Source organism: Vombatus ursinus, unplaced genomic scaffold, assembly GCF_900497805.2.
Source record: "Vombatus ursinus unplaced genomic scaffold, bare-nosed wombat genome assembly UNPS02014832.1, whole genome shotgun sequence".
Taxonomy (NCBI): Eukaryota; Metazoa; Chordata; class Mammalia; order Diprotodontia; family Vombatidae; genus Vombatus; species Vombatus ursinus.
Window position 1 is genome coordinate 56,688,215 of NW_020954610.1, and position 72,089 is coordinate 56,760,303.

The following is a 72,089-nucleotide window of genomic DNA, read 5'->3' on the forward strand; positions in this document are numbered from 1 at the left end:
CTGATTATCTCCAATTTATCCTGCATATATCTTGTTTTTGCATAATTGTTTGCATGTTATCTTTCCTCCATTAGACTATAAGCACCTCCAGAGCCAGGACTGTCTTTGCCCTTTTTCTTTTTTATATATCTTGTGGATTATTATTTATCATTTATTATATTGTTCCAAAAACTTATTGTTACACTGATTATATCTAACTAAAGATTGTTTGAACCCAGAATGACACCCTGTCCTCAGTAATTCTTCAGAATGCTGGAGATGGTTACAAGGAATTTGGGGCTTCTCTAGGCCTTGAAGCTTTTTGTTTTGGGTCTCCACATTTAGGTCTTATTTTGGGTCCATGTAAGCTTGTGTTTTGAATTCCCCTTGTGTTTTGGCTTCAGTCAAATTTCATAGAATGCTTATATTTTCTAATATATCTCACAATCTGTCTTACTTTTAAGTTGCCTTCTTGGCAAAATTGCTTAGCTGCATATGTATAGTTCATATGTGGATTCCCTTGTCTAAACCCTATATAATATAAACTTTCCAGAGGAGAAAAAGTCACACCTCCTTTCCAACTTGCTCTCCTCTACCACAGGACCTAATAAAGTTCCTCCTAAAATGATTTCAGGTTTGGAGTTTATTCTTGTGAACAATAATCTCTAGCACTTAGCTAAGTGCTTGGCACTTAACAGGCACTAACATAATATCACATAACATAAGGTAACATAACGTAATATAACATGATGTAATGTGATGGGGTGTGGTATGGAGTGATGTGACGTGACATGATGTGGCATAACATAACATTTATTGACTACTGTGTCACTGATCAGAGTTCTGATGCCTTTCAATGTTGTTTTCTTCTACATTACTGTGGTCATTGTATAAATGATTCTCTTGGTTCTGCTTTATTCCACTTTGCATCAGTTCATATACATCTTCACAATTTTCTTTGAATTGTTCATAATCATTGTTAATGTTTTTACAGCATAATTATGTCATCTTGCATTAACATATTAGTACTTGTTCAGTCATTCTCCTTTGCTCCTACAAAAGTGCTATTATAATTTTGAACCTATATAACCTTATTTTCCATCTTTGACTTCTCGTGTCCCTCCTTCCTATGGACAGAATTTGAAAGATTCATGCTATTCTCAGCAGAGGCAAAAAGAAAAAAAAAAGGTGGGTGGGTTGGTCAAGTTAATATACCATGAGATCCCCAAATGGAATAAGACTTCAGAAAGTGGATTGTGTTGCCTTGTCTACAGTCTTCTCCTTTTAGTTCTATTGATAAACATGCAAGTATCATAATTTTACCAACCCAGAGAACTCAATGTGTGGGGACTTCTTCCACCCACACAGATGTGACCAGGCCATGACCTAAATGCCATCCTTGTAGACTGATAAATGAAAGAAAAAATGTCCTGATATGATAGGTTACAAAAGCAGTTCCATTGCATCCTTTTTGGCCTCTTTCTGTCACCCTTAAGACGTTGTTGTGCTGATTCTTATGATGTTCAGCTGGAATATGGTTTCAGACATGGACCCCAGTTGTGAATTGAGCTTTTTCAATTTTCCTGGAAACATTCAGAGAAGTCATGTTTTCTTTCTTTCTCTTCCTTCCTTTCTCTCTTCCTTTCTCCTTTCCTTCCTTCCTCCATTTTTTCCTTCCTTTATTTCTGTATAGGCTTAGTCTCAGAGAACAGTCTTTCCTTCTATCTTTACCTTTCTCCCTCCTCCAGCCCACTACCAACACACAGATTCCTATGAAGGTTAAACAAAAAAAGGAATAGAATTTAGCAGCAAAGGTGACCACATTTCTTATCACCCACTCAGTGCTATATTTATAAGTCCACGCCACCACTTTGTTCCAGGCTTTCAGCATGGAAGCCTTTGGTTTAGAGTATCATCAATTTAGAAGTCATCTAGTTCAATGCTCTCACTTAATAGATGAGGAAGCTGAGGCCTGAAGGGTATGTGTGGTTTGCCCAAGGTCAAGCAATTATTGAGTGACAAAGTCCAGATTTGAACCCACATTCTCTGACTCCAGAGTAAGTGTTCATTCTAATTCTCCATGATGCTTCAGCAATAAGACAGCAGATTTTCTTACCATGCCACTTTAGGGAAAGGAATTCACTAACTCTATCATGTATCTGTCCTATGGCAACATTGTCTCTTTGAGATCACCCTTTATAGCAGCCACCATGAATACCAGAGTCTTTGGACCACATGAATTTTGTCTACATACTGCTTTCTGGAAACCTACTACATAGACAGACCAGTCAACTGAGGGAACTCATGTATATCAGTTTCAGTATCTGTATAGGAAATGTGAATTGATTGAAGAAATCTCTCTCTATAATATGGTTTATGCTATTACTTTCTCTGAGTACCTATTAAAATCTTAAAAATGAAATTCCGTACCAGTGATTCACCATTTGGTCTCAAGTTGTCAATGGACTAGGGCTGTAGTACTTGGTAATGGTGTGTATTCATAAAAAGTGAATAGATTCAAGCTAGGGCACTTAGAATGGTCCACCCCAGTTATCCATTGCTTATTAAACTCACCCCTCATGGAATCATCATGTGCTTTTCAACAAAGAATAGAGTTGGTGCCCTTAGGCAAACAGTTATAGAAGTTAACTAAATTTGAATTCTCTCTGGGCTTTTTGAATGCATTCTCTTTTCCTTAAGAGTTCTCTGAGCTTATATCAAGTCTAATTGATTTTTAGCACAGGGAGCAGGGCCTCCCAATGTAGCACTTGGTCCTTTTTTTTCCCCCTCGTAGCTAATGGCAAGAGATCCATTTATAAATTGTTAAACATGTTCACAACTAAACGACACCAAAATAGCCAAGGAATATTTTAATATTCATAGTTTGCTTTGATTAAAATACAAACTTTTCCACATTAGCTCTAGGATTATTTTTCATAATGCAGGCAGGTTACAGAGCTGAGTGCCACTTAATTTAGTGTTTAATCAGGAGAACTACTGTGGCATTGGGCTGATTAGGCTGGCTCAACTGCTGCCTGCTCAATTTTTCCCCATAATTGCAGGATATTCTTTATGGTGACAGGGGCCCGAACGGTGGAATTCCAATATGCTATACATCAGGTTCTCCATTATTGGATTAGCTAGATGTGGCATCGTTCCTACTGCACTTTCACTCCTATCATTGATCGCATCGTTCTTTCTATTTCACAATTAATGCAAGTCTGCTGGATTGATCAATCTTCTGATGAGCTTAGCCCACAGTCGATATATTCTTATGGCTGTGTGTTACTGATCTGGATGGTTTATCGCCATGCCTCTGGATTTGTCATTCTGGCCAGAGATTTTCTCATTTTTAGATATTTCAGATCTCATCAAGCTGCCTAATCATACAGTGTTTTCGAATTGTACGTGTAACAGTAAAAAAACAATGGTGGGATACTGTTTTCAATCACACAGTTGGTTGTCTTGGTAATTATTAGTCTGTTAACTGAATTTTACTTTATACAACTTTATTGATATCCATTCAAAACCCAGAAAAGCCAACCAACAGAAACACTTTCCTTAATGCGGTGCTATAAAAATACAGTTTTGGCAACAAATTACTCTTAGGTAACAACTTTTTCATTAGCGGGAGTAATACTACTGTGGTAGAAAGTCTTACTATATGATTCCCAAGCTCATGCCAAAGAATTCAATTCATGAGCCCTGACTGTTGTATGAGTGGACTACAACTGGATACCCACCCTTTGCTAGTTATCTGTATATGGCTTGCACCAAATTGAGTAAGGTAGCCTTCTGCTTTCCTGTTCTTGCCTAAATTTTGTCAGCCATTGATTAGCTCCCTTCCCAGTCTCTGGTCTCTCTGTTTTCATTCACATTACCTTTCTGGGAATCTAAAGATGTCTCAGCTGCCAACTTCAATGGTCTCTTTTTAATCTTCATCCTACTTGACCTCTCTACAGTTTTGGATACTGCCAACTATACTTTCCTTTTCTCCCCTGCCCTTGTCTTTAGTGACACTATTCTTTCTTGGTTCTCCTCCTAGGTGTCTAATGAGTGCTTTTCAATACTTTCTGGCTTATAATTCAGTTCCATATGCTCACTGTACTTCAGTCCTCTATTACCCCCTGCCTACAGGACATAGTCACATCTAATAATCCAGTGGCATCTCAAATTTAACATGTGGAAAAAAGTCATTGTTTTCTTCCCAAACCTGCCCCTCCTCCAAAGATAGCAGCTGCAAAAGTAATCTTAAAGCATAGGTCTCAGACCAAGTCATTCTCCTATTCCTAAATAATGATTACTAATAATAATGATCCTCAGTGGTTTCCAGTTATCCATATGATAACACAAACTCTTTTAGCCTGTGTTTTGAAGTTTTACAAAATGGTGATCTAGTCTATCTTTCCTGACATATTTCGAATTATTCCTTCACATTCTATGTTCTAGCCATAACCAGATGGCTAGCTGTTCCCTGAACTAAATATTCTATTTCCTCTATATATACCTTTGCATAGACAATCCTTTACTCCTGTAATAAACTATTTCCTCACTCCCACATCTTAGAATCCTTTCTTTTCTTTAAGGTTTAGCTCATGCCACCTTATATTGAAAGATGGTCTATCCTCCACCACACCCCTATTGTTAGTGACCTCCCTCATATCAAAATTACCTCCATTTTAATTATCTATATTTATGCTGCCACCTCTCTCTCTCTCCACTCCAGAAATTGAGTATACTGCAGGCAGGGAGTATTTACATCTTTTGTTTATATCCCCAGTGCATATATAGCACAATACCTTGCACATAGGAATCATTTAATAAGTTGTTGATTGAATAAGTCAAGTTGTTGAGTTGAAATAAGTTTTTAATCCTGATGGCTTCCATTATTTCCAGGTAAACATTTTTTTTTCCAGCAGAAGCTGAATAAGCAGTTTTCCTCCCTCTCTCCTTTGTTTAAATGGATTTCCTAAAATAACAAGTAAAATTATAAATACACCATATAGATTATATTCATCACTCAATGAATCCCTCTCCCAGGAGGTATCCACCTGTCTCATCTACCTTAGGAATAGGTAAAAATAGGTATCACTCATTAGTCTCCAAAGATGTAGTAAGGGAGGCATATATTTTTCTATTACAATCTTTGTTTGAGAGTTTATGTAGTCATGAAAAATAATCATAATAAACCAACACACAATGAGTATCTATTATTTATAGGATACATAGCTAAATGGTGGATAAAGAGCTGACCTCTATTAGCAATATACGCACATATCCAAGAAAAGATTATATATATATAGCAATATATTTTTTAAAAAATACAAAATTAATAGTTGAGAAAAGTACAAAAGAACTTCAAGGAGAGAAGAGACCTGGTGGGGATAGCTTCAAGGTGGAGGCAAAGACTTGACTTGGGTCTTGAAAGATGGATAAAACTTAAACAAGTGAGGAGAAAATTAATCAATCTATCAACAAGCATTTATCAAGCACCTGCTCTGACCTAGGCACTAGAGATATAAAGATATGAGAGAGACAGAGAGAGAGAGAGAGAGAGAGAGAGAGAGAGAGAGAGAGAGAATTAGAATTCTTATCCTTAAGGAGCTTACATTCTATTTATATGCAAATATTCAAGTATATAAAACATAAAAAACCAAAATAAACACAATACAATGACGGAATGAAGGACATGGCTTTTAGATAGATACAATGAAAGGTTTTGAGGTGAGATAGCCTCTCAAAAGCACTAACCCAGACATATTTACTGCATCGGTTTAAAATACCCATTATGGGAAGATCCATGCTTGGGGAAATAAGTATTCTTTGGATTCTGGGGTTATAGTTTTGGACAGTACTTTTTCCATATGGAAATTCAAAGCATTTAATTCCCCTAATGCTGTATTGAAAGCCAATGTGCACTTGAAAGATTAGCACCAAGAGAAATACAGGTTTCTTGATATTTTCCAGAAAGAATTACTTTGATATTCCCGTTTCAAAAAATTTCCAGGTGGTTGCTTGGTTCTGCATGATGTTCAGCTGTGCATATCTTTGCAGCTCTTTAAAATTTAGGCTGGTCAGTTGTACAGACCAAAGAGTTCAGATCCACACAATTTAAAAGTTACTTGTAGTCTATATGTATATTCTGCTAGATACCCAGATCAAAACGCAGATAAATATGTATGTATGTATGTATGTATGTATGTGTGTGTGTGTGTGTGTGTGTATGAATGTTCATATTTCAGAGACAAATAGACAGACTGCTAAGTGGCACAGTGGATAGAGTGCAGGCCTGGAGTCAAGAAGACTCATTTTCATGAGTTCAAATCTGACCTCAGATATTACTGTCTGTATGACCCTGAGCAAATTCCTTAAACTGCTTGCCTCAGTTTCTCATCTGTAAAATGAGCTGGAAAAGGAAAAGGCAAACCACTCCACTATCTTTGCCAAGATAGGCCAGTATGGAGTCATGAAGAATTGGACATAACTCTAATGACAACAACAAAGACACAGAGATCTAGACACCTGGCTAACATTTTCAATCTCTGTCCAGATATTTGGTTGCATATAAACGCAGATGAAAGAGACATTGTGGCCAGATAAATAGGGAGCTTGTCTCCAATTCCAGAAGACTGGGTACTATTTCTAACCTAGACTCCAATACATACTTGCTGGATGTGTGATGTTGCTTAAATCATTTAACTACTCTTTGTCCCAGGTAACTCTCTAAGACTCTTAAGTTGAAAAGGAGGTATAACTCTGCCTTAGCAGAGGTACTTTGATTATTGGGACTGTCCTATAGCAGTGAAATCTCAAGTCTGACCCATAAAAAAGGCAACATTACTGATGTTATGTGATTACCATTATGAAAAATACACTGATTTTATAAATAAACTTCCATTTATTGAGTGTTATATCTAAAGTCAATATAGCTGGGTCTACACAAGACGAGGAAAGTAGATAATTGAGAAATTATTGAGGTATATTTCATGCTGGCACTATATACATACACACATATATGTGCACATATGCATATATATGTATTTACTCTGTCATTTAGAGACTAATATGCAAAAAAAATTATAAGATGCCCCAGCTCAAGAATATTCTATGGATCTTATTGCTTCTATAATAGAGGTTCTTAACTTTTTTGTGTCATAGACCCCTTTGGAAGTTGCATGAAGCCAATGGATACCCTTCTCTAAGTATTGTTTTTAAATACATATAATACAATAATAAGGTTACAAAGGAAGCTTATTATATGGAAATGCAGTTATCAAAATATTAAAAGAAAACAAAAGTTCATGAACCCCAGGTTAATAATCTTTGCTCCAACAATTTGGAACTATGCCCAAATGGCAACCAAACTTTGCATACCCTGTGATCCAGCAATACCACTACTAGGTTTGTATCCCAAAGAGATCATAAAAAAGGAAAAAGGACCTACATGTACAAAAATATTTCTAGCAGCTCTTTTTTGTGGTGACAAAAAATTGAAATTGAAGGAAAATTCGTTAATTGGGGAATAGCTGAACAACTTGTGGTACATGAATGTAATGGGATGCTATTGAGCCATAAGAAATGATGAACAGGAAGATTTCAGAAAAACCTGGAAAGACTTGTATGAACCGAAGCTGAGTGAAGTGAGCAGAACCAAGGAGAACACTGTACACAGTAACAGCAACATTGTGTGATGATCAACTACGATAGACTTAGCTCTTCTTAGCAATACAATGATGCAAGACAATTCCAAAAGACTCATGATGGAAAATGCTATTCACATTCAGGGAAAGAATTGATGGACTCTGAATGCAGATTGAAGCATACTATTTTTACTTTTTTATTTTTGGTTTTTGTGTGTGTGTGTGTGTGTTTTCCTTTTTGTTCCGTTTCTTCTTTTACAACATGACTAATGTGGAAGAAAAAATTAATCTTTGTTCCAATGACTATGAGATCCCTAACATCAGAGAAAATTTCTTCATTTTGCCTTTCTATCCATAGAGTCTAATAGTGCCTTGCCCGTATTAGTTGCCTAAAGAGTTGAATCTATTCCATTAACAGTTACCTTAAAGCTCAATAGGATTTTATTTTTACAAAAATCAATACTCCAAAAGAAACAGATCTCTGGATGATTTCTGGGCAGATTCTTCCTGTGATTTGATTTTAAAATGCTGTAACTAAAATCTAGATCCTTAGATCAAGCAGAAGAAAATAGTAGCTGGAATTCTCACTTTGGAGAGGTTACAAAGAAAAACAGTAAACTTCCCAAGACCTTTGCTTTCTCTAGACAGTCTAGTGGCTATATTCCCTTTCCATTTGTCAAATGAGTATAATAATATCTCATTGCCTACTTCACAGTGGTGCTGTGGGTATCAAATATAATCATGGAAGAGCCAGTTCTTTGAAAAGCACTGAAGAGATACCTGGTATCCTCATCATCTGCTATCAAGCTTGACATTAACACATGGACTGAAAAGTTGATACACACAACGTAAACATCATTTCCATCTAGCTGTTTAAAAATGACCATGACATTAAACTGTCCATAACTTCTGACTGGGTGATGCTATTTTTGGACATATAACCTGAGGAGATCAATAACATGAAGAAAGTTCTAATACATAATAATCTTCATAGTAGCACCATTTGTGATGGTAAAAAAAAAATTTTTTTAAAAGGAAACCAATGAGTGCTTATCAACTGTGAAATAGCTCAATGCACTGTGATTGTAGATGATAGATAGATACACAAACTATCTATCTATACACTTGCATATATGTATATCTCTGTGTGTATGTGTGTCTCTCACTGTGTGCCTAATATACAACCTAGCTATCTGACCATGGGAAAATCACTTAAGGTCTGCCTGCCTAAGTTTCTTTAACTGTAAAATGAGGATAAGATAATATCTACCCATTAAATGAAACAAAATTGGTAAAGCACTTAGCACAGCGCCTGAAATGCAGTAAGTGACTAATAAATGTTTATTCCCTTCCCCTTGTTCTCTTTCCCCTTTTACAAGAATTAGTGGAAAACTGTTGTTCAGTTATGTCTGACTCTTTGTGATTCCATGGACCATACTGTTCATGGGCTTTTCTTGGTAAAGATACTAGAATGGTTTGCCATTTCCTTCTCCAGTGAATTAAGGCAGAAGTTAAGTGACTTGTCCAGGGGTCACACAATTACTAAGTGTCTGAGGATGGATTTGAACTCAGGTCTTCCTGACTCCAGGCCTGGCACTCTCTCCACTGAGCCACCTAGCTGCCTCCTGTGTGATAGAAATGGAAAATTATGATGTAAAAAAATGATGAATATGGAAAATGTATAGAAATACAGGACAATGTACATCAACTGGTGCAGGGGAAAGAAAAGAGAACTAAGAAAAATACACAATCATGTAAATGAAAAGAATATTCGAAGAAAAAAAAAACAGCCTAACTTAGAGATTAAGTGAACTGACCAATCTTGATCCTGAGAGGCAGTATAGAAGAATATGGATAAGGTAACTCAGAAAGACCTGGGTTCAAGACTTCTCAATTAGGCATGAGCTGTATGACACTGCATAAACCACTTCAGAAAATCTCTGTGTCTTGGTTTCCTCATCTGTAAAATGAAGGAGCTAGTCTCGATATCCTCTAAGGTTCTTTTTAGTTCTAAAATAGGCAACGAAACACACTATCCTCTGCTTAGTGGAGAGGAAGGGCATCTTAAGGGGAACATGGTTGCTTTGTCAATCGATTTTATATAACTTTTTTTTTTTTGCTTTGAGGAAGAATTCAATTGAAGGGAGGTTATATTGAATGATTTTGATGTAAAATAAGTTAGATGATAAACCTTTAAATAATCATGAAAATAACCACCGGTATAAGTTATATTATATTTTACAGGCAATATTATAAATAACAAGATAAATCTGGTAGCTTCTGTGGGTCAAGAATCTTGGACTGATTCAAGTATAAGTTTTCCATACGGAAATATGATAATTATAAATTTTTTTGTTTGAAAGCTAATGGCAACAATTTATCCCTGCCTACCCCAACCCAAACAAAACAAAACAAAACAAATTAAAAACCAAAAAAAAAAAAATCTACTACTTTAACAGTATCTCTTTATATTCTTCAGGTATACTTCTCTTTTAATCTTTTTTTTTCTAAGATTGCTCATTGGCAGATATAATTGGAGCTATTAAAAATTACAGTCTAAAATAGATATGGGAATAGTTTATGCCTTTTTTAAGAGCTAACATGATAGTACCCAACCTTGAGCTAATTAAACAGGCCCTCGGCTAACACTTTCTTGCTATTATTAGTAGACAAGTTATTTATGCTAACAGAGCAAGAAATTCAACCTCAGAGAAAGGGGAAATTCATTACTTTGCAGTTGGGAGGGCAACAAAGTTAGCATTCAATTAAGCCACATCATAAGATTTATACTAATCATTAACCAAAAGTTGTCTTCTTCTCAGTTTCAGGAAACTGAACAATGAACTAACAAAAAGAAAGAACTTTTAAAAATTAAGCAATAATTATAGTATGTTTGCAAAGTGTAGTCTATCTTTTGCATCTCAAATTTCTTGGCTCTGCAATTTGCATACACATTAAACTCTGTGGGAAATTGGAAAGCAATTCAGATTTCAACAATTAAAAGATACAAATTAAAATTGTTAGCATTAACTTAAAGTTTATTGCTAGTGCCATGCTTTTGTATATAAATGAACTCTTGGATCAGGCATATATTTCTTGACAATCTCTTCTGCAGTCTCACCACTTTCTGAATTTGGATTACCAACTGGATATTTAAGTCATGTGTTGATTGCAGATAATTTATTTTTTTAAGAGCTTAAGTAGTATAAACCAGGAGAAAACTGTGTTTTCTGGTATTCAAAATGGTTCCCCCCAATAATACAATGAAAATATTTTCAAGGGGGGAGGGATTTCAGCTTATTTCTTGTTTGGTGTAAAGCAATGACTAGAAAATTCAAATCTCTGTATGGCTAACTTTGAGAACAAAAACAAAACCAGATGACGAAGGAGATATTTTGTGTTTCTGTGGGATACTGTGAGCAACATTAAATATAGAGTTAAAAGACCTGGGCTTAAATTGACAAGCCACAAACTCACTAAGCCTTAATTTCTTCCTTTGTAAAAACAGGGGCAGAGTACTATTTATCTACTCATACAAACATGCTAGTCCCAGGGTTATTTTGAAAAGCCGATTTGGACAAGGCTATTAAAAATGTTTCAAGCAGATAAAGTGTGATGCAAATAGAAGCCAATATTAATATCATGCACACATATGTATATGTATATACACGCATCTCTCTCTCTCTCTCTCTCTCTCTCTCTCTCTTTCTTTCTCTCTGCGTAGAGTATCAGGCCTAGAGTCAGGAAGACTCATCCTCCTGAGTCCAAATTGGTCTCAAACATTTTCTAGCTGTGTGACCTAGGACAAGTCCGTTACCCTGTTTGCCTCAGTTTCCTCATCTGTAAAACAGGAATGAAGAAGAAAATGGCAAACTACCCCAGTATTTTGCCAACAAAACCCCAAATAAGGTCACAAACAGTCAGATGTGATTGAAAAATGAATGAACAACAATAAATGATAACTATGCTCCTTGCCATAGTGAATAGAAGGCAAGCCTTTGATGCATTACAAGCCCTGCTTCTGACATACATTGGCCATGGACAAGTCATTTAACTTCTTAATTTTCCAGACAGCTCTCTACATTTCTAAATTATATAAAGTAGTTTTTGCACATAAATACATATATGCACATACATGCTACCAAGCACTGCAACGTTATATGCATCATAACAAATTATAATGCAACTGATATTATACATTAGAATACCATCATATTTAATTATGTATGATAAATATATAGATATATGTTTAGCTCCAGGGAAAGCCTATGAGAATATACACATTAGTAGGGAGAACATGACAAAATAAGTTATTTTCATAGGAATTAAAAGAAAAGTTAACACTGAGGATAAAGAAAACTTTTCGATTCTTTCCAATTGCATGGTGCAGTATCTATAGGAGCTCGAAGATAGGGGTAAAGTCCCGAGAGCTAGAACTTTTTGATTGTGCTGTAAATTGGTGATGTTTGATAACCATGCCACCATTTTAATTAAAATGTACTAAATTATGGAAAATTGTTATCCAACATAGTAGGGAAATTGGATGTTCTGGTTAATCACATATTCTGATAAACGTTCTCTTACAGGTGTTGTGAATTTTTAATTTTCCATTAAACTGTGCAGAGGACAAGGTTTGTTAACCTAAAATGGTTAGTTTTACTAAAGGCACTGCCCAAACAAACACTATTTGTAGTTTTGAATTCATGGTCAGAGCACATCTGTAGGGGAATAGGAAAACATACATATGCAGCTTTAGATTCTAGTTTGTTTTTTTTTTTTGTTTTTTGTTTTTTGTTTGTTTTTTAATCAAGTCTCACCTTGAATTTTTATCATCTAAAAGAGATTGCCATCAGTTTCTGAAAGGCTATGGTTTACATGTAATTTAGTCAGTAATACACATAAATGCTCCAAGCATTGCAAAATACACATTTCAAATAAAGATGAGAAAATGATAGCTTTTAGGATTTTAAGTTTATTACTAGGGTCCTTTCTTGCCTAGACGTGGGTAAAAGAGATTAAGTGGACTGTACTTTCTTTGAATTATTGATGTAATCAAAACGTGAGCAGATATGCAACATCAGTCTTCCCAGTGCTTAGTCTTGACACTGAGTTTAAGGTGGGATTTTGGCTTTCTCTTTTCCCATTAAAGTCAGAAAATGAAAAAAGAAAATCAGCAGTTGGTTTTCTACCTAAGAGATTCTGAGTTCTTATCACAGTTCCTAATGCACCATTTTAAAATGCAAATGAATGAATGAATAAGTAAACAAACAAACAAACAAATAAATAAATAAAGATGAAGGTATTTCTCACAAATAGCTGCATAAAGCTCCTTTCCATAGTGACACAGGTTAATACTTCAGGTTGCTGGAAAGGAGATTCTTGCTCAGGTCTCTAATTTGGAGTAGATAACATACGAGGTCCTTTCCCACTCTAATGGTTGTAGCCCTGTCTGGAAATCTCACTTGCATGCACTGTCCCAACACCTAAGCATTTGAAACTATTGGTGAAGGGTAGATTTATTTAACCCTACACTAAAGATGAAAGTGGCCTCATTAAAAAGAAGAGCAGTATTCTATTAAAGAAAGCTGTGATCATCACAGCTTAACCTAAAAGTGCTAATGTGGCCTTTTCTTTCCTCTAATTTTGCAGACAGGAAAGCAGCTTCCTGTGGCTTGCTGATCCTGACAATACCCCAGCCCAATTCCCAGGCTCTCCTCATCACCGGCAGATATCATTTCAACAGATGTCAAGAAGAGCTAAGTGCACTTAGGCCTATTTGTTAAATTCCTAGGGGGAGGTGGATTGGCGAAATCCATCCAGTAATTAAACCCCGTATTTCTTTCAAGCTGCCTCTACCCCCTCTTCCTTTCATAATCCCTCTGCCTCGCATCAAATCATTTAGGCACTTATTGGCTACAATCAATACAATATGAGATACATTAATTTCATCCCTGGGAGACTTTCTGGGAATAGGAAGGTATTGCTTCGCAAGCATTTTGAAGCGTTCACACAAGCATGCTATCGAATGTACCAATACAGCCTCTGTACTCGGCACTGGCAGATTTATGACTACTCCATACCGGGGCCTACAGAGCTGGTTTGCAGCCAAACATACATAAATTGGATTGGAGCAGAGAAACGTTAAAAATATTACCTAATGCACACAAATGCTAAATAGTATAGATCATGGGGAAGAAGGGGAACGGCTGAGTGGAATTTTAACAATTAAGCCTGGGCCCGTCCATATGTTCAGGCGCCCCTTGTGCCTCACTATGGTGAATAAAATTATGGGAAGGAAAGACCTTTCACCAGGTTTCCCAATCACAGATCCTGGTCTTCATGGCAACACAGCCCAGAGTATACCCGCCCTCCTCTCTGCCGTTCTGGTTTTTATCTTTTATTGCCTTTGATGCTGGGATGCAGATACAACAGGCGGCATAAATTGCTACAACTATTTGTGACAAACGTGGAAAAGACATTGGTTCTGAAATGAAGCAAAAATCAGCATTTACCGTATTACCTTTTTTTGTTATGAATTCACCACTTTGGTTATTGAAACACACATTATGGATTCCTAGCCTCCAAAGGATAATTGGAACAACAAACAACAACGCCAGGCAGCCTTGTAACTACTGTACGATATAATTACTTTTCTTACTATACATTGCCATGAGCCATCTCTCAGCTATCAATACGGTTCAGCCTGTAATGATGTTATTTGACATGTGAAACAAAGAAAGGAAAGCTGATGTTACATTTAAACCCTGATCTACAGGCCCAGAGCAAAACAAAGGACTAATGGAGTAGACTAACAATGAAAATTAGGAAATTGTAATAGGGGCTTGACTGCAGCTGCAAAATTAAAATCTATCACAAGATGGAAACAATGAACATTTTTAGATGCCGCCAATCTCTGGGTTTGATATTTTTTTAAATGGAGAAATAATTGGGGTGGCAGGATTTTGCATTTAACAATGAAAATCATTATAATTTTCTCATTAGCTCAGCCTGTTTAGGTTCAATGCAACCAATCTGGATGAAATGTTAGGATTCTTTTGGGAAGGATTGGGGTAGAGCCAGAGAAGGAAAAAAAAATCAGCTTTTTGATCAATGGGAAGTAACAAGGTTATTAGGTAATGGAAAGCGATCTACATTGACAATGAAGGAATCCCGGTTTCCTCCTGGCTTTATCAGCTATTGAGTGACTTACTTCCCTTCTCTAGACCTCAGTTTCTATATCTATGAAATGAGGAGATGGACAAGATGATCTCTGTGGTTATTCTATTCTTTTCTATTTTTTATCTTGAATTGAATCCTTACTCTGATTTGAAGACATTTCTTTCTCTCAGCTTAGTAATAATACTGAGCAAATGCTGTCATTACTGATAAAAACAGAGCCAGGTCTTTGAGGTTGATGAGCCTCTTGGTGAACCCTCTGACACACTCTCCTGGGTTCTGCCTGCTCCCTAAATATAACACCCTTCCCTTGGTGGAGTGGTGAGTAAGCATCTAACTATTCTCTCTTCCTGCACCAGACTGGGATGCTTGAAGATTAATGCCTGTTATACACACTTATAGAGCCTCTAAAACATGTCATGGTGTGAAGCATGTCCCACTTCTATCAATTACCTGGTAGGTGACCTTAGGCTAGATCCTTAAACTCTGAGCTTAAGCTTCCTCATTTTCTAAGCAGGAATAATCATACCTGTGGTACCCACCTCACCAGGATATTGGGATGGTTAAATAAGATAAATGTAAAGTATTCCAAAATCTTAAAGCACTATATAAATGTCAGACCCTACCTGCTGTACTCTACATGAGGAATGGTGGGAGAGATCCTCTTTAGGCTGCCACAGGATATCACAGGCCATATACCTAGCATATTCACTGTTACATGTTAGGGAAGTTTGAAGTGCAGAGGGCATCTTGGATCAATTATTTATTATGATACATAATGGAAGAATGTGGTCCATTCTCTTATGGAAAACCACATTGTGGTAACAGGTGATTCTTCTCTCTAACTACTGTGAAGAAATACTTGAACAGGAAGGATTTGGCATTTTACAACAAAATTCATTTGGAATTTTATCCATTAGGCACAAACTGTTTAGGTAAGATTCATGTGAATCTTTTATAGTTGACATTTATACAAGCTTTTGGGGACTTACAAAATATTTTACATACATGATGTCATCTGATACTTACAAAATGCATATTATGAGTGCTATTCCTCACATTTTATCAGTGAGCAAATTATGATTCAGAGTGTTTAAGTGACTTAACCATGGTCACATGACTAGCCTGGGTCAAAACCAAAATTCAGACTGGGGTCTCTCCTGACTCTCTACCTCCTAATTTTTCCAATACATGATATTGCCTCACTATTTATGACTAAAGGTTATCATTTTTGGACTTCTTCTCATGTTGGGTTAGAGAAATTGATCCAAGTAAGCGGCTGAGTTGGAGTCCAATGAACTCTGTGCTTTTTGTCACATTGTCACATTCTTCATTATGCTACAAAATGGGGGTAAAAATGTCCTACAGAAAAATTATGAACTTTGGAATTAAAAAAAATATCAGCAAGGGAGTTTTTAAACAGTAGGTATATGCCCTTTGGTGTGTCTTGGTGATGAGTAGGTATTCCCATGAAGATAAATAAAGTATGGGGGATTCAGTGGCACAGAGAAGATAATATTTTCCAAGGACATGATGATCCATTTATCACACTTCTTCACAAAGAAAAACTATCATAGGCAGGACTAGTCCTGAGCAAAATTATGAACTTAATGAAATTCATTTTTGAAATCACCCATTCTCTTCTTTGTATGTCCTTTTTTCCCCTTCCAGTGACTAGGACACACCCTGTCCCTTCCTTGCCCCAGAAAAATCAGTGCTTTCCCGCCATTGCAATGCAATATCTCCCATTACTGAAACTAATTCACACTAAGGTGTTAGTGATTTAAATTTTACCCATACCAGGAATAAATTTCATGTAAAAATAGCAATTTAGGAGAGATGCTGATATTGAAACCTGAAGAAATTAATCTATAATGGTGGAATTTCAGGCTTTGTAATACCTGCGTGAGAAAAAAAAAGGTAGGTTAGAAGATCTAGTTTCAGGAAACACTATGTACTAAGTTCTACTAAGTGTCATTGCTACTATGTGTCTGGAAGGCCTTGGGTTAGTCACTATACCTCTGCAAATCTCAGGTTCCTCAAATGTAAAATGAGGAAGCTGGTCTCTTGGACATCTAACATCTCTAGCATCATCCATGAATCCTTGATATTTGCATAAAGTAGGGCTTTTCATTACATCACTCAAATTGAGCAAGGTAAGCAATTACCATTCCCTGTTAGCAAGTAAGCCCAGTAACCTGAGAATCATCAATTACAAACTAAAAGTTCCAATATTATGATCCAGTTTACATCCTTACTTGCCTCCATTCTTCCTGGTACTCCTTATAGCTTTGGAATAGGTATCATCTCCTTTTCCGTCTCCATCACTATTTATTGTACATTGAACCAGATGTCTCGTAGACATCTTAAATTCACCATTTTCAGAACAGTCCTCATTATCTTAATCTCCCCAAAACAATACCATTAAAGAAAATATTTGGGAGGATAAACAACTTTTAACAATGTTACTTGAAGTGTCATATGATTTCCTTTTTCATTGATGACAAGATGGCAGATGGTTACTCAAAGGGCCATGATATCTAAAGGCAGAGTCAATATTAATCATTTTATGTCCTGAATAAGCATCCAAACCACACCCAGCAAAAGCCTTCCACCTTCAAGAGTGAGCCATAGGAGAAGCTTATGCCAACCTGATATCTGGTAGCATTCTAGTTTAAATAATCATTCTTGTTAACTAAATAATAACTTTTTGTGAAAGATTATGTGTTCTTCAAGGTGCTCTAAATTCAGTGTCCTTGGGCAAAATGTTAGAAATCCTTCCCTAATTTTGGCCTTTCTGTAATGAATCCAAGAATGCCAGCAACTTTTTTTTTTTCCCTTCAGTAGATTCAGAGCACTTAGAACTGGAAGGGTCCTTACTTAGCCAAGCCCCTTATCTTAAAGATGAACAGGCTCAGAACACAAAAATGACCTGCTCAAGGTCATACTGAGAATTTATAGCAAAGGTGAGACAAGAACCAAAATGTCTTTGGTGTCCTTTCTATAATAATAATAGAGTCTCACTGACTCTTATTTCCAGTGTTTTGTATTTTAGTTGTGGTTGGTTTTTAAGCACCATAGCCATCCCTAATTTTTTCCCTTTTAAAAAAGTATTGCCAAGGTTCTCAAAAAGAAATATATGGACACCTCTACTGCCCTAGTGAGAATTAGGTATGCATAGGATTTCACTATTTACTCTCTTAACTCAAATAAAACACATGGATATTATCTTACTTCTCACCAGTCCCAGGAAGACAAATATTAAAAAAAAAATAGTCTCCTTTCACATATAGAAAGCGTCCAAAAGTCCTGGCCAATATCATACTGACAGTCACGGGTCCAACATGGGATAGACCCTAGACCTTCAAACCTCTAATCAGTCATTATCTACTAGGCTACACTGTGTCTATGAGTCTCCACTGTGCCAGTGCATCTGAAAAGAAGGTAGTTCACTATTTAGGAGTTTACCTCCAGGCCATCAGGGAATGACTGAATTTTTGAAAGGATAAGGATGACATTTTCCCCCAGAAATCTGTGGGTCTAGTCTCTTACCCAAGAGACTTACAATTAAGTGTGTTAAAAATTAAGAAATTAATATAAAAATGTTACCATGCTGCCAATGCTTTTATTATACTTTAATTTACTAGAAATATTTCCACACAGTCCCCAGGGAGAGAATACAATGTAAAATTGCTTACATCTTTCTTAAAAGCTGAAGTAAGCTCTTCTTTTTCATCTTCCATAATCTTATTAAAAAAAGCTAGCAAGTCTGCTGACTAGAAGCAGCAAATAGATAATTATATCACTCTGAGTATTTTTTCCCGGTTTTTTTTTTTCTAGGATACCTTCCCTTCCCCCTCCAATTCTCTTCCACTTTCTTCATATCTTATTTACGGTTACAAGGAAAATCTACAAAACCCATTGGATAGACACACGCTTAATAACTCTAATTAAGTTACAACTGATTCAGAAATAGCCTGCTACTGCAGGCAGGATAAATCAAATAACCAAGCCAGAGAATTTGCACTCAGAAATCCCCCCTTTACATCCATAACATATCCTGTGTCTAGGGAATCATTTCTTCCAGATATGGTGCCAAGGGCAATGGAACAAAAGGGAGATAAAGAGAAACATTTTGGCTCCAAAGGCAAGGATTCAAGTCCCCACTTTGGCTCTTGCTCACTTTGAGGTGGCCTTGGCAAAAGTCACTTAAACTATTAGAGTTTTCATTTTCTCATCTTTTAAAATGGGGATAGTATTATTGGCACTGACTGCCTTACAGAGTTGCAAAGATAAAATGCAATTAGAAAGATTGCCATCTAAATGTAAGCTATTCCTATTATTCAATTATGTCCCACAGGCATCTCAGATTCAACATATCTGAACCAAAAAATTGTCTGAACCAAAAACTGCCTCCCTCCAAACTCATCCTCCCTCAAAACAAAACAAAACAAAATCCTGATCCTCTGTTGATTTCCCTATTTCTGTTGAGGGTACAGGTATTCTCTAAGGCACCCAGGTTTACAACTTTGGGGCTGTCAATTACTTTTCTATCTCCCTTTCTTTCCTTCCTCTCCCTCTCAACTCCATATCCAACCAGTCACAAGCTTGAACTGATTCTAACTCCTCTACAACTCTTGAAACCATCCCCTTCTTTCCACTCACATATCAACCTCTCACTTCTCCATTCACATGGCCATCTTCATCGCCTCTCATCTGGATTCCCATACTGTTCTCTGGAGTCTCTTCGCCTCCTTGCTTTAAGCCTCTTCCTCCTCCAATCTATCCTCAATACAGCTACCAATTTGCTTTTCTTTATAGTACAGACCTGATGATGTCACTCATTTGCTCAAGAAACTTCAGAGGCTCCCCATTGCCACTGGGAAAAAAATATGGAAGTCTCTGTTTGGAATTTATGTCTTTCATAGCTTGGCTATAACTGATCCATCCAGACTAAGTTTGCATTACTCTTCCTCATACATTTTGTGTTCCACCCACACTGGCCTATTTGACACAGTTTTTCTCGCCTCTATGACCCATGTCTGAAAAAAAAGCCTCTCTCTTTGCCTCCACCTCTTGTAATCCTTAGCTCCCTTCAAGTCTCAGCTTAAATGGTACCTCCTATACCATGGTTTTCCTGATCCCCCATACCAGTGTTCCTGCCAATCAAAATTATTGTATTTACTTTATATGCTTACATAGGAATAATAGAAACTTAAACACAAGAAAGCAACAAAATAAATGTGTATATATATATATCATCTATCAATATACCTATCTATATATGAATAGATCTATATTGATACTTTATATACCTGTAAGTATATTGTTTCCTGAGAGAATGTAAGCTCCTTGAGGGCAGGGGTTGTTTTGTTTTTGCCTTTCATTCCCAGCCCCTAACACAGACCCTGACACAACCTAGGCACTTAAGTGGTTGAATTGAACTAAAATAAATGAAAGGCACTTTTGTCTTAATTTCTATACTTCTCTTTTAAAGAAAGAAACTACAGCCAAGACCACCAGCCTCCCCATCAGAAGTATTTCACCATTATAGCTAATATTACTAATAACTTACATATGTAAAGGGTTTAACATTTTCCTAAGTGTTTTATTATACCTATTATCTTATTTAATTCTCAAATGGGAAACAGGTGAGGCAAGTATTATTATCCCCATTTTTACAGCTGAGACAATAGAGAATTATGAACACCAACCACTTACACCTTAAATCAGATACCTCCAAAGTAGCAGGGTGGAAGGTCTTCTGAGTTCTAGACCACTTCTCTTTCCACTGCATCATTCTACCTTCTTAAAAATCATCATTACTTACTTAGGTCGTGGCCTTCTTTCACAACCCCAACCCTATACCTTTATTTATCATTTTCTCTCCTCTTGGAAGTAGAAAGCCATCTTGCTCTTCCTTTCCACCAAACTAAATCTTCTTTCAGAAGGTCAACTAAAAACTCACTTCTTCGGAAGAGAAAATGCATCCATTATCCATTCTTCTCACTAACAATAAGAACTAGCATTGCCTGCTATTATGTCCATTTTACGGATGAGGAAACAAAGGCAGAGAAGTTAAACAAAGGCAGACAGACTTGTCCAGATTCTCTGGTGGGATTTCAGTTCCTGTACTCTTGAGTCCACTTATCTTTTACAACATGTAGCTGCCTATACGTATGTAACATTGCATATACTATCTGACATAGTTCAAGTTTTGGTGAGTTTAGCTGGATTTTTTTTCTTTCATCTTTCTCATTTATTCATTGTTATAAATGGTTAAGAATAATGTGTTTGTATGTCATGGAACCTTTTAACACACTCTAGTGAAACTTATTTAGCTTTTATCTAAATAATGTTTTAAATGTACAAACTAAAATACACAGGGATATTAAAAAAACAATTATATTGAAAGAAAAATAAATTTTTTCCCATAAAAGTTCACATATCCTATAAAATCTATCCATGGGCCCCAGGATAAGATCTCTTGTTATAAAGGATTACTTACTAGGAAGAGGAATAAGGAAAATAATATTAATAAATGAAAGTGATATAAAAATAAAATATATCAATTTTTTAAGTATGGAAAAGAGGGGGAAAAGCCATCTTTCTCACGCAGCCTCCTTGTATTAATCTTACCTTATACTGATCTCTTCCAAGACAACAATTACCATCTCCACTTACTCATCTTACATTTGTCTGTATTTAAATTGCCTTGGAATTTTTCTCAAGTTTTTGTATATCTTGGCCTCCTTAAGAGACTCTAAGCTCTTCAAAGATGGGTATCATGTTTTCTACAACTTTTGTAACCACCTCTGTGCAATATACAAGGAAGGACATTTCACAGAATAAAAAAAACTGTTAGAACTTCCAGGGATCTTAGAGTTTCAAGCACTCATTTTATATGTGAGGTCACTGAGGCCCAGAGAGGTGATATTACTTTACCAAAGTCACACCATAAGCAAGCAGCAATGTTAGAATTCATGTCATCTTATTGTAAATCCAGTTCTCTTTTCGAACATACCACAATATCTTGGAGCATTCCTAACAAATGTCTGCTTAGTGAACTAGATTGCTACTTAGTAGGCTATCACCACTCAAAGACTGACCCCAGGATGCATTTTTCAAATGGTTTCCCTCCATTCAATCCCTCCATGGATTCTAATGGACTTTTTTTTTCAGAGCAAGTTTTATTTTTTTAAGAATTGATATCATTCGGTCAACTTACCTATTTTTAGGACAGCAGAGAATCCAAGAATTGCAACATTTACAGGATCTCAGAGATCATCTACTTCTGCCCATAACTTAACAAACATCCCCTCTATGCCATACCCAATAAATGGCCTTACACCCTGTGCTTAAAGACTTCCAATAAGGGGGAACTCATTACCTCCCATAGCAATTCATTACTTTTCTAGATAGTCCTAATTATTTAGTTTTATTAATTAGCTAATTAGAATTACTTTGTTTTTATTTTTAATAATGAACAAACATCAAATAATATGAAGATTTCAATATACAAAGAACAGAAAGGAGTGTATATGAAACTAGTCCTAATTATGATTTTTTTAATCAAGTCTAATTTTGTTTATCTGCCATTTCCAAACACTGTTCCTAGATCTATCCTCTGAGGTCAAACAGAACATATCTAATCAAACTTCCACAACTACAGCCTTTCAGATACTTGTAGAAAACTATCATTATCTCCTCTAAGTCATCTTCTCTGGGCTAAATTTATAGTCCCTTCAAATAATCCTCATAGGGCATGTTCCCTCACCTGGCTGATCATCCTCTTTCATCATGATATAGCTTCTCTATGTGTTTCCTACAATGAAATGCCCATAGCTAAACAAAATACTCCTAAAATGGCCTGACCAAGATAAAACACAGCAACCCCATTAACTTCTTCATTTTGAACACAACCTATTTCTTAATGTTGTCTAGGATAGAAGTAAGTTTTTTGGCTTCCTTGTTATGTGGCTAACTCATATTGACTTTGCAGTCCACTAAGAACCCCAGATCCTTTTCGTAGGGCCTAGTCATGTCTCCTCTTTTTCCTTTTTAAGTTGATTTTTAGAGCTCAAGTATTAACTTTGATTTTATTTGATTCAACCCAACAGTCTTGTCTGCCAAAGTGTCATTGGATACAGACTTTGTTAATCAACATGTTAACTATCTCTCCAAAGTTGTGTCATCAGCAGATTTCGCAAGTATGTCATATATACTTCCATCCAAGTCATTGACAAAAACATTGAACATCACAAGGGTAAGGGAAGAGTCCTGGGAATCTTTGCCAGAAATCTACCTCTAAGTTACATAATGACTATTAATGATTATTCTTTAGGTGTGGTCATGAAACAAATTCTGATTCCAACTAGTCATAGTACCGTCTAGCCCCACATCTCTTTATTTTGTTCAAATGGATGGCATGAAACACATTGTCAAGGGCTTTGCTGATATCTAAGCAAATTTTAGCTAAGATACTCCTTTGATGTTCTAATCTAAAAAACAAGTCAAAAGAGAAAATGAGGTTAGACTAGCATGACCTGTTCTTGATGAAGCATGCTGGCTTTTATTAATCATGTTTTCCTTTTCCATATGTCCACTAGTCATCTCTTTAATAATATACTCCAAAACTTTGCTAGAAATAAGAGACTAACTCATGAGTCTACTATTAGCAGACTCAATTTTCATCTCAGTATAGCTTCCCCAAGAAATACAACAACTGTCTCCACCAACACAGATTGAGACCCATTTGTGACTCATTAGATAGACTTCAAAGAGCTACCTGAATTCAATGATTCACCCATGGCCACAGAGCTGTTAAGTGTCAGATCTGGGATTTGAATATAGAACTTCTAAGTCCAGCACTCCAGCCAAAAAGTCACATTGTGTCTTTAACCTCAATTAATCTGGCTGTAAGAATTAGTATAAATTGCAGGATGCACTGATCATACTTACGATTTGAACATAGCTTTGGGTGCAAATTTCTCTCAAACCTCATAATAATCTGCTCTTTTTACCTTGTTTTTATTCAGTAGCTCTAAAATTATAAGACTCTATCTACTTTACCCTTATTCCATACCACACTCCACCCCCAAGATGACAGCATCTCCACTTACAATGGATTCCCAGAAGTCCTTGGATACCATATTGAGAAATGCCACTTCATTGAACTTCATACCATAGCTCTGACACTCTATATTACTAGTAGAAATTTCTGAGACTTCTCTCATAAAGAAGCAAACAGCCCTATTGGCCCACTCACAAAGTTATGTCACTTCTACCTCTAATACATTAACCAAAACACTGTGGGATAAATCTTTTAATTTGCTATTCTAATGACATTATTTTCCTACTCAAAAATATTCAGTGATCCCTTAATATATATCAAGTAAATTCTAATCTCTTTACCCTGACATTCAAAGCCTTTCACCATTTGGTTCCAATCTAACTTTGTGTCTGCTTCCCATTAGTTCTTTACATGTAGTAATGTCAAATTGGACAATTTTCCATTTCCTAAAAATATCTATGGTTTTCCATTTTGGTGCCTTCCTTTAACTGTCCCAACTGCCTGGAATTCACTAATTCTCATCTCTACTCCCGGCCTCTTTTCTTATTGAGATTCTACCAATCCTACAAGGTCAAACTTAGTACCCCTTCCTTCATGAAGATTCTCCTTATCTTCCACTCCCCCCCAATTAGAACTCTTCCAGCTCTCAGAGTTGGAATAATAATACCTCTTCTGTGACATTTATTTGTAATTCATGTCTTATTTTTTATTATCTATTTGTGTATATATATGTATACATATACAATGTATGTATAAATATAGACATATATGTGTTATGTGTGTGTATATATTCATGGACATATGTAAGCATGTGTGTATAAATATGTGTGTGTGCATATGAGTATAATTTCCTTATTGAAAGGCAAGCTTCATTGACATTAGCAATTATATCACATCCTATCTAAATTCTGAATGTATCCAGCACCTAGAACAGTACTCTTCACACAGTAGGCATTTAATAAATATTTGCTAAAGTGAAATGAAAAATTATCATTTTCATTAGTTATTTATAGCTCTTTCTCTTCTCAAATGGTAAATTCCTAGAGGGAAGGGACATTGCCTAATTTATCTTTAGTTTCCCTCTAGGAACCCAGCATTGGGTCCTAAACATGGAAGGTACTAAATAAAAGTTTTCTAAATGGAATTGAAGTGGAATTCTTGGAAATTATATATATGTGTGTGTGTGTGTGTGTGTGTGTGTGTGTGTGTGTGTATACATATATACATATATATGTATGTATATATTCCTTTTATTTCATATGCATAAGTCCCAACCACTTAATCCAAAGGAAAAAGTTTTAAAAAAGAAAGGAAGAACAATGCAACCATCAGTCAAAACCTCCCATATAGCATGACAACAAGCTCTTATTATTCTTATTACATCATGAAAGCTGTCATGCTAGAGTTGTAACAGCAAAGAGGACTGCATCCTGGGAGGCCCTGAAGTGCTCAGAGACATCCAAGCATTTTACAGATCTAATTACTGACCTTTCAGGACTACAGCACCAAGGCCAGCTGCTATAATGATTTCTGTCCAAATTATACTGATGTCTCCCTGACCCCCATCCCTGTATTTTTTGGGTGGTGGTTGACATTAGTCAATTGGAATGAATTCCTTGATAGACATTTTTAAATAAGCCCAAACACTAGTATTGTGCAAGGAATGTAGTATCAACTAGCTGAGGAGATAAATGTAAGGAGATGTACTAGACAAACATAGTACTAAAGGGAGATAGAACTACCAGCCAGGAGGCCCTTCACTGATGTAGGTTAGAGATGAGGAGTATCTGCACTATACCACTATAGGTGGTAGCTGTGGTAACAGAGATAGAAGGTAAATTTGAGGGATATTTTTAGGGCAGAAATGAAAAGATATAGCTTGGATAAAGAGGATAGAGATGAGGAAAGAGTCAAAGATAGCTCACAATTTCTAAACTGTCATATATATGTATATATATGTAACATAATACGTAATATATACTATATAATTATATAGCACATGCAATATAATTATATAGTAAATAATGTAAATAATACATTCCTCTTAGTTAGTAATGCCAGATTACAGAATGTCTTAAAAACCAGGTAGTTACAGGATGAAAACATTTCTGCTCTTCCCTAATGAGTCCTCATTTTCTTTGCTCCCAGCACTTGCTAAGGAATTGGTGTGTATATTGAGAGTAGAGAAAAGAAGAGAAAATAATTGTAATAATAATAATAATGAAAATGAGGATGACGATTATGATGTCTAGTAATTATATAGCACTGAGTATATGCCAGGTACTTGTGCTAAGCGCTTTACAAATATTAGCACAATTTATAAACACAACAACCCTGGGAGGTAGGTACTATTATTATTGTACCCATTTTACAGTTGAGGAAACTGAGGCAAACAAAAGTTAAGTGACTTGCTCAGGGTCAAATTGCCAGCAAGTGTCTGAAGTTGGATTTGAACTCAGGGTTTCCTGATTTCAGGCTCAGAGCTCTATTCATTGTGTCACCTAATTGCATTAGAACTGGAGCATTTTGTCCTATAGAAACAGAACCAATATGTCTGAAATACTGAGAGTGAAAAAGTAAGCATCAAATGGTGTAACTAATGAATTGAAAGAAGGGAGAGGTCAACATGGGTTGGTTTCATAGAGGAAATAGAACTTGAGCAGTGATTTGAAGGATGCATAAAATCTATTCAGAGGAGATATTGTAAAGATAGATACAAGAAACAAGCATGATGGTTTCAGGGGACAGTGAATAGGACTTTTTGTTGAAACTGAATTTTTGTTGGAATTGAAGGAAATAAGTGGGATAAGATAAATAGATTTATAGATTTCATCCTGCAAGAGAACTTAAAAGTCATCTAATGCAATTGCCTCATTCTACAGATGAGAATACTATGGTGTAGAAAAGAAGACTCATTTGCAGAGGGTCCTAGATGTAGTAAATAGCAAAACTGGGATTCAAACTTGGATCTTGAAACCTGGATCAGTCAAATAATGCCAGATTACATAGATGGTATTAAAAGCAAGGGTGAAGATCCCTTTCCTATACTAAACTCCTCCCTGGGAGGAAATTTTACCTTAGAGAAATGGATTTTAGCTCCCAGTTTAGGAATTGTGAGCCATCTTTCACTATTTCCTCATCTCCACTCTCTTTATCCAAAATGTATCTGTTCATTTCTCCCTTAAAAACCTCTCTCAGATTTACCTTTCCATCTCTGTTACCACAGCTATCACTATAGTGCAGACACTCCTCTCATCCCTAAACCACATCAGTATAAGAGCCTTCTAGCTGGTAACCCTATCTCCTTTTAGCCCTTCGTTTCTCCAATCCATCTTGTATACCTTGCCAGGCTAATTTTATTTTTTTAATTTTTTTAATAATGAACAAACATCAAATAATATGAAGATTTTGATATACAAAGAACAGAAAAGGGGGATTTCATATGAAACTGTAAGTTTCATTATGTTATTTTTAAAAAATATATATTAAATTTAACGCAATAGGATAATATTGCCCTGCTTTTCTTTGTTCCTTTCTGAGCTTTATTCTGCTCTCTTCTGTGTGTTTTTAAAAGTGTTTTATTGATATTTTCTTCTAGTTTTTTGCATCAACTGTTCTCCATCTCCTCTCCCCAATAGAAACCTTCCATCGTCACATTTCAATGTAATAAAACAAAACAAGTTAATATACTGGCCATGTCTGAAAATGTATATCTCATTCTGTACCTCAAGTCCATCAACTCTCTGCCAGGAAGTAGGAAACATGTTTTATCATCAATCTTCTGAAGTCATGATGGGTTACTGAATTTATTTTAAATCTTTCAAAGTAGTTGAAAGTAATTTAAAATTTCACTTTAAATTATCATAGCTACGATATACATTGTTCTCCTGGTTCTGTTCATTTTGCTCACCTTCAATTAGTACAAGTCTTTCCCATTTCTCTGAATTTGTAACTTTTATCATTTCTTACTGTTCAATAATATTCCATTATATCAATCAATGATAATTTGTTCAGTTTGATTTATCCTCTAAGTAATGGGCATGTACTTGGTTTCCAGTTCTTTGCTACAAGAGAAAGTGTTGCTATAAATACTTTTGACATATTAATCCTTCCTCCTCTGCTTTTTACTTCTTTGAAGTATATGACTATTTGTAATATCATTGAATACATGATATGAATGGTTTACTTACTTTTTTGTGTAGTTCCATTCCCCCTGAATAGGTGGACGAATTCACAGATCCAATAATAATGCATATGTGTACCTATCCTCCCACAACCCCTTCAAAAATGGCTATTTTCTTCTTTTGTCATTTTTGCCAATTTGATGAGAATGTGGTAAAACCTAGGAGCTATTTCAATTTGCATTTTTTATTATTAGTTTTTAGAGATTTTTTTGATAATATAATTTTATGTTTTATCTTTTGAAAACTGTTCTTATTCTTTCACCATTTATCTAATTGGGACCATTATTCTTACATATTTATATCAAGTCTTTATATACCTATACCTTTGGGCTAATCACACCTCTCCCAAAGGACTTATACAGTCCTCTATACTCATAATATATACATAATATTATACTTACAGAGTAGAAAGCAGCATTTCAGGTTTATTAGAATTCAACATCTCCTCTGTAAGGCCAGATCAGTTAAAAAAATAGAAAACCATAGGGAAGACTATATAATTCTAAAATGTCAAGAATATCAAGAGAATCAATGAGAAAAAAATGGAAAGGAAGGGGGATAGCAGTTCCATATTTGAAACTGTGCTACAGAGCTGTAATTGTCAAAACAATTTGGTGCTAAGTAAGAAATAGAGAAATTGATCATTGGAACAAATTAGTACACTCCATACAGGAGTGAATGACCACAATAACCTAGTATTTGACAAACCCAAAGATCCCAGCTACTAGGGCAAGAATTCATTATTTGACAAAAACTGTTGGGAAAATTGGAAGGCAGTGTGACAGAAACTAGGCATAGAACAATATATCACACCCTAAATCAATATAAGTTCAAAATGAGTGCATGATTTAGATGGAAAAGTTGACAACATAAGCAAATTAATGGAGCATGAAAGAAATTATGTGTCTTTTCTATGGATAGGGGAGGAGTTCATGACCAAAAAAGAGAGATCATAGGAGATAAAATGGATAGTTTTTATTACATAATTTTTTTAAAAAAATGCCCAGACAAAACCAATGCAGCTAAAATGGAAAGAAAAGCACAAAACTAGGAAAGTTATAGTAAGTTTCTCTGATAAAGGGCCCATTTCTAAGATATATAGGGACCTGAGTTATTTTCACAAGAAAATGAGCCATTTTCCAGATGGTACTCAAAGGATATAAATAGGCAGTTTTTAAGGAAAGAAATTCAAACTACTAATAACCATGTAAAAGTGCTCTAAATAACTAAGAATTAGAGAAATGCACATTAAAATAACTCTGAAGTACCTCTCACCCATGATGGCCAAGATGACAAAAAAAATGAAAAATGTTGGAGGGTATGTGGAAAAATTGTTACACTAATGCAATGTTAACCAACCTAACCATTCTGGAAAACAATATGGAATTATGCCCCAAAATCTATTACACTGTGCATACTCTTTTATCAAGGAATAAAATAATTAGTTCCATACTCCAGAGTGATCAAAGAAAGAGGAAAGGGACTCCTATGGACAAGAATGTTCATGATAGCTCTTTTTGTGGTGGCAAAGAATTGGAAACTGATGAGGAGATGTGTACCAATTAGGGAATAGCTGAATTACAGCAGATGAATGGGACAGAGTATTATTCTGCTGTAAGAAATAATGAAGGGTATGGTTTCAGAAAAAACATGGGAAGACTTATTTGAACTAATGCAAAGTGAAGTGGGCAAAACTAAAGGTAATCAACTATGAAAGACTTCATAATTCTGATCAACACAATAACCGCAATTCCAAAGGGTTTGTGATGAAATCTACTATCCACCTCCAGACAGAGAATGGATAGACTCAGAATATAGACTGAAGAATATTTTTTCTCTTTTTCTTGTCCCTCCTGTCCCCCACTCCTTTTTAAAATGGCTTGCACAGAAATTTGTTTTGCATAGCTATACATATTTGTAATGAGTTTTGTTTTTTCTGGTCTTCTTAGTGAATGGCAGATGGGCTAGGCACAAGGTGGGGAAACTGAGGCCTTGAGGCCACATGTGGCCTTCTTGGTCCTTGGGTGCAGCCTTTTGACTAAGTCCAAGTCCAAAACAAATCCTTTTATTAAGGGGATTTGTTCTGTGAAGTTTGGACTCAAAGGGCCACACTTGAAGACCTAGAGGGCCACATATGGCCTTGAGGTCACAGGTTCCCCACACCTGGGGGGAAGGAGAAAATTTGGAACTCAAAATAAAATAATTTTTAAAAAAAGACTACCTAGTTCTAACTTTTCTCCCCAGCTAGCTAGTTCAAGAAACTCAGTTTTCTCCAAACTTTCACTTTTTGTTTCTTGAAGGCTAGAAGAACTTGGTGCTGTTCAAAATTTCAGCCAGTCCTAACTCTACCATGTTTCTTTACCCTAAGAAAAGGCCCATGACTCTCAAGGGATGTCATGTCTATCTACATACAAACTGCCAACAAATTACATGCCAGTATATATTTTTTGGTTTGCTTTTAATCAGCATAATGTGACATGTTACTGGCTGAAAATCACTACTCTGGGAGGACTCCCAGCAAATTATCACACTTAAAAAAAAATGGGCATAGGTAGATGATGGCAAAGAAAGTGCCTAAGGATGCAAAATTTATTTGGGGCTTAAACTCAACGTGTCATTAGATTGTCTGAAAGTCTCTCCCCTGCCCCACCTCCTTTTCATTGTAAGACAGTCTAATCATTAGGAACTCAAAGTAGCTTCACTTTGCAACTGCCATAGTCATCTGTCATAGTCATATGTATTCATTTACTCACTTTAAGGTTGAGATCAAACCTTTTCTACCCAGAAAGGAAGGGTGGCTGTGCTCTCAACACTTTAATAGAAAGAGCCAAGAGCTGTTGTATCATGCCTTCGGTATGCTGATGCTTCTTTTCCTAAGACACTGTTTTGTCCATCTTAACGTTATTGATTTTAATCAATCACAACATACAAGCCCTAAAATCAATAGGAAAGGTAAAGGGGAGAGTGGGGGGCAGTGAAGAAGAGTAGTTGCATATCACTGTTTTTTTTTTTCTTCAGAGACTTTTAGTTCAAATTTTAGACTGTGGCCTACTCTGGATGGAGAAATTCAACAGTGCTATCTTGGGTAATTCCAACATCAGAACAGTCAATCAATATGCACTTAGTAACTGCCTACTAGTTTACTAAGTGCTAGCTACTGTGTTTGGTGCTAGGGATATAAATACAGAAAAAAAAATTACATAATCCCTACTCTCAAGGAGTTTACATTCTAATTATTTGATAAATTATTCTTTTAAATAGAATAGGGCTCTTTTTCAAGGTACTTTTTACCCTGGGTAAGGTCCCTCTTCCAAGGTAAAATGATGGATAGCATCTGCTAAATGTGAAGAATGCTTTAAAATAAATATTGGCATACCTACTACTAGTCTGTTAGAATTAAAGTCTCATTTCTCAAATGAAATAGCAGCAATTACATTGCATGCAAAAGGGCAGGCAGGTATCTTCCACAAAATAATATACTCAACTAGAATAGAGCACTTTTCCAAGGTACCTTTCAAGCTCAGAGGACATGGTCATGTGCACACAATCTGATGAACTATACCTTATGCCATGGGGCCAGAGGCAATGGGCATGGCTGTCGTATATAGGGACCGGAGTTTGCAAACTCAGCCACAACTGACATAGAGAAGGGGGAAGAGTTGGAAAGGGGGAGGAATAAGGATAATCCAGGAAAAAAGAAAAAATTAAAGAACCTCACCTTATAACAGAATCTTTAGCTACTTCAGACAAAGAGGCAGTGGACACACCAAGGCACAGAGAATTTGTAACCCAATCCTCCCTGGAAGTCTTACGTTGTTTAAACCTGGGTCTTTATACCATATTCTATAGAACATTTCCCTAGCACTGTGAAGATAATTGAGGTTACTTTGATTCATTAATTTTGTGAAAAATAAATCAATATTTCTTTATATATGTGTGCTCTCAAGTAATAGTGAATATTTCTGACTGTTCTGTTGTGAACCACTAAAAGATTTTAAACTTATAGCCATAGGGATTATGAAGATGCAAAAACTCCTACATTTGTAAGCTAGATTCTAAGACATTCAGTTCTTCAGCTGTCATCTCCACAGTAATGACTAGCATTGTGAACAGAGCACTGGATCTGGAGTTAGGAAGAACTGAGTTTGAATACAGCCTCAGACACTTACTAGGTGTGAAACTCTGGGCAGGTCACTTAACCTCTGCCTGCCTTAGTTTCTTCATCTGTAAAATGGGGGCAATAATAGCCCTACCTCCAAAGATTGTTGTGAGTATAAAATAAAATAATATTTGTAAAGTATTTTGCAAACCATAAGGTGATATATAAATACTATATTATTATTACTACTACTACTCTTATGTACAACTCCATTCTGACCTTTCCCTGAGCTTCAGTGTTAATTTCTCTGACTATCTCTAGGTTATCTCCATGAGGATGTCCTACCAGCATCTTGAACTCAACAAATTCCAAACCGAATTTATCATTTCCCCCCAAGAAAACTGTATCCCTTTCTATCTACTCAGTAAGTGGCACCACCATTACCCTTGCCTCCCACATTTGAAATGTCCCTTCATATTCATCACTTGACCCTGCCATCTCCTCAAATGATCATTTTGTATCCTTTCTCCTTTTCACAGATAAACTTCTCAAATAAACCACCTACACTCAATATCTCCAGTTTGTCTCTTCTCATTCCTCAGACCCTTATAATCTGACTTTGAACCTTAACATTTAATTTATACTGCTTTTCTTCAACAACAAACTTCTCCAACTACCCAACAGCTAACATTTATATAGCATTTTAAAGTCTGTAAAGTCTTATATCTATAGTGTTTAAATTAATTCTCCCAATAATCTTCCTTCCTTCCTTTCAAAATTCAAAGGGGCCTTAAAAGTCAGTTAGTTTAACTCCCTCTTTTTACAGGTAAAAAACTGACTGCCATGAAGGTTCTGCAACTTGCCCAAGGTAATATAGGTAATGTCATAGGCAGGATTCAAAGTTAAGTCTTTCAGGTCCAAAGCCAACATTCTTTATACTACATCATACCCTTGCCTTCCACCTGAGAAGGGAAAGGAGGAAGTGAAAAATGAACAGTTGGTTAAGATGTTGGAGAATAGGATCTGCTTATTTGGACTATAGTATAAGATGTAAGAATTATGGTTTTAGGTCAGGAATGAAGTTTATTTAATCAAGGATAAGAAGACTGTATCTGCCTAGAGGCTTGATGATTAAAGTAGCTTTAAATGGAAAAGAGGAGTGAAGAGCCCAGTTTCAGCCACTAAACCAAATAATGTAAAGAGCAGCAGTTGTGACATATGAAGACTAATAATAATAATGGCGCTCAGTCATTCACAATGAGAGGAAGAATAGCATAAATGATACCAATTCAGACGTTTATACACCAATGCCATGAGTATGGATTATAAAGCGAGCAAGAGACCTTCATTTTGGTTAAGAAAGTGTGATCTCATATATACAAGGGATATAGATATATACTGCCCATGACTGGCATATGTCAATGAACAGGTGGACAATGTTCACAAGAAACAGATGTTAGAAAAAGCAACAGAGTAGTCATATACATCAATAAGGTAGGTACAGAAATCCATGAACCTGAAAGGGTTGGGGAAGGACAAGCATAATGGAAACTGTTTGGATGAGGATCAATGGAAGCAAAAATGAAAGAGGTATCATGATATGAGTAAAATAGAAACCTCCAGCTTACCTGGAGGAATAGGGTGACAAATTCCTAACCAAGAAATTTGTCAGAGATGTTGGTTAGAGCTTTTATAGGAGACTCCAAGAAGTATGGTCAAAAGACTGCTAGATTTGGAGCTAGAGTACCTGGATTGAAATTCCAGCTCTGCCATTAACCTCCAAAGTGCTTTTCAAATTTAAATTTATGATCCTATGAAACTTATTTGCTGGAAGTTTCTTTTCACTGGAGAACACAGCAGCTAAGTTATTTATAAAAATGTATTTTTTATTTATTTTGTTAAATATTTCCCTACCACATGTATTTTAACAATCATTTAAAAATTTTTTCAATTCAAAATTCTTTCCCTCTCATCCCTCCTACCTCCTAGAGAAGGTTAGGATTTTGGTGTTGATGATACATGTGAAGTCATGGAAAACATATTTCAATATTCAGCTGATAAATTCTTAAGATCATATAATAATAGATTTAACCATATATTATATGGATATATGTGTGTGTGTGTATATATATATATATATAAAATGCATGGTTATATAAACATGTGGATATATAGCTATATATAATGCTACACATTACATATGGTTAAATGTGTGTATTATTGACTTTTGTATGTATATACATACACGTATATACACACACACACATACACACACACATACCCCATAGATAGAAATAAACTGTCATGTCATCTAATCTACCCCTCTCATTTTATAGTTGAAGAAGGACATGCACAAAAGATAGAACTAAGAACAAACAAGTGAAAATGAATACAAAATTGCGAAGATAAACTTTTTAAAAATTCCTAGTGTTTTCACTGTTCAGTCATTTTTTCTTTCATGTCTGACTCCTTGTGACCTCATCTGGGCTTTTCTTGCAAAGATATTGGAGCAGTTTGCCATTTCCTTCTCCAGCTCATTTTACAGATGAGAAAACTAAGGGTTAGGTGACTAACCTATTAAGTGTCTCAGGCCAGATGTGAGTTCAGGAAGATGAGTCTTCCTGTTTTCAGCTTGGGTACTTGATCCACTATGCCCCCTAGCTGACCTTTTCTAATGTGTAGATAGAGTTTTATTAAGTATGTCCAATGTTCTAGGCACTGCCCTAAGCGTAGGGATCCGAATAAAGTGAAAAAGGCAAGCAAAAATGGGGAGAGTATTCTAAAGACATGGTTACATACAAACTCATAAATAAACTTTGACTTTAAAGGACATGTACATGAGACAGAAAGAAGAAAGAGTGAAAAATAATGTAAAAGAACGTGTAGGTACTTTTAAAATAATGTCCACCAATTTCCAGATAGAAAGAAAGATGACAGGTTGATAGATCAATAGAGCATTTATTAAGTGCTTGTTATGCACCATGCACTGTGCTAATTGCTAGGGATATACAAATGAAAACAAACAAAAAATCCAACTACTTTGTTTCTGTGTTTTCTAAAAAAGAAAATTATATTTCATACTGATAAAGATAAAACAACTAAAGACTAATTTAAGAGATCACAAAGGGATGTTGTGAACAAAATACATTTCAATTTTGGCAAAGAATGTGACAAAGTGTCTTATGCTACCTTTATGGACAAGATAGATGTAGGCTAGTTGGGTCACTTTGAAACTGGTTGAATAACAGTTGATTAAAGGATCCATGTCAGCTTGAAGAAAAGTCTCTACCATGCTGTCACAGTATTCTTCTTTTACCCAATTTTGTTCAATATTTTATATAACAGATTTAGATGAAGGCATAGATAGGAGGCTCAGCAAATTTGAATATAGCAAGAAACTAAGAAAGACAGCTATCACTTTAGATGATAGAACTGTGATACAAAAAGACAGGAATAAGTTTGCTAAAGATAAATGTAAAGTTCTGCCTTTAGATTCAAAAAAGTAATTGCATGAATACAGAGTGGGCCACTAAGAAGCTACAAAATGGTCCACATGGAAAAAGATTATGAGTTCTTATGGATTTAAAGCTCAACAGGAATTAGTTGATGTGTTGATTATTAAAGGCAATGTTATTTCTGATGTTATTAATAGATACAGAATGTCTGGTGGAGAAGTGATGATTTCACTATATTCTGCATTAGTCAGACCTTCTCTGGAATACTATATCCAGTTTGGAGCAGCACATTTTTTGAGCAGACTTTCATAAATTGGAGTTTGCCCAAAGGAGGTCAATCAAGACAGTAATGCGAATTAGAAAACATGCCACACAATAATCAATTTAATGGAATTGAGGCTGTTTAACTGGGAGAGGAAAAGACTTGGGATAAACATGAGAGTAGCTTTAAAATATTTGAAAAGTTGTCATATGGAAGAGAAAATGCACTTTCTCTGCTTGTCCCCTGGGGGCAAACCTAGGACCAATAGATACAAGCCAGACGGAGGAATGATTCTGTCTCAACATAAGGAAAAAACTCCCTGATAATCAAACTGCCCAAAACTGCAATGGGTTGCCTGAGGGTATAGTGAGTTCCTGTCACTGGATGTCTTTAATTAGAATTTGGTTGACCACTTTTCTGGGGTATTGTATAGGGCTTATGCTTTGAGGAGAGGTTGCACCAGATGACATTTGAGGTGACCTGTAAGTTGGCTAACCTATGATTCTGCTGAGTGCATCTAATCAATCTTCAACTCTTGTTGATTCAGCCTCCACATTATCTCTGGTTTCTGCCCACTCTTCTAAGTTCCAAATGACACCCTTTTTGCCACCTGTCTGAGCTACTGCACACATCTCTACATACTTTCACTTCAATCCATGTTTTTATTCTGCTGACAGAATAATCTTTTTATGTATTGATCCATGCCTCACCTCCTTGCCCCTGCTTCCAGTCCCCCTTCATATGCTATTTCCCCTCATTACAATGTAAGCTCCCCAGAGTTAAGGATTGCCATTTTTGCTTGTATTTGTATTTCCAGAGCTTAGCACAATGACCAGAGTATAGTAAATACTTAGAAAAGGCTTTGTCTGTCTGTCTGTTTATCTATCTATCCATCTATCTATCTAGTCATCCATGCATAGAACTGGTCATGCTATTCCTCTGCTCAAAATCCTTCTTTGACCACTAACTTCAAGTGAAGATGAGACTCTTTAATCTGACATTCAAGATCCTTCATAATGTGGGGCCATTCTACCTTTCCAGTCTTTTCTCACACTGTTCCTTTACAAACTCAGTGCCTTGGACAAACTCCTTTGCTTGTATTGTTTTTTTTTTTTTTTTTCCCCTCCTGGAATGTACTTTTTCTTAGTTTCCATTCTTCTCCTCCTATGTTGAAATCCTATCCACACTTTAAATCTTTATTTTCTTTTAAGGTGCAACTCAAAAGATTATCTCATAGCATGATACAGTTAGTGTTTGAAAGGAATCTTTATTAGGCGATCTAATCCAACTCACTAAATTTATCAGTGAACACACAGACCAAAAGAGGTTTTGCCTTGCTTATATCTACTGTGCTAATAAGTAGCATATCTAGGATATGAACCCAATTCTGGCTGTCTTAAAATAGAATTTGGTTAACAACTTTTCTGGGATATTATATAGGGATTATGCTTTGAGGAAAGGTTGCACTAGACGATATTAGAGGTGCTCTCTAAATTGGATATCCTGATTCTGCCTAGTACATCCAATCAGTCTTCAATTCTTGATTCTGCCTCTAGAGTCAATAAACAAGCATTTATTAAGCACTTACTATATACCAGACGCTATGCTAAGTACTTGGTATACAAATAAAGACAAAAATCATAGACCCTGTCCTCATTCTAATGAGAGAGACAACATGTAAATAACTATGGACTCAAAAGATGTATGGAGATTAGATGGCAGACAATTTGAAATGGTAAGCATTAGTATCTGGGGAGATCAGGATTAGCCTCCTACAGAAGGTAGGCTTTGAGCTGAGACTGGAAGAAAGTGAAGGAGACTAGTAAGCAAAGGGAGAGGCAGAGCATTCTGAGTATGAGACATAGCTGATAGAAAGAAAGAGGAGATGAAGCATCACGTTTGAGGAAGTGCAAGAAGGCCAATGTTGTAAAGGGGAATAAAATATAAGAAGACTGAAGAAGCAGTAACGATGCAGTTTATGAGGAAATTTAAATGACAAACAAGTAGGCTTTATATTTGATCCTTGGAGGTGAAAAGCAGCCACTGGAGCTCACTGAATAGGGGCATGACATGGTCAGACCTTGACTTTAGAAAAATCATCTTGGCAGTTGTGGATGGATTTCAATTTTTTTTTCTTTTTGGTGAGGCAATCGGGGTTAAGTGACTTACCCAGGGTCACACAGTTGGTAAGTGCCAAGTGTCCGAGTCACATTTGAACTCAGGTCCTCCTGACTCCAAGGCCAGAGCTCTATCCACTGCGCCACCTAGCTGCCTCCAGTGGATGAATTTCAAACCCAACACTCTTTCCACTGTACCATAATCCCTCCTCTCCTGATCTCTCTAATTATTAATGGTACCTCTAACACAGAACTTTATTTGTGTTGCATTATGGACTTTTCACATATTTTAGCTATTTTTATCTATGTCATATGCTTTCTAGATGGCAAGTACCACTAGGGATAGGTGATTCTCTCATCTGAACACTAGCAGAATGTCAAGCATATAATAGGCTCTATTTTTTATTATCTGAAGAGAGACTTTAAGATTCCATTTCATTTTACAATGGATACTTTTTTGTAATTAACAGTCAGTGGACAATTAATAGAACATGATAGCATCTTCTATTTTCTACAGCTCTCAGTTGCGGGACCCTAAAGATGTAGTCCATTGTACAGTTGAAAATCACCAGCCTGTTCCCTTTGCATATTTTCATTAAGGATATCTGTCAATAGATTTTACTCATAAAAATTTCCTGAGAAAGTAGGCACACAGATTCACAGCTTCTGATATTTTCCTGGTTACCTTTTGTTGATAATAACAATAATAATAATAAATCTTCCCCCTTTTGACCAGCCATCCCTGCTTCTCTGGATCTAGCCCCTATGCCTCAGCTGCCTTCCAACTGGGCTCCTGTGGAGCCCTTTTCCCACTTATGATTTCTTTCTAGAACCGCCATATAATAGGTTCTTAATAAATGTTTCTTAAGCTGTAAAAAAAATACAGTGTTTTGTTTATCCTGGCTAATCAAGAAATATTTCCTGGATACTAACTATATGCAGCACACTGTTGGAATCAATAAGGAGGAGAGTTTGCAGCTCATGTCTTCAAGGAATTTATGGTCTAGTAGGGAAGATAAAACTAGCTGAAACAATTAGCAAAGCTGCAAGATATAAAATAAACCCACATAAATCATCAGCATTTCTATATATTACCAACGAAACCTAGGAGGAAGATCTAGAAAGAGGATAATTGGGAGTCTACCTGCCAAGACAAACTTAGAAACTATATGAGCATAATTACAAACCATTTTTCATGCAAATAAAAGACTAAACAATTGGAGAAATATTAGTTGCTCATGGCTAGGCTGAGTCAATATAATAAAATAATAAGTCTTACTTAAATTAACTTATTCAGTGCCATACTAATGAAATTATCAAAAAAATTGTAGTGAGAAAAAAATAATAAAATTTATTTGAAAAACAAAAGGTCAAGAGTATTAAAGGAATCAATGAATAAAATGTGACGGAAGGCAGCCCAGTTGTACCAGATTGCAAACTATATTACAGAGTGGTAAATATCAAAACAATAAGGTACTGGCTAAGAAATAGAATGGTGGATCAGTAAAATAGGTTAATTGTACACAATGACCATAGAAATCTAGTGTTTGATAAACTCAAAGATCCAGGTTTTAGGGGCAAGAACTCACCATTTAACCAAAATTGCTGGGGAAACTGGAAAGGAGATTGGCAGAAACTAGGCACAGATAAATATTTCATACCATAAGCCAAAATAAGATCAAAATGGGTAAATGATTTAGACATAAAGGGTGATATTACTTTTTTTACCTGTCAGATCTATGAATAATGGAAGAGTTTATGACCAAATAAGAGATATATAGGATCACAGGAAATAAAATGGATAATTTTGATTACATGAAATTTAAAAAGTTTTGTACAAACAAAACCAATGCAGCCAAAGTTAGAAAGAAAGCAGGAAATTGAGGAAACATTTTTATAGCAAGTTTTTCTGATAAAGTCATCCTTTCTCAAATACATAAGGAATTGAGCCAAATTTATAAAAATAAGTCATTCCTCAATCAATAAGTGCTCAAATGATTTGAACAGGCAATTTTCAGGAGGAGAAAACAATGCTATCAATAGTCACATAAAAAATGCTCAATTACTATTGAGTAGAAATATCAAAACAAATCTGAGGTACCACCTCACATCCATCAGAATGGCTAACATATAGAAAAGGAAAATGATGAATGCTGGAGGTGATATGTAAAAATAGGTACATTAATGAACTCTTGATGGAGTTGCTGAACTAGTTCAACCATTGTAGGAACAATTTGGAACTATACCCAAAGAGCTATAAAACCATGTACACCATTTGACCCAGCACTACTATGTTTCTATCCCAAAGAAATTTTTTAAAAAAGGAAAAGGACCTATATGTACAAATATATTTATAGTAGCTCTTTTTGTGGTGGCAAAGTAAGGGAAATTGAAGGGATTCCCTCAGTTGGGGTATGGCTGAACAAGTTGCGGTATATAACTGTAAAGGAATATTAATGAGCTATAAAAAATTATGAAGGAAATGATTACAGAAAAACCTAGGAAGATTTGTATGAACTGATACAAAGTGAAGTGAGTAGAACCAGGAGATCATTGTGCACAGTTACAGCAATGCTGTAATGATGATCAACTATGTAAGACATAGCTATACTGATCAATACAATGATCCACCATAATTCCAAAGGAAATATGATGAAAAAAATGCTTCCCCCAGAGAGAAAACTGATGAACTCTTGGTGCAGATTGAAGCATACTTTTTCACTTTATTTTTCTTGCTTTTTTTAAAAATATGGCTAATAGGAAAAGATGTTTTACATGACTTCACATGTATAATTGATATATTGTTTGCCTTCTCAATGGATGGGGAGGGTGGAAGGGAGAGACTTGGAACTTAAAATTTTTAAAAATCAATGTTAAAACTAAAGAAAAAATATAATTTTCTTCTTTGCAACATACACTAATTTTTACTGGTTCCGCCATCTTGGGCCAAAGAGAACAAATCTATCCTTCTTTCACAATATATTCCTTCATTCAAGTTCTTTTAAGTTTGAGAAAACAAGCAGCATGGTTCACTTGAACCTTCTGTCTTTTAAGATAAATATTCTTGGTTCCTCTAAACCATCCTCATAGGGCAAAGAGTTAAAGCCCTCAACCTCCTGTAAAATGAAGGTATTGGACAAAGATGGCCACTAAAGTCCCTTCTTCTCAAAATTTATGATTCTAAGATGCCCCCTGAATATCCTAGTCTGGATGCCCTCCACCTTATCAATGCCTCTCTTAAACTGTGATACCAGACTTGAACCATAATTCTAGATACAATCTGACCATGCAGAACACATAGACAATCTATTGAAAATGCTTCCTCTTACAGTGGATAAAAAAATGTAAAGACTGTCTGTGATTGTGGCTTCTATCCTATGCATAGGAAGGAAAGGAAATGGGGGGGGGGGAAGACTGCAGAGTAAAACAGAAAAAGCAATAATAATGCACATGCCCAACCTTGAGTGAATCTATTTCAGCTTTTAAAAATGTTTCAGTAAAAGAGGAATCTCCATTCTGTGTCCAGAAAGGTCTATTTATCTCTTATTATACTGTTAGTATTACTGGAAAAAAAAACATTTCATAACTGATAGATGTATCTTACTGACTACTATCTCCCGTAGTTAAATTTTCTCTGAAATGTCAACCATTGTAATTTGACCCTGGCCTGACAATGGAGCTGTGCTTTGTTTCCCCCTCCACAGAATATGATGAAATGCATCTGCTCTCTTCCAAGGAGGAGAAACAAATGAAAGACCAGCAAGGGGATGCTGTACTCAAACTGTAAATACTTTGGGAGGCATAGCATATGAACTTGAAAATACTGTTGATTTACCTACCAATCTTTTATCTGCATTTCTTTTTCTAGCTGTCAAGCAAAATAGTGATTGAAGTTGGGCACAGAATTTTATGTTTACCAATCAAGATCCTGGGTAGCTATGGGTCGTGGAGGGTCCTCCTGGAACCCAGATGCGCCTGAATCAGACAATGCACCAGTGTATTTATAGGGCAACATGTGATCCAAATATCAGGACTTGAAATTGACTAGGATTGAATGGACGAGGGAGAAAGAAAGGAGAATGAAAAGGATAAAGAGCTAGTGAGGAGAGGAAGAGAGAGATAGGAAGAGGGGGAAGGGAAGAGTGACTGTGCCATAGGGGTAAAGTATTAATAAATGTGCTAAAGAAAGGAGATCCAGTTGTGGCTGGCCTTATTTAGGAACTAGCACATCTGTGAGTTCTGGTGCGAAGCCATCTTGACTTTTACAGATTATTTTTTCCTATAGTAAAGAAAATGGAGTAGTATATGCTTGGAAATGACAAAGTCAGACAGGGAATGAATGGCAAAATAAAATGGGACCCAGGAATCCAGAAGCTAATTCAATGCACAATTGTTTTCCCTTCAAGTATTTGAAATAAAGGAAAGAAATGATCCTCATCCCATAGGTGTGGACCCTCTCCTAACATCGAGGCCCTTTTAATACATATTCATTTGTTTAGTGGAGGAGAGTATTTTCTATCTATAATGATTAGAATGCTCCGTTTTCCCTGTGCAGGCAACAAGACATGGAATAAAGATAATTAGATTTAGAGTCAGAAGACATGGGTTCAAATTCCAGCTCTGACACTCCCAGGCTGATCTTGCAGGAGCCAGAGGACCTCTCTGGACCTGCATTTCCTCATCTACAAAATGAGATGATTTCTAAAGTCTCTTCCAGCTCTAGATCTTATGCTTTCAGCAGTGTCTGAAATCTACCATTGACGATTCCTTCATCTAAATAAAATGTTGCTTTGCCATGTATTAAAATACATACATACTCCTGTGAAGAGTAAGACATTGGAGTGAACCACCTCACGTGAAGGAGCTTATTAGATGAAATACTTTCCTTCTGAGAGACACCAGGTCATTTATTTAGATCAGGGCTTCTTACGCTTTTTCCACTGGAAAACCCTTTTCGCATTTTGGCGGAATTCACTGGTGTTGTGTGGCCTGAGGGCACATGCAGCACAAAGTGCACATTTTGTGTTCAGAACCAAGGCTGTGGTGAAGTTGCAGGTTGCAAGCATTGCCAGAAACACCTTGGATTCATTATGTGTTTGAATTTTAATTAATTCTTGGTTGTTGCGTGTTTAGAAACCTTTTACCATTGCCAAATTTTTCACTACACCATATGGTATCGTGACCCACAGCTTAATAAGCATTGATTTTTGGATAGTATTAGATGTCTGGGAAAGGAGAGAGACCATTAAAAGTAGAGGATAAAAGTCTATTGTATCTAAGGAGACACAACAAAGAAAAACTTCAACTTCACAATTTGCTTAAGGCCAGTCCTGTGACTAAGCAATGTTGTTGTTTGGTCAAGATTGTCCATGAGGTTTTCTTGGCAAAGATATTGGAGTGGTTTGTCATTTCCTTCTCCAGTATATTAAGGCAAACTGAGGTTGATTGACTTGCCCAGGGTCACACAGCTAGTGAGTATATGAAGCTGGATTTGAACTCAGGTCTTCCTTACTCTAGGCTCAGTGCTCTACCCACTCAACTACCTAGCTGCCTCTAACTAGGCATTATCCAACGTTAAAAAAAATCCCTTTTCCATCTCACACTCTACTCAAATGTCCCTGTGTGCCAAAAAGACAGTCTAGCCTACTCCTATTTATGGGTCATGGGAGCAGTGAGGAGGACAGGATAGGCAGGCCAGTCAGCTTGAAGAAGAAAGCAAAAGTGATCAGCAAGGGCTCTTTGCCTTCTGTCAGCTTCTCCATATTGTAAGGATGATAATTCTCAGCTGTGCACTATATTAAGAGCTGGGACAAAGTGGGTTTCAGTACTAAGTCTTGGCTCTCGAAATCTTCTTTCTCATAGGACCCTTATTGAGCAACCTCTGCAGTTGGCCACTGATCAGGGATTTCTGGAGGATGGAAGATACCTGATGTCTTCCTATAATGAGTTTATTATAACATGACACAGGAGCCAAAAACAGTGGCCTTCAGCAGCCAGAGGTCCCAGAGGTATTTAAAAAGGATTGGATTAAAAGATACAGAGATAATGAAGGTATAATTCAGTTTACAAAGCAGTAGACAAAGAAAGGAGATATTAAAGTTATGAAGTATAGTGAGAAGAGGCAGCCAACATAAGCACTGTCCACCAAATTTCCTTTCCTAAGTCCTTTGCCTCCTCTTGGATGCCATTATGTTTAAAAGTAAACTGATGATAATTAGATTGAGGTGATCCATCATTGAGACTCTCGCGTCTGGTTTTTCAATGTTTCCTTGTAAAATTTGTTATCAACTTTCATTACTTCTCCAAAGAAAACGTGGTTTGAAGGATTTAGTCCTGTCCAATGGTAGAAAAAGAGGATGAAATGGTGGGCTTTGGTTTCCCAATTAGGCTCCAATATCAATAATGTAGCTTCCTATCACTACTAAATGGGATGAATGAAAAGATGCAAAGGTCTTCATTTTTAAAATCTATTTAAAATGATCTGTTTTCATCATCTCTGGTACTGTTAATTTAACAGGCTGTTCAAAGAGAGATTCTCTGGAGTGAATGATTGTGGGAGGGGGATTGGCTAAGTTAAACATATCATTAACTCCTCTAGTCACTTTGAGCTGAGACAAAATTGAAAAAGATTCTGGAAAAGACGGTGCAAGTCCAATTAGTTGGAATGGAAGGAGACACCTAGGTGATATAACTTCCTTACATTAACAATGTTAGCAAAGTCATGGGGGGGGGGGGGTACCTGATGAATTGTATTTGGATTCCCACAACCTCCAGTGTCTCATTCACCAGTGTCCCAACAACCAGGACAGCAGTGTCATTGGATCTAAGAGTATGTGTCAGGTGAACTCTGAGCTTGCAGGGTTCAGTCTTTATAACAAAAATATAGCCTTCTCCCTGCTTCCTACAGAACTGTCAGTCTTTCTCATAAGAGTTTTCTAATTCTCTACAGCACCTGGGGCCACTGAAGAATTAGTGGAAAGAATCGGTACAACAATGGTGCAGAATGGTAATTCAATGTTTTGCACATAAGAGTTTTGAAGTCAGAGAGCCTGGATTCAAATTCTACATCTGATACCTACCCATGCCTGTATGACCTTAGGCAAGTCACTCACTTAATTTCCTCCTCTGTAATATGATGGAGTTGGATCAGATGATTTCTTTGGCCCCTTCTAGCTCTAGATTTATGAACTTATGAAACGCACCCACTTGATTACAGGGCTTCTGTCCCTAAAGTCACCATTTTGTGTTCACTCAGTGGCCTAGAAAATCACCAATTCCAGCTCATAACTGTCTAGTGCTTTACAACTTACAAAGTGTTCTTTTTGTAATAACTTTGTTAATTCAACAAACATTTATTGAGTGCTAGCTAGGCATGGTACTGGGAATAGAAATACAAACAGAAAGAATGGTAGCTCTTGCCTTCAAAGAGTTTATGTTCTAATGGGGGAAACACAACACATAAAAGGAGGCTGAAAGTGGTAAGGGAGCATGGATAGGGAGAAATAGGGTACTTGTGTTTGGGCAGGAAGGAATCTGCAGAGGAATGAAAGCTTGTGCTTTCCTTAAAATGGGAGGAACCAGCCAATTAGATAAAGAGGTCATAGGGGCAGAGTGTATTTCCAGTAAAAGAAAGCCAAGGATAGAATGACTTTCTAGGGTGAAGAAGCTGCTGGGGCATGGTAGGTAAAGTCCAGAGAGTCAGGAGAGGAGCCCAGAGAGAAATGAAAGTAGGTTGCATGAAATATTACAAAGATCAAGCAGAGAGAGAAAGGAGAGAGGGAGGGGAAGGGGGGGAGAGGGAGAAGGAGAGGGAGAAAAGAGAGAGTGAGAGAAAGAGAGAGTGAGAGTGAGTGTGAGTGTGAGTATGAGAATGAGAGTGAGTGTGAGAGTGAGAGTGAGAGTGAGAGTGAGAGATAGTGTGTGTGTGTGTGTGTGAGAGAGAGAGAGAGAGAGAGAGAGAGAGAACACTTCCAACCCACCCCTTCCTAGAGGTGGGAGGCACAAGTGAGGCACATTGCATATGTTTTCAGACTTTTTCAATGTATTGATTGATTGTGCTGATTTTTCCCCTCTTTTCTTTTTCATTTTTTGACTTAAAAATAATATTTGTTATATGGGATGGTTCTTTGGGACAGGGAGGAGAGACATATTGGAGAAAACTATAAGGATGTAAAAAAAGCTGAAGATAGTAATTTAAAAAAAACTTTTTAAGGGAGTAGGTTGTATGAGTATCTTCATTTTACAGGTAAGGAAACAGATTTAGAGAGTTTAAATAAAGTGAAACACTTCAGAGAAAATTCCATCCTTTCGATCCCATTGGCCTGCCCATAGAGTTCAATGGAGAGGGAGTACTGTTGAGTTACATTTCCACTTTTCCACTTCTGCTCAAGAGATATCTCTAAGTTCTTCATCTCTAGAGAGCCCTAGAACAATGGACGGTAAACTATGGAGCCAGGGCTTGAATTTAGACAATCTGATTCAAAATCCACAGTTCTTCTCAGACTGTCAACCCCTAGTGGCAGTAGATCTTTGATCTGCCCTACCCAGCTGCAGTCAAGAACATGACAATGTGAAATCATTATTTCATTCAGTAAATATTTATTAACTTCTTATTATATACATGTATATATGTATACACATATGTGTTTTGATCAATGTATTTCAACACAATTGGTTCCCTTTGTAATTCTACATGTGCTATTTTATGCATTTAAAAACATTATTCTGAGAGGTGAATCATAGGCTTCACCAGACTGTCAAAGAGGCCTGTGACACAAAAAAAGGTTAAGAATCTCATCATTAGATGGCCTTTAAGATGTTATATAGCTCAGAAATTAGATGATTCTAGAAATGATGATTCTCAATCTTCAGCAGAAGTAGAGCTAGATAAAATTATATCTTGTACTGATTTAGCTATGTTATATGAGAGCGTCACAGAGGTGTGTTTGTGAAGAGGGGATAGGGAAGACAACAGCCAATTATACAAAGGGTGATTCTACCTCAGCTGGCCTAGAGGGTGGGGGTGGGTGGGAGGGGTGGCCCATGACCACATTCTTTAGACTACTGGTGTCAAACTCAAATAGAAAAGAGAGGCACTAATAAGGTTCCATGGGAGCCTCATACTGACTTAGTTTTAAAATGTAATGTTATCTATGTTTTATTTTGTATTTTTATGTATTTTGTTAAATATTTCCCAGTTACATTTTCCTTGGTTCTGCATGTACTTGAAAATGTTGAAGGCTAGTGTTTCAAACTTTTGCCTTTGATGAAATGAGACATTTGCCAAAGGAGATGGTTAAGACACAGGCCTCTGGACTATAAAAAATGGCCATACCCTTTGACCTAGCAATACAATTTCTAGGGATGTATCCCAAAGAGATCATACAAATGGGAAAAGGACCCACATGTACAAAAATATTTATAGCCACTCTTGCTTTGGTGGCAAAGAATTGGAAATTCTTTTGGAGAATGGCTGAACAAGTTGTAGCATGTGAATGTAATGGAATATTATTGTGCTGTAAGAAATGATGAGCAGGCAGACTTCAGAAAAACCTGGAAAGACTTGTATGGACTGATGCTGAGTGAAGTGAGCAGAACCAGGAGAATGTTGTACACAGTAACAGCCACATTTTGCCATAACTAATTTTGATAGACTTAGCTCTTCTCAGAAATGCAAGGATCTAAGACATCTCCAAAAATTTCATGATGGAAAATGCTATCCACATCCAGAGAAAGAACTATGGAGTTTGGATGCAGATCGAAACATACAATTTGTTTTTTTTTCTTTTGTTTTGTTTTGTTTCTTCTTTCTTGTGGTTCCTCCTATTGGTTCTAATTCTTCTTTACAACATGACTAATGTGAAAATACATCTAATGGAAATGTATATGTAGAGCCTATATCAGATTGTACACTGTCTTAGGGAGGGAGAAGGAGAGGGAGGGGAGGAAATTTAAAACTCAAAAGCTTATCGAAGTGATTGTTGAAAACTAAATATAAATTAATTTATTAAAAAAAAAGACACAGGCCTCTGGAGGTTAAGGACAGAGTCATAGGGAAGGCGATTTTCATATTGTAACCCTTTGTGCACCATAATAGTTATGGTTTTGATCTCCAGGTAAGTCAATCATTTATTATCAATCAATAAACATTTTTTAAGTGCCTACTATGTGCCACACACTATGCTAAGTTCTTGGAATATAAAAAGAGGCAAGAGACAGTCCCAGCCCTCAAGGAGCTCACAATCTAATGGGGCAGACAACATGCAAACGATATAGAAAAAGCCAACTGTATACAGGATATATAGGAGACAATTAACAGAGGGCAAGCACTGGAATTAAGAGGGTTTGGGAAGGCTTCTTGTAAAAGGTAGGATTTTAGTTGGGACTGAAAGGAAGACAGGGAAGTCAATAATCAGAGCAGAGAAGAAAGAATATTCCAGGCATAGGGAATAGTCAGAGAAAATGCCCAAAGCTGAGAGATGGAGTATCTTATTGGTGGAACAGCCAGGAAAGCACTAAGAGTATGTGTCAGGGATCTAAGAGTATGTGTCAGGGAGTTAAGTATAAGAAGTTTGGGAAGGTAGGAGGGGTCGAGATTACGAAGAGCTTTGAATACCAAACTAAGCACTTTGTATTTGATGCTAGAGGCAATAGGGAGTCAATGGAGTATATTTTGAGGGAGAGTGACATGCTAAAATCTGTGCTTTAGGAATATCATATTAGTGGCTCAATGAAGGTCACTCAGTTAAGCTGTTGTTGTTTGTCCTTGGTTTTGAAGAAGACCAATGATATCATGGAGTGATGTCTTGACTTGTGCTTGAATTGAAGTGAGGCAGAGTTGCATAAAATTGTCATCCTCACTCTGTCTTCCAGAGTCATCGAAGTCCAGTGGCAGGACAAAAGTAAGGATGACTGGTGATGGCCCGGGATGCAGTGGATGATGACCTTTGGGTCTTCAACATCTGACCAAGCTCTAAAAAATTACTCCACATTGCCTGCTTCAGCCACCTTGCTGGTCTTTGGAACAAATTGTTCTCTCAGCACAGTGCCTAGCCTAGCACATAGCAGGCACTCAATGTTTAGAGATTGTTAGTAAATGATTGAATTATCTGGAGATCAGCTGAGGGAAGTATTCACATACTTGGGCTACCCCCTTAGTCAATGATGGATGTGAGACCTGTCAGTTACCCTCAACCTGGTTTAGCATGTTTGCTGAGATGATTTTACTGGGTTGTGGTCACTGTACATGCTACAGTTTCTTGGAGCCACAGGTGAGAGTTGGGTGAAAGGTGGACACCAAAGGTGGATGAGAAGCCCTGAGAAGAGCTCAGCAAGCCCTCACGCCAGACGTGCTAGTCCTCCCTGAACATCCTATATACCCTGACTCCCCCCCCAAACAAAAAGTAGTATAAAGGGAGAAGATGAAAAGGCCCAGGACAGAACCCTGAGGGATGCCTACGGTTAGAGGGCATGATCTGGAAAAGGATCCAGCAAAGGAGACGGAGAAGAGGAGTGGGGAGAGACTTGAGACAGGCAGAGCCACTAGCAGGCCACTGCAATAGTCCAGGCAGGAGGTGATGAGGGACTGCACCAGAGAGGGGCAGTGTCAGAGGAGAAAAGGGGGCATATCTGAGAGAGGTTGAGGTGAAATCCACAGGCATTGGCAATAGCTTGGATATGTCAGGGTGAGTGATAGTGAGGAATTCAAGCTGAATCCTGAGTTGGGAGGCTGAGGGATTGGAAAGTCAAAAACACACGCAGACACAATGCACGAAAGCAGATAAATCTAACAGAAGCTATTTACCTAAGGAATGAGGGGACATGAGATAAAGAAAGCCGGTATGGTTTATTAAGGATACTTTCCTAAAAATAGTTATATATTTGACAAATTTAGCTAGGGGTAGATGAACTACTGATCCTTTAGATGAGGAATTGGAGGGAAGGAAAGAAAGTGTGAAAGTGTAGAGAAAGGAGGAAGAGAATGAATGGACAAAAACCCTAGATAAAAACATATAGCTGGGAGTGACCAACTATAAAGGGGGTAAAGTAGGTTTCCTTAGCTGGGGTGGACAGTTTGACGTAGTAAATAATGTGAACTTTTTTTTTCTTTGTCATACAACCTACATTTATGTCAGTCCATGAAAGTGGGGAAACTACCAGAAGGCCAAAAATGTTTGGTACCATTTTGGGTTTGGCTGGTGTTTTAAGGCCTATCTTATTCTACTTCTAAGCTGGCCTTTCCTATTCTCTTTCTCTCACTGCTCATATACTCTTTTACATTGAAGTGCTTTACTTAGTCTCATAGGATCACAGGCTATGTAGTATCTCTCTCTCTCCCCTCCCCCTCCCTTTTCTCTCCCCCATTTTTATCTCTTCTCTATACATATTTACATATGCATGTGTGTGTGGGTGTGTATCATACATTATATATAATGTATACAATACCTCACATTTATATAGTGCTTCAAGGTTTACTAAATGATTTTGTTGAAACTATGCTGTGAGGTAGACAGCGTGAGTTGAGTAAGGTGTGGGGTTCGTAGACACTTTGTAGACAAGGAGACCAGAGTTCATAGTGGTTAAATGATTTGCCACTGGTCCCATGGCTAGTAAAACACAGAGTCAGTATTGTACCCTACTGCAGAAATATTCAAAATAATTTCCTTTAGGTTTGTTATGATTTCTAACAGGATTGAAGCAGGAACTTCATTTTTAAAAAAGTCACAACTGCCACAAGAACTCAACAGGGTATTTAAGTAGTTATGATAGTATTAAATTCTGGTCATACATGAGTTAAAAACAGAAAGTTCCTACTTGAAATACTTTCAAGATAATCTGGTCATATTGGGTGGCAGAGCTAAGTCTTTAAAAAAAACCCCTCACATTTTTTAATTCAAATCCATATTACCACACTGTCGCTCTTTTTCAGAATGAGTATTTGGTACAGTGGAAAGAATGCTGTACTTGAAATCAGAGGACCTCTATTCAAATTTAACCTCTTTTACTTAGTACCTTTGTGACCTTGAGCAAGTCACTCACCTTCCTTGGGACTCAGTTCCTCATTTGTCAGATTAGGGGGTTGAGGGTGGACTACATGATCTCTAACATCATTCACAGCTCTAAATCTATGCTCTTAAACATTTCAGAGCCCATTCCTCAGAAACCATCTTTATTACTTAGTTCCAACAATAGGGCCTAATCTGGGAATGAAAAACAGTACTTGGGGGCTCCTAATTATAACTCATTTTTCTAATGGCCTGAACATTACCAAAGCAAAACAAAAGCTCCCCCTTCCAAATCCATCCCACATTCAGAAGAATATTCTTCTGTGAATGGCTACTTTAATTTTGAATAAGCCAGGACTTTTTCCTATTCCAAATGCTGTCTTAATCGGGGGGGGGGAGGGGGGGGTGGAGGAATAAGCAATTTTCCCCTAAGGTATATATGGTTTGTTCATTTTTGTCCACCATGCCTCACCCCCAGCCTTTTCACCCCTCCACAGTTGGCTTGGTCTCTCTCAATATGATAATGATAATAGCTAGCATTTATATAACATTTAAAAGTTTGCAAGGTGCTTAACTTGTTACAGGTCATTCATCCTCATCACAATCCTATGAGGCAGGGGCTATTATTATCACCTCCATTTTACAGATGAGACAACTGAGGCTGAGAGAGATTAAATGACTTGCCTAGGGTCACATAGCTAGGAATTGTCTGCAGGAGGATTTGGACTCAAGCCTTCTTGATTCCAAGGGTAGAACTCTGTCTATTCTATCACCTACACAGCTGCCTATAAAGAACATATTAGCATATCATGTTCTCCCTCCTTTTCTCCTCAGGCCATAATCTGTGTTCCCAAAGGAATGGGATGCCAAATCACTGGTATGAATATTTCAAGAGTCTCAATAATCTCAGAAGAAGCAGGACATGTACCTGTACAGTCATTGCAGGTAAAGGTACTTTTGAAACCTAGAAATACTTCCAAAGCTTGTAGTCAAGAAATACATAAAGGTACTATATATGCGCATTTCTAAATCACTGTCACATTCCAATTTGGAAGTATGAGTACAATGTGGAACTTAGGGTCAGTAAGACCCAGGGTTAAATCCAGTCAATGAATGGCAAAATGTATGACCAAGGGAAAGTCCCTTAACATCTTTGTGCCTCAGATAATATTCTAAGACTGATTCTGGATCTATAGGTGGGTTGTGACTGGCATTGATGGAAAGAGTTCCCACAGTAAGGAAATCTTGAATCCTTGACATTTATGACGATTACTTTTATAACCATTCCTTGTGACTAAATTAGTTAGATTCTACCACTGCTGTGGTGGGGGGGGGGGGAAGGGGGAAGGACAGACAGACCAAACCAGGTGAATTCAGTGCTAGAGGGATTCTTCTACTGAATCCCAAAGTCAACATACATTTCATTAGAAGAAAGGAACAAACGTGTATTCAACACAGATTGGGCTGGATCACGTGTCCCTCTCTCTAGCACCCCCAAAGTGAAGGTGCCAATTTTTTGCTAAATGTCTACAATGATTCTCCCTTAAAGACTCAGACTAGCTCCAAATAGATGCAAGAATGCCAAGGAAGAAGCTAAAAAGAGGATAAAGCATGTGAAAGAGCAGACTGTCTTCTCCCTACCCCACCCCAATATCAGTCCTGAAAACTTGATTTCATATTGTTCCCTGCATTTATCCCTGCTGTGATAAGCTTAAGGTACCATTCTTAGAAACTCAAAATGTACCTTTCTGAAAAGCCATTCAAATTTGACAGTTATCAGATGTACTGAAAACAATCGTTTTTGAGAGATTAAAAACAGAGAAAGTTTAATATTTCTTTGCTCTATCTCCTCTTTTCAAATTCAGCTTTACAGAACCACCAGTCCCCTGAGCTTTGCATGTAAAGGTAGTTTTAAAGTACAATTTTAAGCCAAGTGAATATTTCACAGATGAAAAGACATGTGCTTTCCAAACTACAATATTCAGAAAGATGGATTTTAATTTCCGCAAAGACAAAGCCAACAGAAAAAGAGAATGCATATCTTAATGTACTTAGAAAACTATAATATTACTTAGATGGTAAAGTTTTATTCGGAAAAATGATTGTCAATTATGATTAATATTCTCCTTATAATTAATTCAAAATCTTATTAAAATCCAACTTTTATAACTTTACATATAATAATGTTGCCCATGTCAGGACAGAGACTATGCCTCATCATTAATTTTACCTGTATCATTTCTCAGCCCTCAAAAAAAGGCAATAAAAGAAAACCTCCTTAGAAATCAGCAAGGCCCCGACCACACTCATCTCCATAATAGCACAATTTCCAATTCACGCCTCATTTTCATTAATGTTTCTGGCCATAAATTTTTAAGCATATGATAAAAAATTTCTGAAGCGGCATAAAACTAACATGAAGAGGGAGTTCATTAGCATGTGACCCTAATTAGAAATTCCATATTAACTTCCCATTTCTACTTGTGCATAGCCAATAACATTGGGTCTAATATCCTGGATATGGCTTTTACATTCTTTGGGGGAATTAAAAAAATTTTCTCTCTTTTTATTTTTAAACAATCTGTGTATTTCCATTGTTATTGAATAAGTCAACAGACAATGGTATCACAGCTGAGCCTTTTGTGTCCCAAATTATCCAGGAGAATTGTGAGAAGGTACTAGCACAATGCTTTATTAATGATACCAGATCATAAAAAGGGGAAATATGCTGAGTCCAGTTCTTTCCTAATGTTGGGTGATAAAAATGCTACTTCAGGATTCAGAAGGTTAAGTTCTAATGTGTATTTTGAATAGAGTGTGCTGGGATAATTGCCTCATAAAGCAATGCATTGACCAGCCTGCTAATGGCTGCAGAGTGCAGAACTCAGCAAAGAGTGCCAAGCTTACTGGAAAAAATGCTGTGGCTTGACTTTTGTAGATTTTCCACATTAAGTTAACTTCCCCCATCCCCAATTTCAAAATGGATAAAATACCACCATTGGTGTATCTGTCATTAAAGAAACATAAGAGCAGAATAAGGAGGTGGGTTGGTTATGTAGCAAAAATGAGGAATAAAATCTTGACCCTGGTTAAGAGATTAAGAAATACAAATTTCCTTTATTTCCTTGGAGAGGTGGGGTGCTATGGGTACAGAATGTTGTATACCTTGTCAGATAACAGTTACTGTGTCAGTTTGACTTGTTAGATATTCTTCTTTAGATAAAGGAAAGTTTACTGGTCAAGGTTGAGGAGACGGATGATAGCATAACCACACATGGCTATGAAGTTAAAAACAAAAGAACTCAATGAATGTAATTTATTTTAAGAGAGTAAAGGGTGATTTGTAGCCAAACCAGTGTGTCCTCAAGCTAACAAGAAGATATAACTAAGGCTTCCTGGTTTGTTGGGTGGATGCCCTATGGATAACTTATAGGAGGACAGGGACTGGAATGAACAGGACAGGCAGACATGAATGGTTTAGGATCTGCATTAGATCCTAATACCATTAGTGGAGGGTATAGCCTAATCCATCATGGATCTATTAACATACTGAAGAAAAGAGGTGACAGAGCTTTTAAAGAATGTGTTCTTCCCTGCCACCTGAAGAAATGACAACAGATTTATTCAAGGATCACATTTCTGTAGCTTTCCCACAGTGGCAGTTTCCTTACCTTCTATTCTAAAATCTATAAAACATCATTTCCAGTGTACTTGGTAATGTCTCAAGGCAGAGGCTACCACTCACATAATAGGTTCACAGGAACATAGGTGGAAATGTAGAAGGGATTATCCAATGGCTTCATCTTACTGGTGAGGAGACTGAGGCATAGGAAGGTTAAATGACTTACCCAGAATTAAAAAGGGAGTAAGTGGGATTTGAATTCAGGTCCTTTGACTTCACAGTCAGAGCTATTTCTACTGTACCAATAAGACTCACACCTTTTATTCTTTGCTCCCATTCAAGGAAGAGAAATTTCAGCTGATTTCTTCAGTCAATTTCGTGAAAGCTATTACTCTACTGCTAGTTCAGGCTAAACCCTGATCTCAGTCCTTGCCAATAAATATGCAAATAAACAAAATGTGTGAACCTATGAAGTTAATATTAAGCTGTAACTAATGGAAACAAAGCTACTGACAAAGGAGTGTAAAAGTACAGTTGTTTTTTTTTAAATCAAACAACTCAGGGATTTACCTCAATACGTCAATTATTAGAGAGACTTTTTTTTTTAAAGGAATCCATTCATTCAACAAATATTTAAGTGTCCCCTACATAACTCCTTACTAGGGGTTAGGGAAGATAGAAAGAGTGACTAAGATAAGGTTGATATCGTTAGTAACCTTAACAGTTTGTGAGAAGATTAAAAGATACAAACAGCATTAACTATAAATCACAATATTACATGAAAAGTACACGACAGAGGTTCAAATCAATGCTATATTAAATCCCATGGGGAAGGTTATTAGCAAAACAAAAACAAACTGTACCAAGAAAGACTTTCTAAAGATGGTGTCACTTTAAGTGCCCACTAAATGATAGGATTTCAATGGGCAAAGAGGACAGAAGAAACATTCCAGGAATAGGCAACAGCCTGAACAAAGGTATAGGAGAGTTATGGATTTTTTCAGGAGGCAGAGAATTGTTTGGTTTGGCTGGGGCTTATATGAAGAGAAGGGAAGTGAGAAAGCTGGAAAAGTAGAGTGGTGCCATATTATGAAAGACCTTGAATGCCAGGCAAAAGAGCATGAACTTGGGGCAGCTAGGTGGCACAGTGGATAGAGCACTGGCCCTGGAGTCAGGAGGACCTGAGTTCAAATCTGGCCTCAGACTCATAATACTTCCTAGCTCTGTGACTCTAGGCAAGTCACTTAACCCCAATTGCCTCACTGGAAAAAAAAAAAGAAAAAAGAGAAAGAAAAAGAAAAAGAGCATGAACTTTAGCTGGGAGTCAATGAAGTTTGAGCAGAGGAGTGGCATTAACAAAAAAAAATGATTCTGGCAGCAGCACAAAGGATGCTTGGAAGTGGGTCAAGAGAAGATACAGGAGACCACCTGATACAAATCAACAGTAATAAGATAGTCAGATGGTTATTAGGGTCTATGCCATGGTGATAACATTGAAAGGATGAGAAGAAGTGATTGCTGGAAATGTGAATCAACAACTAGCACATGAAAAATGACAAAACAACTTTATCTTGCACAACTGGAGAAATGAACACAATCTCTTGATTGCTATATAACTCACTATTTTTTTTGTAACCAGAACCCTTCCTTTTCTACTCACTATCTTTTGCACAAATATATGAAAATCTCTTTTTTCAGTTGTTGACATCGATGAAGTCAAAACTCTTTGACCAAAATGTTTCCAGAAGAGCTTGAAAAGGTGACTCAAAATCAAGATGTTCTGTGTTACTTTATGTTACTGCTTTGTTGATGGAGAAGACAAATTACTAAAATAATTCAAGTTTCAACATCTGAATGAGGTGTGACAAGTCAGAAGAAATGGGTTGGATTCTTGGTTCTGCCACTCTCTATGTGACCTTGGGCAAGTATTTTTCCTCTCTGGGCCTTAGCTATTTTCTCTGTAAAATCAAAGTTCTCTTAGAACTTAGAAACTAAGGTTTGTTCAATTTGTACATCTGTAATTTTTCACATAATGTATTTATGTTTGGAGAAGAAAAACAAAACAAAACACAATTAGCAGTTTCACGAATTATGTTTCAGTTACCCCTCTGCTCTAAAATTTTGCTTTGTTTCATTTAAAATTAGTGCTGTCCTCATTTATCAGAACAGAGATGTTCACATGTGAAAGTATCTAAACACTTGATGAGTTTGGGTTTTGTTACAAGACATAAAACTTGCAAAATTTAAATATACTCATGAAAATGCAAACTGATTTTTCACTGATTTTTTAAATCATCATAGAAGTATAAACATAAACATTATTCATTTATTGCTTTTCCCTGTTGTGGTGTCAAGCCAGTATTTGATTGTTAGCCTAGAGATAAAAACATAATAAGTATACATAAGGTCCTGCTTCTGAGGATCTTAGAGCATCATCTGGGCCTATGGGTGGTACATCTCATATATATAATGCATAGTAAAAAGTTGAAACTGTCCCTTTGGCATCATTTAATAGGACTTTTAATATTCACATCTTCATCCTTTACAATTAACTGGGACACACACTCTTATTATTACTCATTTGTGACTTTGAAAAGTCATTTAATCTGTGTCACAGTTTACCTATCTCTAAAATGCAAATAATGCTGGATATATTTTACAGGTCTATAGTGAGAGACAATGAAGCTATTTATATTTCTCAGGTCAAGATATAAATATTATTTTGAAAGTATTTCCCATTGGATATAAACTGATCAGGAAAAAGTATGGAATTGAAAGGGCATTGATTTCAAGCCTAAAGATTTGGGTTTGAAGCACAGCTCTTCTACTTATCACCTGTGTAACTTGGGGCAATCACTACACCTCTCTGGGCCCAGTTTCCTTATCTATATGGGACTGGGGATGATTGAAGGAATCTTCCAAGTCTAAATTTATGATCCTACAACTATTTTGTTAAAATAGAGTTTTACTACTCTGCATATTCTGATATAAAGAATTATTCACATGTGCTTCAACCCTGTGATGAATAAATTTTTATGTTTTGGGGTTATTTTGGAATAATTAACTTATAAATGTATTAACCTGGTATTTGTTTCTCTCTTTTCTAGTGAAGATAGTCGAAAAAGGTTATTCATTTAGAGGTTTATTCTCAAGAATACTTTCAATAGGTTTCTTACTTTTTTCTCTCCTCTATTTTTAAATAACTGAACTAATAAAATAAACTTATTCACATTTATTGTCTTTCCTACTTTCTCCTCTGTTACAGTGTTCGAATTAAGCATATGCCTCTAACCTAAGGCCTTTTCCGTATAGACTATGATAAGTACACTTGGTTCCCATGATTTACCAGCTCAGTCATTTTCTTATCTTCCTTTTAATATTATTTCTGAATTTTACCTCCCCTAGGAATCTCAACAGTATTGAATCTGTGATACATACCAGGAATTATTAAGTATAGGCTCAAAGACTTTCCATTCAATTGCTTAAACAAGCATGTATTAAGGACATCTTATTTCAAGGCAGATGTCCAGAGAGCTAGCCTTGAAGTTGAGAAGACCTGAGATTAATGATGATGATGATGATGACAATGATAATGATTGTGATGACAATAACACTTATATAGTGCTCTGAGATTTGCAAAATATTAAACATATATCATCACATTTGATCTTCACAACAACCTAATGTGCTAAGAGCTATTATTATCTCCATTTTATAGATGAGTTAAATGAGACTGGAAGAAATTAAATGACCTGCCCAGGGTCACACAGCTAATATGTGTGTCTGAGGCAGTCAGACTCAGTCCTTCCTGATTCCATGTTGAGTACTCAATCCACTATGACCATTTAGTCCTGTCTCTGAAATATAATGACTGTGTGACCACAGGCAAATCATTTAACCTCTCAGTGCCTGTGGCAACTCTCTAAGGCTATAGGTTGCAAAATTGCTGCCAATCTGCATTGAAAGAGGAAGATTCCTTACAGGTATGGGTCTCTGGTCCAGATCTCTACCCTGCCCCCATAAAAGTGAAAATCATTATTCCATTTACCCTCAAGGCACTTAAATTTTACTTGAAGGATACTGTTTATACACAAAGATAATTGAACTTTATAATAGATCTTAGCAACACAATCTGATGATCACCGGCTTCCTAGGAAAACATTAGTAATCAAAGATTTACCAAACATCATATTTCAAGTACTTACAAAAGAAAATTGCCTGGAAGTACAAGGAATTAGAGGGCAAAAGCAGCTCTACAAAATCCACAGTACACCAACAGGAAGAAACATAATATTAACTCAATGAGAAAAATAATCATCAAGTTTGAGATCTTTGGGTTCATTATCTTGTAAGCTACCAGAGAGGGAAGAGGGCAGGGACAGGGAGGAAGGGAACAGGTACTGGTCCAGGGAGAGACCTGACTACTGAGGGGATCAAGAAAGTGTTGTTGTAAAAGATGGCAGTTGAACTGAGTTCTGAAAGATCTTAGGTATTCTAAGAAGCAGCCAAGTGGCTCAGTGGAGAAAGTGCTGGGCCTGGAGTCAAGAAGACTTGAGTTCAAATCTGACCTCAGATGCTACTAACTGTGTGACCCTGGGCAAGTCACTTAACCCTGTTTGCCTCAGTTTCCTCATCTGTAAAATGAGCTGGAGAAAGAAATGGCAAACCACTCCAATATCTTTGCCAAGAAAACCCCAAAAGGGATCACGGACAGTCAGACACGACTGAAACAACTGAACAACAACAATTACTTCTAAAAGATGGAGGTGAGGAGAAAGCACATTTCAGGTACAGAGGATAATGCATACAAAAGTATAGTGCCTGGAAATAGAATGTTCAGGGGACTGCTATTAGGCCAGATGTTTTTTTCATAGGTCCCAAAGTGAGTAATACCACCTCCTGGGGGGCACTGGAATGATCTAGGGGGGGCAGTAGTAGCCTCAGGTGCAATTGAGTGGCATTGAATAAAAGTAAGGGGGTGGTGGAAGCATAAGGAAAGAAGAGAAGAAAATTTTGAAAAACCATTCATACATGTTTCATCTGCTGTGTATCAGAATTAAAGTTGTAGCGATTACATTATTTTCCAAATAAACACACAAAATGCAAGCTATAACCAATCAGTGGTCAAGTCTGCCAACAGGTCTTAACAAGCAAGCATTGGCAGGCGAGCATGTCACACATTATTGGGAAGTCCAGCATGCATTGGCAGGAGTAATGACTTGTTAACAATACGATACTGTATGGTTACATGACTCAATATTGCATCATCAAAATTCTAATGCAGGAAAAACCCCACAAATTTACAATTAGTTATTAAATTTAAGATGTGTCATTTTAAAATATATGTTGGAAATGATGCAAATTTCAAAAAAAAGTTAAAGCGTTAAAGAAAGTAGATTTACATGGGGGCACTGAGTAATATTTTTTGAAAAGAGGGTGGTAGGCCAAATAAGTTTGGAAACCTCTTTTCTAGAACATAACTTGTATGAAGGTTGATGACATAAAACAAGTCTGTAAAGGTGAGTGGGAGCAATACTATAGAAGGCTACTTGTCCACCATGATTGATGGGTTCCTTTTTTGTATCAAGGTTTCAGGAAGGGATCAGTGATGTCATATATAGATAGACAGATATATAGATGGATAGATATAGATAGATAGACATATAGATAAATATATAGTGTGTGTATAAATACGTGTGTATATATATACATATATACACATACATATATACATACAAGTATACATACACACACATATTCTTTAAAGAGGTCTAATTCGCATTGCATTTTCAAGTCAGGCTAAATTCTAAAATGCACTTTCCGAGAAGCACACTAATATACTTGATGGAGCTATGAATTGGTCCACCCATTCTGGAAAGCAATTTGGAATTATGTGATTAGAGGTATTAAAATGTCTTTAAACTTCGACCACTGCTAGGAATATACCACAAGGAAGCCATGTCAAAAAGTCAGATCCCATATATACCAAAACATTTCTGTAGTTCTCTAAGGAACTACAAACAAAGTTGATATAAACTAAATAGGCAAACACATTGTAATACGTGAATATAATAGAATTTTATTGTGTTACAAGATATAATGATGATGAATATGAAAAATAAAAAGAAGTATCAGGAGACTTACAAGCTGAGAAAGAGAAGTAAGTAGAATCAGAAAAACAATGATGATAGCAATATCAATGGAAAGACCAACAAAAATTCAAACTTAATGCCATGAAATAATTATGACAAAGTTTGGCCCCACTTAAGAGGTAAGAGATGGCACCTCCCTTTCTTCTTTGCATAGGCAGAATACCAAAAGTGTGAAAAATTGCATATCACCTCGGACTAGGTTGATATAGTGGTGAATTCTGCTGACTTTTTTTTCTTTTTCTTAAAATCTTTGTCTGAGGGTATGGGTTTCTGGGGGGGAATGGCTTTATTGAGAAATGAATGTTTTTCAAAGAAAAGCTTTCAATACAAAATTTAATTAAAACAAGGATAATGCACTTTCTACTTAGAGTGGAAAATATCACAAGTAAGCATGAACAATAAAATCCATTCAAACAAATAGAAAAAACAAACAGGAAAGTAAGAAAGTGCCTCCTGGGCTATTACTTTTTAGTTTTTAATTTTCTTCTTACATTCTTCCAAGTGTCTGCTATTTGTTGACATGGCAGGTTTTCAAGTGCCCTGCCCCTATTCCATGAGACATTCTGAATGTTATCCGTTATTAGATGAAGCACCAGTTCATATTGTTCATTCCATTTGTACTAATGCCACAGGGCTACTTCCCATACTGGAGAGGGTTATTTGTTGAGGACTTGGAGCTTAGGCTAATCTATTTTTCTTTTGCCACTTAAAAACACAACTCAAAACAAATCATTGCATCTCCTAGCTGTCCTTCCATCGACTTTAGTATTCACTGTACTTTCTGCCCACACCAGTATTCTCTCCTTCAATAATAATAAGAGTTGACATTTATAGAGCATCTTAAAGTCTGCAAAGTGCTGTACATACATCATTTCATTTGAGAACTCCAAACTACTCTGTGAGGTAGGTACCAGAGGCATTGTTATTCCCATTTTACACATGAGGAAACCAAAGTGTAGGGAAGTCAAATGACTTAGGAGCCTAGGCATGGAACTGAATGAGACCTGACAGATCATCTAGCCCAGTACTCTTATCTTTCAGATAAGGAAAAGGAGGCCCAAAGAAGTCAAGAGACTTACTGGAGGTCACAAAGTTAATGAAAGTTAGAGGCTAGATTTGAATAGAGGTCTACCCAAATCCAAGTCTAGCATTCCAACCATTATGCCTTGTTTCCTCTCAGTTTTGACAGACTGTACCTGCTTGCTCCTTACAGGATCATAAATTAAAAACTGGAAGGAGCCTTTGAGGTGACCTACCTCTTTTACGTACAAAGAAACCAAGGGGAGAGGAGAAGTTAAGGTTGCAGAAATAACAAATTGCTAAACTAGTATTTGACCTAAGGCTCTCTGACCCCTGATTCAGCAATCTGCCAACTATGTCACTCATGACTAACTATAGGAGCCACTGTTTGAAATTAGCTCAGTACTTTGGCCCAACATAACAGAATAGAGAAATAGTATCATTATCTAGAAAATTCAACCCCAACAAACCTGACAAACATTAATGGAACAGAGAAAATGGTTTTGGGAGGTTATTCATGGCCTGAGTTATCTGGATGATTGATAGGCTATATAATATAGATCTCTGAATATTTTTTGATGAGATTACAGGCCCCATTCTGAGGTTTCAGGAGGAACAGAGTCTCAGTGTGTGTGTGTGTGTGTGTGTGTGTGTGTGTAGGGGAAGATGCTGGAGGAAAGATCAATGATAGAGTCTTAGGGAAGAGACAATGTATCTTACCCCTTACCCATTCATTTCAATTGAACAACAACTTAATAAGTGCCTCCTGTGGGCTACAAAGACTAAAAGAAAATGAAATTATTCCTCCTCTCAAGGAGCTTACATTCTACCAGGCCAACAATTCTCAAACTTTGTAGACTCAGCACCCTTTTATCATCAAGTAGCTCCATAAAGAACTTTTGTTTATGTGAGTTATTTCTAGCTATATTTACCATATTAGAAATTTAAATGTCTTCATATTATTATGAAATTTTTTTTTAACTTCATGGAGCCCCTAAAAGGTTCTCAGAAAGCCCCAAGGGTCCCTAGGCTGTACTTTGAGAAAACTGCTGTACTAAGGTTTATAACATGGACACAGATAAGAAAACATAAGATAAGTACAGGAAGGAGAAAACACTATTACCTGGGAGGGAGAGAAGGAGTTCAGCAACTTGATATTTTGATAATTGAAATTGAACATTTTTCATTTCCTCTCACTCTTCTCACAGTGGACTATCTCTCTCTTAGAAAATTTAATTTATAAATGAATCTTTCACAAATCAGCTTCCTCTTCTTCATTCATTAGAATTAGGCATTGTAGGTATGAAAGGTTGAGTTTGAGCCCAACTAAGAATCTGTGTCCAATAAAGGATGCTTAAGGAAGTTTGTCCTCACTTAACTAGAATTATAGAACCATCAAAGAAATGGAAATTGGAAGGATGCCCATCAACTGGGGAATGGCTAAGCAAGTTGTGGTATATGAATATAATGGAATACTATTGTGCTATAAGAAATAATGATCACGCTGACTTCAGAAAAACCTGGGAAGACTAGTAAGGTCTGATGCTGAGTGAAGTGAGCAGAACCAAGAGAACATTGTACACGGTAACAGTCACGTTGTGTGATGACTAATATTGATAAACTTAATCCTTCCCAGCAATACAAGGATCTAAGACATCTCCAAAAGCCTCGTGATGGAAAATGCTATCCACATGCAAAGAAAGAACTATGGAAATTGAATGCCAATTGAAGCATACTATTTGCTATTTTTTTTCTCTTCTGTTGAGTTTTGTTTCTTCTTTCTGGTGGTTCCTCCTATTGGTTCTAATTTTTACTTACAACATCACTAATCTGAAACTATGTTTAATAAAAATGTGTATATATATATATATATACATATATATATATATATATATAACCTATATCAGATTGTGTGCCGTCTTAGGGAGGGTGGTGGGGAGGAAGGGGGAGAAAAATTTTAAACTCAAAAGCATATGGAAGTGATTGTTGATAAATCAAAATAAATTAATAAAAAAATATTATAGACCCATAGGATCATGGAAATGGAAGGGAACCTGAAAAAACATCTAGCTCATTTTTGCGTATCATGGACCTTTTTTTGGTCTACAGATGAGGCCTATGGATCTCTTCTCAGAATAATGTTTTTAAATGCACTGAAAAATATAGAGAGAATTACAAAAGAAACAAATTATATTGAAGTGGATATCAAAGTACTAAGACAAATAAAAACAAATAAACCCAAAAGCTAAGTTCACAGACTTCAGACCAAGAAGCCCTGATAACCACTCTTATTTTCCAGGTAAAAAAATTGAAGCCTAGAGAAGTGAAAAAGTATCCAATGTTACCCAACTAAGAAGCGGAAGAACCGCGACTTTAGTCAGTCAATCAATAAACATTTATGAAGACGACTTTGTGTCAGGAACTGTGCTAAGTGCTGGGGCTACAAAGAAAGGCAAAAGAGTTTCCGTTCTCAAGGAGATCACAGTCTAATGGGGAAGAGAATCCAAAAATAACTCTCAAGGGGTGTGTGGTTTGTGTGTGTTTGTGTGCGCGTGTGTACAACACGTATATATGTAAATAAAATTATAAATCTATGTATACACGTGTTGATGTATTTTATATCATATATATTATATTGCATCATACACATGGGGAAAATTGGAGATAATCAATAAGGGGAAGGAGGGAGGAATTAGCATTAAGGGGAATCAGAAAGGACATCTCATAGAAGATGGGATTTCATTGTTCTTGAAGGAAGCCAACTAATCTAGGAGGGAGGAGGGAAGAGGATTAAGGAAGGAGAGAATTCTAGGTATGGGAAAGAGCCTGTAAAAATGTCTGGAGGCAGGAGATAGAGTGTCCTTGTAAGAGGAACAGCAAGGAGGTTAGTGCCATGAGATGACAGAGTACCATATTTCACCACTTTTTTTTTTTTTTGAGAAAGATTTCTTTCTCAAAGACCAAGCCTTAAATCCAATTTACTCTCTGTCTTTTGATTTGAACAACAGTAGATACTGCCCAAGTATCACTTGATGGTTATTTTTTAGGCCCTCCAGGCTGAGAGTGAATATAACTGTTTCTCTTTTAGAAAGTAATCCTGAGTGTCTTCCCCTCCCAGTTTAAATTTTTTTTTTTTTAATTAAAGGGACCATCCCTTGACTCACTTCTTAAAGAGGCTTATTCACTATATGGGCATTGCCTCACTCAAAGTGAGAATCTGAAAAGACCTCAACTTAAAAAGGCCAAATTCTCCTACTGCATCCTGGGCCATCTCCAGTTGTCCTGATTAGTATCTGGCCACTGGACCCAGATGGCTCTGGAGGAGAAAGTGAGGCTGTTAACTTTGCACAGCCCTTCCTCACTCAAATCAAAGTCAATTGCAAGTCATGTCATCGTCTTCCTAAGCTCATGGTCCTCTTCAAGAATGAAGGCGAAAAACCACACAATAACCACACACAATGGATACACATTTATCTCTTGCGCATTGCAAGCCATGAGCCTAGAATTCTCAGGGCACACATCGTCAGTGTATTTCCAAAAGTGGACTTACGTGGTTAGTTTAGAACTCTGTAATTCTAATGGTATTGTCACTCAACCCAGTGAAGAGTCATAGACACAAGGAGAGCTGGCAGGCAAAGGTGCCATGAGTAAGTCATGTGAAATGCTAATACCTCTATCTTCTCAGTTTTAAAGCATATTCACAAGTATCCCATGCATCCTAATCTTGCACCAAAGACTGTTTAGTAATAAAAGATTTTAAATAATACTGGCACTATTTTTTAAAGCTTCACATAATGGTCACACCTCACTTTTTTGCAAAAAATCTGCCATAAAATCTATGATGATTACGTGGTGAAATATGGTACATGAGGAGAAGTAAGGTGTAAACAGATTGGAAAGTTGGTGGGGGTCCGGGACAGGTTGTGAAGGGCTTTGAACACCAAACAGAGGATTTTATGTGAGATTCTTGAGGTAATAGGGGACTATGGGAGTATACTGAAGAGGGATGAGTTAGAGGGGTGATATGATCTGTACTTTAGGAAGATTAATTTGACAGCTAAGCAGAGAGAGACTGCACTGGAGTGAGGGGGGGAGCTTTTCCCTACCTTCCTTTCAAACATCTTTGACCCTTGCCTAAAAATAAACATAACTTTGCTAATTATATATTTAAGATGATGTTCTCTAAGGAAAATCCCCATCCATTCTGATCTTCTCTCAAGAAGCATTTATGGCATGCATAACCCTATTAGGAGATCATCAAACCATTTACAGAGGTTGTTACTCGTGCCAGCATTCACTAGTCTGCTTATCATCCAAAAGGGAATACTGATGATAGTGGAAATGGAACTGAAATTCCCAACCAGTATATTCTTAAAACTAAACTTTTCTTAAAGGGAGAGTCCTTGCCTGATACTTGCACTTTACTTCTTTGATGGCTTTGTAATTTCATCTATGTGGGTTTTCCTTCAAACAGTGCTAACCCTTCTGTGCCTTCTCATCCGGAGTCTTGTCTGTGTCCTCCTATAAATATATGTGTGTGGAGGCACAAGGGGTTCACACAAAGTGCTAATGGCCCTTCCCGTTGATCCCTGGATAAAAATACTAATGGTACATGTGGATTACCCCTGATATTGGTGAATGAGCTGCCCAGGTAACACACCTCTCTGGTAGATTTGTGAGACTCACTTAGTAGGCACATATGTATTACAATGTTTCCTAAAATGTACTTCCCTCCCTTAAAGGATCAGAACTGAAAACAATTCAGGGGAGATGTCGGTGGGGGGAGTCAAAGGAGTGGTTGTAGAGAGAGAATAGGAAAGCCTGGGAATAAGAAGACAAGACTGTCAGTTCAAACTATCTCTACTTTTACTAGCAGATTCATCGTCGTCTTTTGTGTGCTTCCTCTATTTAAAGAGCTTATTCTCCACCCCTCACCCCACAATTGGAGAAACATATGTTCACAGATTCTTGAAATAAGGCCAGTTGAAGAAGGAAGCTCCAAACCTCAATCTGCTCATTCTCTCCAGGAACCAGTGTGAACGATTAAAGGATTCAAATTGTGCCAGTTTTAAACCTGCCCCCATGATGGCTTTATAATCTTGTCTTTAAAAGGCTGCTAAATCGCATTTCACCAGTGGGAAGGATGACCTTATTTAAGATAACAGCAGAAAAAAGAAAAATAAAATTTAACTTTGACGTTTAAACTATGGAGCCAAACTAAAAACTAACCCCTGGGAGGGATGTGGGGGAAGCTGTGTTCTCAAACTCATGGCATATTCCTAAAAAGCAACATCACTATCAGAGCTATGCCATGTCACTTTCTGTTTTAGATGGCATAATGGATAGAGTGCTGGCCTTGGTGTCAAGGAAGAACTGAATTCTAATGCTACTTAAGAGTCTTACTAACTTTATGGCCCCAGAAATGGAAAGAGCTCTGAGCCTTGAATCAGGAAGACCTGAGGCCAAATATGACCTTAGACACTTCTTAGCTTGTGTGACTCTGGGCAAGACTCTGTCTGCCTCAGTTTCCTCAAATGCAAAGAGTTATAATAGCACCAATCACACACAGCTATTTGGATCAAATGGGACAATATTTCCCAAAGTGCTTGCTCCGTACCTGGCACACAGTAGGCACTTAATAAATGCTTGTTCCCCATTTGATCTCTTTCAACCTTCATTTCTTCATCTATAAAAAGGGGGCATGATAACAGAATTCTTGTGAGGATCATATGAGAGTATACATAAATATGTGTGTACATATATATACACACATACACATATAATATGTGTATATATTATGCATATATGTTATTGCTATTTAGTCAGTTAGTCATGTATGACTTTTCATGACCCAATTTGGGTTTGTTTTTTTTTTTTTTTTGGTACAGACACTGGGGTGATTTGCCATTTCCTTCCCCAGCTCATTTTCCAGAGTAGGAAACTAAGGCAAATAAGGTTAAATTACTTGCCTAGGGGTGTCTGAGCTAGATTGGAGCTCAAGTCCTCCTCACTCCAGGGCCAGCATTCTACCCAATGCTCCGTTTAGTTGCCCTTGTATGTATTTTTATTTACACATACATACACACACATGCACATGCATACATATACATAAATATCATATATGTGCGTATGTGTGTATATAATTTTATAGATCTTAACAGATGTTAACAGATGTTAATGATGATAATATAACAATAGCAGCATATTGGGTCCTTTGGCAGCCTGAAGTGGGAGCTGTTAATCCCTACCTATTATTTTACTCTACCCGCACTGTGTCCTCACTAAAGGAGCTATGTGGGAAGATGTGTGGACGGGACAAGGCCGCATCTATAGCCTTACATGCCCTGAATAATACACAAGAACACTGGATATAAAATATGAAAATAAAAATAATTATTACTTTAAAGTCAGAGCCTTTTTTATTTCCCTGAAAGGAAAAAAAAGAGAGATCTCAATAGGATTCTTAGCATGGGCAGGGTAGGCTGAACTCTGAGTTAGCAACAATCAATTAATCAAACACCATCAATCAATTTGCTTGGCTAATTCAATATAGTAATTCTTTCCCTGTCACTTCCTTTACCCCACCGTCATTTCTGCATTTTATAGTTCAATATCAGAGCATCAAATCAAGGATGCCAAGAGGGTGATATATCATAGGTTATACAGTAGAAAAGAGCTGCAATGGACCTTAGAGACCATCTAATCCATTTTCATTTTACAAATGAAGAAACTGAGAGTTAGATAGCATCATGAGATATGCCCAAGGTCAAACAGGTACTTTTTAAAAAGGAGAGATGGGATTTGAATCCAGGTACTTTGACTCCAAAGACAGAAACTGTTTGGCCTAATTCTAGGGCAGAACAAGGGAGTTTATACCATGCCAGAGGTGGAAAGATAATTCTGTAGATTTAGAGATGAAAACAAGGAAACAAACACAAACAAACGAAAACCCACCAAAGATTATATAGTTCAAATTCCCACATTTTACAGATGAGAAAACAGATCCATATGTAAAAATATTAATGAACAATTTGACCTCTCCTCTCCTCTCCTCTTCTTTTTAACACTGGATCTCCACTCTGATTAGAAGTACAGGGATTACTCACAGACTCAATCCGGAATCTGATGGGCATAGAAAGCCTTATATACTATGTTCCCAATCTGGGTGGCTTGGCCCCTCCTTAGGCAACCTAGTGATCCCCTACTCTTGGAATCTCACCATGTTGAGGCTGAATTTTATATGGTTCCTGATCACCAGAGCTCACTGCAACTGAGCAAACCTTTGCTCAAGAAATCTGTCAGAATGGGCAGTTTTCAAATGAATAAATACTAGTTATCAATAATCTTATGAAAATAATGCCTCTAATTCCGAGTAACAATAGAAATGAAAAAAAAAACAACAAAATGACTCAGATTCTACCTCATCTCTGTTAGTTCAGAAGTAGTGACAAAAGAGGAAATAGGCAATTGTTGGAGAGGCTGTGGAAGGTCAGATACACTGATGCACTTTTTTTTCTGTAGGTGATATTTAGCTTTTAATTTTTTTTCATTAAATTTCTTCTTATTATTAGGAATTTCATAAACAATAAACATGAAAATTTCCTTATACAAAACAGAAGAGGAAAAGAAATATATTGTTGTTGGAGCTGGGAAATGGTCCAACCACCATAAAAAACATTTGGAACTATCAATTAATTAATCAATAAACATTTATTTTGTTGTTGTTGTTGAGTTGTGTTTGACTCTTTGTGACCCCATTTGGAGTTTTCTTGGCAAAGATACTGGAGTGGTTTGCCATTTCCTTTTCCTGCTCATTTTACAGATAAGGAGCTGAGGCAAACAGGGTTAAGTGACTTGCCCAGGGTCACACAGCTAGTAAGTGTCTGAGACCATATTTAAACTCAGGAAGATGAGTTTTTCTGACTTCAGGCCAGCCACTCTATCCACTGTAGCACCTAGCTGCCCATAAACATTTATTAAGCACCTACTATGTGCATCACTCTGGTAAGCACTAGGTATATAAAAAAAAGAAAAAACAGTCCTTGTTCTCAAGGAGCTTACAATCTAATGGGGGAAACAACATGCAGACAGATACATACAAAGCAAGCTATATACAAGATAGAGAGGAAATCATTAACAGAGGGGAGGCACTGGAATTAAGAGGGGTTGGGGAAGGCTTCTTGTAGAAGATGGGAAGTTTTAGTTGGGAAGTCGGTAGGTAGAGCTGAGGGAGGGAATGGCAGCCAGCCAGAAAAAATGACTAGATCTAGGAGGTAGAATGTCTTGTTCCTGGAACAGCCAGGTCAGTGTCACTGGATCAGTGAGTATGTGTCAGGAAGTAAGGTGTAAAAAGACTAGAAAGCTAGGAGGGAACTAAATTATAATGGATTTTGAATGCCAAACAGAGCATTTTGTATAAAAATGTAGAATACTTTATGAATTTTGTGTTATACACTTTAATAAAAAAGTCACTAAACTAGGGCCCAACACCACCACTACTAGGTACAGAGTCCAAAAAGTCAAAGATTGAAGGAAAGTACCCATTTGTACAAAAACATTTACAGTAGCACTTTCTGCTCTGGCAAAGCACTGAAAGCAAATGGGGTGACCACTGATTGTTAAATAGTTGAACACATTGTAGTATTTGAATATAATGGAATAAATATTGCACCATATGAAATGAAGAATGTGACAAATTCAGAGAAACCTGGGAACAACAGTATGAACTTATGAGGAGTGAAATTTGCCAAACCAGAAGAATAATTTAAATGGTGATCACAATAAGGTAAAGGAAAAGGATTCTGAAGCACTACAGGATACTAATTAATTCAGTAACCAGTAAGAACTTCAGAGAACTAATGAGGAAACATACCATCCATTTCTTGGCAAAAAGATGATGGACTAGAGGACAAGAGATCATGACACATATATAGTCAGACATAACCAGGATAAAAAGTTATTTTGCTTGTCTATATGTATTTGTTGTGAGGAAGGTGAAAGATGCATGGGGTCAGTAGATAGTGAAAAATTAAAAAAAAAGATGTATACTGTACACAGAAGAAAAAAAATAAGTTCAGAAGAGGGTACAAAAAAGTGAGGGTAGTTTTATTGCTACCACATTAAACTTAAGACACACTTTTAGAAGTCAATTTCAATTGATATCTTCTGTTTTTAAAAGACCGAGTTTCCTTAGTGCTTCCCCCTTTACTGAGAGTAGTCCTTATAAAAAAGAATATTTAAAAGAGGAGAAAAAAAGTTAAACAAAATTAACCAACATAATGACAAATTCTGTGGTATTCCAAGCCCATATTGCTCCTCACCTCTGCAAAATAAACAAATATTTTTTTAAATGGGGGGAGGTATCTTTAGTATCTTTCTTTGGGAATCATTATAATTGGGAATTCATTATAATTTCAAAGTACTTGTTTTGTATTGTTTTGTTGCTGTTAATCCATTTATATTTTTGTAGTTGAGTATGTTGTTTTCTTGTTTCTGATTATGTGCTTCACCTTGTATTAGTTTATATGATTCTCTGTATTTCAGTATTCTTTGTTTCTTATAGCACACTAAAAGTTCATCACACCCCAAAACCAAAACCAGTTTGGATAACTCTTTCCCAGTAGAAAGGCATCTACTTTGTTGTCCCTTCTTGTGACTGAAAAAAAAAAATGCTGTTCAGAGTATTCTGCTGAATATGAGGCCTTTATTTCTATTACTTGAGATATATGCTTAAAAGTGGGATCTCTGGGTCAAAGGGTACGGACATTTTAGTTAACTTATTTGTATACTTCCAGTGTTTTTCAGAACAGTTGAACTAATTCACAACTCCACCAACAATGAATCAGTGTGTCTGTCTTTTCACAACTACTCCCAAACTGATCATTCCCATCTTTTGTCATTAATGACACTAAAAATAAATCCAAATTGTAAATAACAGAAGTTCACAGTTTTATATATAGTCTTTCTTATTTGTTCATGTCTTTAATTACTATTAAATTGATAATTAAACAGACAATTAAAACAACAAGAAATACATTCTGAAAGAAGTGACTTTCTAAGGCTATGTACCAGAAAACACAAATGTTACATAGACTTATTTGCATATGTGTTGTTTCTCCGGATAAAAAGTAAGTTCTTTGAAGGCAGGGAAGTTATTTTATTTTTGTCTTTGTATGCTGAGCACCTAGCAGAGGAGTCAGCTTGTTGTAGGCATTTGATAGATGCTTGCTGATTGATCTAAGTATTAGTGCTGTGATTGGAATCCGGGGCCTCTGTCTCCAAGATGTACCAAGATACTGCTCTTTAA